Source organism: Plectrocnemia conspersa, unplaced genomic scaffold, assembly GCF_051122295.1.
Source record: "Plectrocnemia conspersa isolate PC_06_02 unplaced genomic scaffold, ASM5112229v1 ptg000006l, whole genome shotgun sequence".
Classification (NCBI taxonomy): domain Eukaryota; kingdom Metazoa; phylum Arthropoda; class Insecta; order Trichoptera; family Polycentropodidae; genus Plectrocnemia; species Plectrocnemia conspersa.
The window spans coordinates 17,910,263-17,982,351 of NW_028277170.1; the positions used below are offsets into that span (position 1 = coordinate 17,910,263).

The following is a 72,089-nucleotide window of genomic DNA, read 5'->3' on the forward strand; positions in this document are numbered from 1 at the left end:
TATCGTAATTTTGCTAAAAAAATCACTTACGTTTTCAGCTGTATCTCGGTTCGTCTGCTAGATGGAGCGTTAGAAATGGAGAATTCTGCAAGATTGAACAATTGGCAACAAAACCTGTTTTAAAGATTTTGCAATTTAGGTTTGTATATAGCAAAAATTGGCGTTCGCAGAAAAAAACAGCTGAAAAATAACGCTATAAAATATTATTAACTATAAATGTTTAAAGGTGTGGCCATAAAAACCGAATGGTGATTTTTGCAACATTGCAATTTTTTTGCATATGGAAGCCTAGTTAAAGTACTATCGGAAAAAAATATAAATTTATAAATTTTAAACTTTCAACTCGTTTAAATTTAGACTTAACCTAAAAAAAATAAAAAAAATTTATCGTAATTTTGCGAAAAAAATCACTTACGTTTTCAGCTGTATCTCGGTTCGTGTGCTAGATGGAGCGTTAGAAATGGGAAATTCTGCAAGATTGAACAATTGGCAACAAAACCTGTTTTAAAGATTTTGCAATTTAGGTTTGTATATAGCAAAAATTGGCGTTCGCAGAAAAAAACAGCTGAAAAATAACGCTATAAAATATTATTAACTATAAAAGTTTAAAGGTGTGGCCATAAAAACCGAATGGTGATTTTTGCAACATTGCACTTCTATTCGCATATGAAAGCCTAGTTGAAGTACTATCGGAAAAAAATATAAATTTATAAATTTTAAACTTTCAACTCGTTTAAATTTTGACTTAACCTAAAAAAAATAAAAAAATTTTATCGTAATTTTGCGAAAAAAATCACTTACGTTTTTAGCTGTATCTCGGTTCGTGTGCTAGATGGAGCGTTAAAAATGGCGAATTTTGCAAGATTAAACAATTCGCAACAAAACCTTATTTAAAGATTTTGTAATTTAGGTTTGTATAAAGCAAAAATTGGCGTTCGCAGAAAAAAACAGCTGAAAAATAACGCTATAAAATATTATTAACTATAAATGTTTAAAGGTGTGGCCATAAAAACCGAATGGTGATTTTTGCAACATTGCAATTTTTTTCGCATATGGAAGCCTAGTTAAAGTACTATCGGAAAAAAATATAAATTTATAAATTTTAAACTTTCAACTCGTTTAAATTTAGACTTAACCTAAAAAAAATAAAAAAAATTTATCGTAATTTTGCGAAAAAAATCACTTACGTTTTCAGCTGTATCTCGGTTCGTGTGCTAGATGGAGCGTTAGAAATGGGGAATTCTGCAAGATTGAACAATTGGCAACAAAACCTGTTTTAAAGATTTTGCAATTTAGGTTTGTATATAGCAAAAATTGGCGTTCGCAGAAAAAAACAGCTGAAAAATAACGCTATAAAATATTATTAACTATAAAAGTTTAAAGGTGTGGCCATAAAAACCGAATGGTGATTTTTGCAACATTGCACTTCTATTCGCATATGGAAGCCTAGTTGAAGTACTATCGGAAAAAAATATAAATTTATAAATTTTAAACTTTCAACTCGTTTAAATTTTGACTTAACCTAAAAAAAATAAAAAAATTTTATCGTAATTTTGCGAAAAAAATCACTTACGTTTTTAGCTGTATCTCGGTTCGTGTGCTAGATGGAGCGTTAAAAATGGCGAATTTTGCAAGATTAAACAATTCGCAACAAAACCTTATTTAAAGATTTTGTAATTTAGGTTTGTATAAAGCAAAAATTGGCGTTCGCAGAAAAAAACAGCTGAAAAATAACGCTATAAAATATTATTAACTATAAATGTTTAAAGGTGTGGCCATAAAAACCGAATGGTGATTTTTGCAACATTGCAATTTTTTGCATATGGAAGCCTAGTTAAAGTACTATCGTAAAAAAATATAAATTTATGAATTTAAAACTTTCAACTCGTTTAAATTTTGACTTAACCTAAAAAAATTAAAAAATTTTTATCGTAATTTTGCGAAAAAAATCACTTACCTTTTTTGCTGTATCTTGGTTCGTGTGCTAGATGGAGCGTTAGAAATGTGGAATTCTGCAAGATTGAACAATTGGCAACAAAACCTGATTCAAAGATTTTGCAATTTAGGTTTGTATATAGCAAAAATTGGCGTTCGCAGAAAAAAACAGCTGAAAAATAACGCTATAAAATATTATTAACTATAAATGTTTAAAGGTGTGGCCATAAAAACCGAATGGTGATTTTTGCAACATTGCACTTTTTTTCGCATATGGAAGCCTAGTTAAAGTACTATCGGAAAAAAATATAAATTTATAAATTTTAAACTTTCAACTCGTTTAAATTTTGACTTAACCTAAAAAAAATAAAAAAAATTTATCGTAATTTTGCGAAAAAAATCACTTACGTTTTCAGCTGTCTCTCGGTTCGTGTGCTAGATGGAGCGTTAGAAATGAAGAATTCTGCAAGATTGAACAATTGGCAACAAAACCTGATTTAAACATTTTGCAATTTAGGTTTGTATATAGCAAAAATTGGCGTTCGCAGAAAAAAACAGCTGAAAAATAACGCTATAAAATATTATTAACTATAAATGTTTAAAGGTGTGGCCATAAAAACCGAATGGTGATTTTTGTAACATTGCAATTTTTTTCGCATATGAAAGCCTAGTTAAAGTACTATCGGAAAAAAATATAAATTTATGAATTTTAAACTTTCAACTCGTTTCAATTTTGACTTAACCTAAAAAAAATAAAAAAAATTTATCGTAATTTTGCGAAAAAAATCACTTACGTTTTCAGCTGTCTGTCGGTTCGTGTGCTAGATGGAGCGTTAAAAATGGAAAATTCTGCAAGATTGAACAATTGGCAACAAAACCTGATTTAAACATTTTGCAATTTAGGTTTGTATATAGCAAAAATTCGCGTTCGCAGAAAAAAACAGCTGAAAAATAACGCTATAAAATATTATTAACTATAAATGTTTAAAGGTGTGGCCATAAAAACCGAATGGTGATTTTTGCAACATTGCAATTTTTTTGCATATGGAAGCCTAGTTAAAGTACTATCGGAAAAAAATATAAATTTATAAATTTTAAACTTTCAACTCGTTTAAATTTTGACTTAACCTAAAAAAAATAAAAAAATTTTATCGTAATTTTGCGAAAAAAATCACTTACGTTTTCAGCTGTATCTTGGTTCGTGTGCTAGATGGAGCGTTAAAAATGGGGAATTCTGCAAGATTGAACAATTGGCAACAAAACCTAATTCAAAGATTTTGCAATTTAGGTTTGTATATAGCAAAAATTGGCGTTCGCAGAAAAAAACAGCTGAAAAATAACGCTATAAAATATTATTAACTATAAATGTTTAAAGGTGTGGCCATAAAAACCGAATGGTGATTTTTGCAACATTGCAATTTTTTTTGCATATGGAAGCCTAGTTAAAGTACTATCGGAAAAAAATATAAATTTATAAATTTTAAACTTTCAACTCGTTTCAATTTTGACTTAACCTAAAAAAAATAAAAAAAATTTATCGTAATTTTGCGAAAAAAATCACTTACGTTTTCAGCTGTATCTCAGTTCGTGTGCTAGATGGAGCGTTAGAAATGGGGAATTCTGCAAGATTGAACAATTGGCAACAAAACCTGTTTAAAAGATTTTGCAATTTAGGTTTGTATATAGCAAAAATTGGCGTTCGCAGAAAAAAACAGCTGAAAAATAACGCTATAAAATATTATTAACTATAAATGTTTAAAGGTGTGGCTATAAAAACCGAATGGTGATTTTTGCAACATTGCACTTCTATTCGCATATGGAAGCCTAGTTAAAGTACTATCGGAAAAAAATATAAATTTATAAATTTTAAACTTTCAACTCGTTTAAATTTTGACTTAACCTAAAAACAATAAAAAAATTTTATCGTAATTTTGCGAAAAAAATCACTTACGTTTTCAGCTGTATCTCGGTTCGTGTGCTAGATGGAGCGTTAAAAATGGCGAATTTTGCAAGAATAAACAATTCGCAACAAAACCTTATTTAAAGATTTTGTAATTTAGGTTTGTATAAAGCAAAAATTGGCGTTCGCAGAAAAAAACAGCTGAAAAATAACGCTATAAAATATTATTAACTATAAATGTTTAAAGGTGTGGCCATAAAAACCGAATGGTGATTTTTGCAACATTGCAATTTTTTGCATATGGAAGCCTAGTTAAAGTACTATCGTAAAAAAATATAAATTTATGAATTTAAAACTTTCAACTCGTTTAAATTTTGACTTAACCTAAAAAAATTAAAAAATTTTTATCGTAATTTTGCGAAAAAAATCACTTACGTTTTCAGCTGTATCTTGGTTCGTGTGCTAGATGGAGCGTTAGAAATGTGGAATTCTGCAAGATTGAACAATTGGCAACAAAACCTGATTCAAAGATTTTGCAATTTAGGTTTGTATATAGCAAAAATTGGCGTTCGCAGAAAAAAACAGCTGAAAAATAACGCTATAAAATATTATTAACTATAAATGTTTAAAGGTGTGGCCATAAAAACCGAATGGTGATTTTTGCAACATTGCACTTTTTTTCGCATATGGAAGCCTAGTTAAAGTACTATCGGAAAAAAATATAAATTTATAAATTTTAAACTTTCAACTCGTTTAAATTTTGACTTAACCTAAAAAAAATAAAAAAAATTTATCGTAATTTTGCGAAAAAAATCACTTACGTTTTCAGCTGTCTCTCGGTTCGTGTGCTAGATGGAGCGTTAGAAATGAAGAATTCTGCAAGATTGAACAATTGGCAACAAAACCTGATTTAAACATTTTGCAATTTAGGTTTGTATATAGCAAAAATTGGCGTTCGCAGAAAAAAACAGCTGAAAAATAACGCTATAAAATATTATTAACTATAAATGTTTAAAGGTGTGGCCATAAAAACCGAATGGTGATTTTTGTAACATTGCAATTTTTTTCGCATATGAAAGCCTAGTTAAAGTACTATCGGAAAAAAATATAAATTTATGAATTTTAAACTTTCAACTCGTTTCAATTTTGACTTAACCTAAAAAAAATAAAAAAAATTTATCGTAATTTTGCGAAAAAAATCACTTACGTTTTCAGCTGTCTGTCGGTTCGTGTGCTAGATGGAGCGTTAAAAATGGAAAATTCTGCAAGATTGAACAATTGGCAACAAAACCTGATTTAAACATTTTGCAATTTAGGTTTGTATATAGCAAAAATTCGCGTTCGCAGAAAAAAACAGCTGAAAAATAACGCTATAAAATATTATTAACTATAAATGTTTAAAGGTGTGGCCATAAAAACCGAATGGTGATTTTTGCAACATTGCAATTTTTTTGCATATGGAAGCCTAGTTAAAGTACTATCGGAAAAAAATATAAATTTATAAATTTTAAACTTTCAACTCGTTTAAATTTTGACTTAACCTAAAAAAAATAAAAAAATTTTATCGTAATTTTGCGAAAAAAATCACTTACGTTTTCAGCTGTATCTTGGTTCGTGTGCTAGATGGAGCGTTAAAAATGGGGAATTCTGCAAGATTGAACAATTGGCAACAAAACCTAATTCAAAGATTTTGCAATTTAGGTTTGTATATAGCAAAAATTGGCGTTCGCAGAAAAAAACAGCTGAAAAATAACGCTATAAAATATTATTAACTATAAATGTTTAAAGGTGTGGCCATAAAAACCGAATGGTGATTTTTGCAACATTGCAATTTTTTTTGCATATGGAAGCCTAGTTAAAGTACTATCGGAAAAAAATATAAATTTATAAATTTTAAACTTTCAACTCGTTTCAATTTTGACTTAACCTAAAAAAAATAAAAAAAATTTATCGTAATTTTGCGAAAAAAATCACTTACGTTTTCAGCTGTATCTCAGTTCGTGTGCTAGATGGAGCGTTAGAAATGGGGAATTCTGCAAGATTGAACAATTGGCAACAAAACCTGTTTAAAAGATTTTGCAATTTAGGTTTGTATATAGCAAAAATTGGCGTTCGCAGAAAAAAACAGCTGAAAAATAACGCTATAAAATATTATTAACTATAAATGTTTAAAGGTGTGGCTATAAAAACCGAATGGTGATTTTTGCAACATTGCACTTCTATTCGCATATGGAAGCCTAGTTAAAGTACTATCGGAAAAAAATATAAATTTATAAATTTTAAACTTTCAACTCGTTTAAATTTTGACTTAACCTAAAAACAATAAAAAAATTTTATCGTAATTTTGCGAAAAAAATCACTTACGTTTTCAGCTGTATCTCGGTTCGTGTGCTAGATGGAGCGTTAAAAATGGCGAATTTTGCAAGAATAAACAATTCGCAACAAAACCTTATTTAAAGATTTTGTAATTTAGGTTTGTATAAAGCAAAAATTGGCGTTCGCAGAAAAAAACAGCTGAAAAATAACGCTATAAAATATTATTAACTATAAATGTTTAAAGGTGTGGCCATAAAAACCGAATGGTGATTTTTGCAACATTGCAATTTTTTTGCATATGGAAGCCTAGTTAAAGTACTATCGTAAAAAAATATAAATTTATAAATTTTAAACTTTCAACTCGTTTAAATTTTGACTTAACCTAAAAAAAATAAAAAAAATTTATCGTAATTTTGCGAAAAAAATCACTTACGTTTTCAGCTGTCTCTCGGTTCGTGTGCTAGATGGAGCGTTAGAAATGGCGAATTATGCAAGATTGAACAATTGGCAACAAAACCTGATTTAAAGATTTTGCAATTTAGGTTTGTATATAGCAAAAATTGGCGTTCGCAGAAAAAAACAGCTGAAAAATAACGCTATAAAATATTATTAACTATAAATGTTTAAAGGTGTGGCCATAAAAACCGAATGGTGATTTTTGTAACATTGCAATTTTTTTCGCATATGAAAGCCTAGTTAAAGTACTATCGGAAAAAAATATAAATTTATAAATTTTAAACTTTCAACTCGTTTCAATTTTGACTTAACCTAAAAAAAATAAAAAAAATTTATCGTAATTTTGCGAAAAAAATCACTTACGTTTTTAGCTGTCTATCGGTTCGTGTGCTAGATGGAGCGTTAGAAATGGGAAATTCTGCAAGATTGAACAATTGGCAACAAAACCTGATTTAAACATTTTGCAATTTAGGTTTGTATATAGCAAAAATTGGCGTTCGCAGAAAAAAACAGCTGAAAAATAACGCTATAAAATATTATTAACTATAAATGTTTAAAGGTGTGGCCATAAAAACCGAATGGTGATTTTTGCAACATTGCAATTTTTTTGCATATGGAAGCCTAGTTAAAGTACTATCGGAAAAAAATATTATTTTATAAATTTTAAACTTTCAACTCGTTTAAATTTTGACTTAACCTAAAAAAATTAAAAAATTTTTATCGTAATTTTGCGAAAAAAATCACTTACGTTTTCAGCTGTATCTTGGTTCGTGTGCTAGATGGAGCGTTAGAAATGTGGAATTTTGCAAGATTGAACAATTGGCAACAAAACCTGATTCAAAGATTTTGCAATTTAGGTTTGTATATAGCAAAAATTGGCGTTCGCAGAAAAAAACAGCTGAAAAATAACGCTATAAAATATTATTAACTATAAATGTTTAAAGGTGTGGCCATAAAAACCGAATGGTGATTTTTGCAACATTGCAATTTTTTTCGCATATGGAAGCCTAGTTAAAGTACTATCGGAAAAAAATATAAATTTATAAATTTTAAACTTTCAACTCGTTTAAATTTAGACTTAACCTAAAAAAAATAAAAAAAATTTATCGTAATTTTGCGAAAAAAATCACTTACGTTTTCAGCTGTATCTCGGTTCGTGTGCTAGATGGAGCGTTAGAAATGGAGAATTCTGCAAGATTGAACAATTGGCAACAAAACCTGTTTTAAAGATTTTGCAATTTAGGTTTGTATATAGCAAAAATTGGCGTTCGCAGAAAAAAACAGCTGAAAAATAACGCTATAAAATATTATTAACTATAAAAGTTTAAAGGTGTGGCCATAAAAACCGAATGGTGATTTTTGCAACATTGCACTTCTATTCGCATATGGAAGCCTAGTTGAAGTACTATCGAAAAAAAATATAAATTTATAAATTTTAAACTTTCAACTCGTTTAAATTTTGACTTAACCTAAAAAAAATAAAAAAATTTTATCGTAATTTTGCGAAAAAAATCACTTACGTTTTTAGCTGTATCTCGGTTCGTGTGCTAGATGGTGCGTTAAAAATGGCGAATTTTGCAAGATTAAACAATTCGCAACAAAACCTTATTAAAAGATTTTGTAATTTAGGTTTGTATAAAGCAAAAATTGGCGTTCGCAGAAAAAAACAGCTGAAAAATAACGCTATAAAATATTATTAACTATAAATGTTTAAAGGTGTGGCCATAAAAACCGAATGGTGATTTTTGCAACATTGCAATTTTTTGCATATGGAAGCCTAGTTAAAGTACTATCGTAAAAAAATATAAATTTATGAATTTAAAACTTTCAACTCGTTTAAATTTTGACTTAACCTAAAAAAAATAAAAAAATTTTATCGTAATTTTGCGAAAAAAATCACTTACGTTTTCAGCTGTCTCTCGGTTCGTGTGCTAGATGGAGCGTTAGAAATGGGAAATTCTGCAAGATTGAACAATTGGCAACAAACCCTAATTTTAACATTTTGCAATTTAGGTTTGTATATAGCAAAAATTGGCGTTCGCAGAAAAAAACAGCTGAAAAATAACGCTATAAAATATTATTAACTATAAATGTTTAAAGGTGTGGCCATAAAAACCGAATGGTGATTTTTGCAACATTGCACTTTTTTTCGCATATGGAAGCCTAGTTAAAGTACTATCGGAAAAAAATATAAATTTATAAATTTTAAACTTTCAACTCGTTTAAATTTTGACTTAACCTAAAAAAAATAAAAAAAATTTATCGTAATTTTGCGAAAAAAATCACTTACGTTTTCAGCTGTCTCTCGGTTCGTGTGCTAGATGGAGCGTTAGAAATGAAGAATTCTGCAAGATTGAACAATTGGCAACAAAACCTGATTTAAACATTTTGCAATTTAGGTTTGTATATAGCAAAAATTGGCGTTCGCAGAAAAAAACAGCTGAAAAATAACGCTATAAAATATTATTAACTATAAATGTTTAAAGGTGTGGCCATAAAAACCGAATGGTGATTTTTGTAACATTGCAATTTTTTTCGCATATGAAAGCCTAGTTAAAGTACTATCGGAAAAAAATATAAATTTATGAATTTTAAACTTTCAACTCGTTTCAATTTTGACTTAACCTAAAAAAAATAAAAAAAATTTATCGTAATTTTGCGAAAAAAATCACTTACGTTTTCAGCTGTCTCTCGGTTCGTGTGCTAGATGGAGCGTTAGAAATGAGAAATTCTGCAAGATTGAACAATTGGCAACAAAACCTAATTTAAACATTTTGAAATTTAGGTTGGTATATAGCAAAAATTGGCGTTCGCAGAAAAAAACAGCTGAAAAATAACGCTATAAAATATTATTAACTATAAATGTTTAAAGGTGTGGCCATAAAAACCGAATGGTGATTTTTGCAACATTGCAATTTTTTTGCATATGGAAGCCTAGTTAAAGTACTATCGGAAAAAAATATAAATTTATAAATTTTAAACTTTCAACTCGTTTAAATTTTGACTTAACCTAAAAAAAATAAAAAAAATTTATCGTAATTTTGCGAAAAAAATCACTTACGTTTTCAGCTGTATCTTGGTTCGTGTGCTAGATGGAGCGTTAAAAATGGGGAATTCTGCAAGATTGAACAATTGGCAACAAAACCTGATTCAAAGATTTTGCAATTTAGGTTTGTATATAGCAAAAATTGGCGTTCGCAGAAAAAAACAGCTGAAAAATAACGCTATAAAATATTATTAACTATAAATGTTTAAAGGTGTGGCCATAAAAACCGAATGGTGATTTTTGCAACATTGCACTTCTATTCGCATATGGAAGCCTAGTTAAAGTACTATCGGAAAAAAATATAAATTTATAAATTTTAAACTTTCAACTCGTTTAAATTTTGACTTAACCTAAAAAAAATAAAAAAATTTTATCGTAATTTTGCGAAAAAAATCACTTACGTTTTCAGCTGTATCTCGGTTCGTGTGCTAGATGGAGCGTTAAAAATGGCGAATTTTGCAAGATTAAACAATTCGCAACAAAACCTTATTTACAGATTTTGTAATTTAGGTTTGTATAAAGCAAAAATTGGCGTTCGCAGAAAAAAACAGCTGAAAAATAACGCTATAAAATATTATTAACTATAAATGTTTAAAGGTGTGGCCATAAAAACCGAATGGTGATTTTTGCAACATTGCAATTTTTTTGCATATGGAAGCCTAGTTAAAGTACTATCGTAAAAAAATATAAATTTATGAATTTAAAACTTTCAACTCGTTTAAATTTTGACTTAACCTAAAAAAAATAAAAAAATTTTATCGTAATTTTGCGAAAAAAATCACTTACGTTTTCAGCTGTCTCTCGGTTCGTGTGCTAGATGGAGCGTTAGAAATAGGAAATTCTGCAAGATTGAACAATTGGCAACAAAACCTAATTTAAACATTTTGCAATTTAGGTTTGTATATAGCAAAAATTGGCGTTCGCAGAAAAAAACAGCTGAAAAATAACGCTATAAAATATTATTAACTATAAATGTTTAAAGGTGTGGCCATAAAAACCGAATGGTGATTTTTGTAACATTGCAATTTTTTTCGCATATGAAAGCCTAGTTAAAGTACTATCGGAAAAAAATATAAATTTATGAATTTTAAACTTTCAACTCGTTTAAATTTTGACTTAACCTAAAAAAAATAAAAAAATTTTATCGTAATTTTGCGAAAAAAATCACTTACGTTTTCAGCTGTATCTTGGTTCGTGTGCTAGATGGAGCGTTAAAAATGGGGAATTCTGCAAGATTGAACAATTGGCAACAAAACCTAATTCAAAGATTTTGCAATTTAGGTTTGTATATAGCAAAAATTGGCGTTCGCAGAAAAAAACAGCTGAAAAATAACGCTATAAAATATTATTAACTATAAATGTTTAAAGGTGTGGCCATAAAAACCGAATGGTGATTTTTGCAACATTGCAATTTTTTTTGCATATGGAAGCCTAGTTAAAGTACTATCGGAAAAAAATATAAATTTATAAATTTTAAACTTTCAACTCGTTTCAATTTTGACTTAACCTAAAAAAAATAAAAAAAATTTATCGTAATTTTGCGAAAAAAATCACTTACGTTTTCAGCTGTATCTCAGTTCGTGTGCTAGATGGAGCGTTAGAAATGGGGAATTCTGCAAGATTGAACAATTGGCAACAAAACCTGTTTAAAAGATTTTGCAATTTAGGTTTGTATATAGCAAAAATTGGCGTTCGCAGAAAAAAACAGCTGAAAAATAACGCTATAAAATATTATTAACTATAAATGTTTAAAGGTGTGGCTATAAAAACCGAATGGTGATTTTTGCAACATTGCACTTCTATTCGCATATGGAAGCCTAGTTAAAGTACTATCGGAAAAAAATATAAATTTATAAATTTTAAACTTTCAACTCGTTTAAATTTTGACTTAACCTAAAAACAATAAAAAAATTTTATCGTAATTTTGCGAAAAAAATCACTTACGTTTTCAGCTGTATCTCGGTTCGTGTGCTAGATGGAGCGTTAAAAATGGCGAATTTTGCAAGATTAAACAATTCGCAACAAAACCTTATTTAAAGATTTTGTAATTTAGGTTTGTATAAAGCAAAAATTGGCGTTCGCAGAAAAAAACAGCTGAAAAATAACGCTATAAAATATTATTAACTATAAATGTTTAAAGGTGTGGCCATAAAAACCGAATGGTGATTTTTGCAACATTGCAATTTTTTTGCATATGGAAGCCTAGTTAAAGTACTATCGTAAAAAAATATAAATTTATAAATTTTAAACTTTCAACTCGTTTAAATTTTGACTTAACCTAAAAAAAATAAAAAAAATTTATCGTAATTTTGCGAAAAAAATCACTTACGTTTTCAGCTGTCTCTCGGTTCGTGTGCTAGATGGAGCGTTAGAAATGGCGAATTATGCAAGATTGAACAATTGGCAACAAAACCTGATTTAAAGATTTTGCAATTTAGGTTTGTATATAGCAAAAATTGGCGTTCGCAGAAAAAAACAGCTGAAAAATAACGCTATAAAATATTATTAACTATAAATGTTTAAAGGTGTGGCCATAAAAACCGAATGGTGATTTTTGTAACATTGCAATTTTTTTCGCATATGAAAGCCTAGTTAAAGTACTATCGGAAAAAAATATAAATTTATAAATTTTAAACTTTCAACTCGTTTCAATTTTGACTTAACCTAAAAAAAATAAAAAAAATTTATCGTAATTTTGCGAAAAAAATCACTTACGTTTTTAGCTGTCTATCGGTTCGTGTGCTAGATGGAGCGTTAGAAATGGGAAATTCTGCAAGATTGAACAATTGGCAACAAAACCTGATTTAAACATTTTGCAATTTAGGTTTGTATATAGCAAAAATTGGCGTTCGCAGAAAAAAACAGCTGAAAAATAACGCTATAAAATATTATTAACTATAAATGTTTAAAGGTGTGGCCATAAAAACCGAATGGTGATTTTTGCAACATTGCAATTTTTTTGCATATGGAAGCCTAGTTAAAGTACTATCGGAAAAAAATATTATTTTATAAATTTTAAACTTTCAACTCGTTTAAATTTTGACTTAACCTAAAAAAATTAAAAAAAATTTATCGTAATTTTGCGAAAAAAATCACTTACGTTTTCAGCTGTATCTTGGTTCGTGTGCTAGATGGAGCGTTAGAAATGTGGAATTCTGCAAGATTGAACAATTGGCAACAAAACCTGATTCAAAGATTTTGCAATTTAGGTTTGTATATAGCAAAAATTGGCGTTCGCAGAAAAAAACAGCTGAAAAATAACGCTATAAAATATTATTAACTATAAATGTTTAAAGGTGTGGCCATAAAAACCGAATGGTGATTTTTGCAACATTGCAATTTTTTTCGCATATGGAAGCCTAGTTAAAGTACTATCGGAAAAAAATATAAATTTATAAATTTTAAACTTTCAACTCGTTTAAATTTAGACTTAACCTAAAAAAAATAAAAAAAATTTATCGTAATTTTGCGAAAAAAATCACTTACGTTTTCAGCTGTATCTCGGTTCGTGTGCTAGATGGAGCGTTAGAAATGGAGAATTCTGCAAGATTGAACAATTGGCAACAAAACCTGTTTTAAAGATTTTGCAATTTAGGTTTGTATATAGCAAAAATTGGCGTTCGCAGAAAAAAACAGCTGAAAAATAACGCTATAAAATATTATTAACTATAAAAGTTTAAAGGTGTGGCCATAAAAACCGAATGGTGATTTTTGCAACATTGCACTTCTATTCGCATATGGAAGCCTAGTTGAAGTACTATCGAAAAAAAATATAAATTTATAAATTTTAAACTTTCAACTCGTTTAAATTTTGACTTAACCTAAAAAAAATAAAAAAATTTTATCGTAATTTTGCGAAAAAAATCACTTACGTTTTTAGCTGTATCTCGGTTCGTGTGCTAGATGGTGCGTTAAAAATGGCGAATTTTGCAAGATTAAACAATTCGCAACAAAACCTTATTAAAAGATTTTGTAATTTAGGTTTGTATAAAGCAAAAATTGGCGTTCGCAGAAAAAAACAGCTGAAAAATAACGCTATAAAATATTATTAACTATAAATGTTTAAAGGTGTGGCCATAAAAACCGAATGGTGATTTTTGCAACATTGCAATTTTTTTGCATATGGAAGCCTAGTTAAAGTACTATCGGAAAAAAATATAAATTTATAAATTTTAAACTTTCAACTCGTTTAAATTTTGACTTAACCTAAAAAAAATAAAAAAAATTTATCGTAATTTTGCGAAAAAAATCACTTACGTTTTCAGCTGTATCTTGGTTCGTGTGCTAGATGGAGCGTTAAAAATGGGGAATTCTGCAAGATTGAACAATTGGCAACAAAACCTGATTCAAAGATTTTGCAATTTAGGTTTGTATATAGCAAAAATTGGCGTTCGCAGAAAAAAACAGCTGAAAAATAACGCTATAAAATATTATTAACTATAAATGTTTAAAGGTGTGGCCATAAAAACCGAATGGTGATTTTTGCAACATTGCACTTCTATTCGCATATGGAAGCCTAGTTAAAGTACTATCGGAAAAAAATATAAATTTATAAATTTTAAACTTTCAACTCGTTTAAATTTTGACTTAACCTAAAAAAAATAAAAAAATTTTATCGTAATTTTGCGAAAAAAATCACTTACGTTTTCAGCTGTATCTCGGTTCGTGTGCTAGATGGAGCGTTAAAAATGGCGAATTTTGCAAGATTAAACAATTCGCAACAAAACCTTATTTAAAGATTTTGTAATTTAGGTTTGTATAAAGCAAAAATTGGCGTTCGCAGAAAAAAACAGCTGAAAAATAACGCTATAAAATATTATTAACTATAAATGTTTAAAGGTGTGGCCATAAAAACCGAATGGTGATTTTTGCAACATTGCAATTTTTTTGCATATGGAAGCCTAGTTAAAGTACTATCGTAAAAAAATATAAATTTATGAATTTAAAACTTTCAACTCGTTTAAATTTTGACTTAACCTAAAAAAAATAAAAAAATTTTATCGTAATTTTGCGAAAAAAATCACTTACGTTTTCAGCTGTCTCTCGGTTCGTGTGCTAGATGGAGCGTTAGAAATAGGAAATTCTGCAAGATTGAACAATTGGCAACAAAACCTAATTTAAACATTTTGCAATTTAGGTTTGTATATAGCAAAAATTGGCGTTCGCAGAAAAAAACAGCTGAAAAATAACGCTATAAAATATTATTAACTATAAATGTTTAAAGGTGTGGCCATAAAAACCGAATGGTGATTTTTGTAACATTGCAATTTTTTTCGCATATGAAAGCCTAGTTAAAGTACTATCGGAAAAAAATATAAATTTATAAATTTTAAACTTTCAACTCGTTTCAATTTTGACTTAACCTAAAAAAAATAAAAAAAATTTATCGTAATTTTGCGAAAAAAATCACTTACGTTTTTAGCTGTCTATCGGTTCGTGTGCTAGATGGAGCGTTAGAAATGGGAAATTCTGCAAGATTGAACAATTGGCAACAAAACCTGATTTAAACATTTTGCAATTTAGGTTTGTATATAGCAAAAATTGGCGTTCGCAGAAAAAAACAGCTGAAAAATAACGCTATAAAATATTATTAACTATAAATGTTTAAAGGTGTGGCCATAAAAACCGAATGGTGATTTTTGCAACATTGCAATTTTTTTGCATATGGAAGCCTAGTTAAAGTACTATCGGAAAAAAATATTATTTTATAAATTTTAAACTTTCAACTCGTTTAAATTTTGACTTAACCTAAAAAAATTAAAAAAAATTTATCGTAATTTTGCGAAAAAAATCACTTACGTTTTCAGCTGTATCTTGGTTCGTGTGCTAGATGGAGCGTTAGAAATGTGGAATTCTGCAAGATTGAACAATTGGCAACAAAACCTGATTCAAAGATTTTGCAATTTAGGTTTGTATATAGCAAAAATTGGCGTTCGCAGAAAAAAACAGCTGAAAAATAACGCTATAAAATATTATTAACTATAAATGTTTAAAGGTGTGGCCATAAAAACCGAATGGTGATTTTTGCAACATTGCAATTTTTTTCGCATATGGAAGCCTAGTTAAAGTACTATCGGAAAAAAATATAAATTTATAAATTTTAAACTTTCAACTCGTTTAAATTTAGACTTAACCTAAAAAAAATAAAAAAAATTTATCGTAATTTTGCGAAAAAAATCACTTACGTTTTCAGCTGTATCTCGGTTCGTGTGCTAGATGGAGCGTTAAAAATGGAGAATTCTGCAAGATTGAACAATTGGCAACAAAACCTGTTTTAAAGATTTTGCAATTTAGGTTTGTATATAGCAAAAATTGGCGTTCGCAGAAAAAAACAGCTGAAAAATAACGCTATAAAATATTATTAACTATAAAAGTTTAAAGGTGTGGCCATAAAAACCGAATGGTGATTTTTGCAACATTGCACTTCTATTCGCATATGGAAGCCTAGTTGAAGTACTATCGAAAAAAAATATAAATTTATAAATTTTAAACTTTCAACTCGTTTAAATTTTGACTTAACCTAAAAAAAATAAAAAAATTTTATCGTAATTTTGCGAAAAAAATCACTTACGTTTTTAGCTGTATCTCGGTTCGTGTGCTAGATGGTGCGTTAAAAATGGCGAATTTTGCAAGATTAAACAATTCGCAACAAAACCTTATTAAAAGATTTTGTAATTTAGGTTTGTATAAAGCAAAAATTGGCGTTCGCAGAAAAAAACAGCTGAAAAATAACGCTATAAAATATTATTAACTATAAATGTTTAAAGGTGTGGCCATAAAAACCGAATGGTGATTTTTGCAACATTGCAATTTTTTGCATATGGAAGCCTAGTTAAAGTACTATCGTAAAAAAATATAAATTTATGAATTTAAAACTTTCAACTCGTTTAAATTTTGACTTAACCTAAAAAAAATAAAAAAATTTTATCGTAATTTTGCGAAAAAAATCACTTACGTTTTCAGCTGTCTCTCGGTTCGTGTGCTAGATGGAGCGTTAGAAATGGGAAATTCTGCAAGATTTAACAATTGGCAACAAACCCTAATTTTAACATTTTGCAATTTAGGTTTGTATATAGCAAAAATTGGCGTTCGCAGAAAAAAACAGCTGAAAAATAACGCTATAAAATATTATTAACTATAAATGTTTAAAGGTGTGGCCATAAAAACCGAATGGTGATTTTTGCAACATTGCACTTTTTTTCGCATATGGAAGCCTAGTTAAAGTACTATCGGAAAAAAATATAAATTTATAAATTTTAAACTTTCAACTCGTTTAAATTTTGACTTAACCTAAAAAAAATAAAAAAAATTTATCGTAATTTTGCGAAAAAAATCACTTACGTTTTCAGCTGTCTCTCGGTTCGTGTGCTAGATGGAGCGTTAGAAATGAAGAATTCTGCAAGATTGAACAATTGGCAACAAAACCTGATTTAAACATTTTGCAATTTAGGTTTGTATATAGCAAAAATTGGCGTTCGCAGAAAAAAACAGCTGAAAAATAACGCTATAAAATATTATTAACTATAAATGTTTAAAGGTGTGGCCATAAAAACCGAATGGTGATTTTTGTAACATTGCAATTTTTTTCGCATATGAAAGCCTAGTTAAAGTACTATCGGAAAAAAGTATAAATTTATGAATTTTAAACTTTCAACTCGTTTCAATTTTGACTTAACCTAAAAAAAATAAAAAAAATTTATCGTAATTTTGCGAAAAAAATCACTTACGTTTTCAGCTGTCTCTCGGTTCGTGTGCTAGATGGAGCGTTAGAAATGGGAAATTCTGCAAGATTGAACAATTGGCAACAAAACCTAATTTAAACATTTTGCAATTTAGGTTGGTATATAGCAAAAATTGGCGTTCGCAGAAAAAAACAGCTGAAAAATAACGCTATAAAATATTATTAACTATAAATGTTTAAAGGTGTGGCCATAAAAACCGAATGGTGATTTTTGCAACATTGCAATTTTTTTGCATATGGAAGCCTAGTTAAAGTACTATCGGAAAAAAATATAAATTTATAAATTTTAAACTTTCAACTCGTTTAAATTTTGACTTAACCTAAAAAAAATAAAAAAAATTTATCGTAATTTTGCGAAAAAAATCACTTACGTTTTCAGCTGTATCTTGGTTCGTGTGCTAGATGGAGCGTTAAAAATGGGGAATTCTGCAAGATTGAACAATTGGCAACAAAACCTGATTCAAAGATTTTGCAATTTAGGTTTGTATATAGCAAAAATTGGCGTTCGCAGAAAAAAACAGCTGAAAAATAACGCTATAAAATATTATTAACTATAAATGTTTAAAGGTGTGGCCATAAAAACCGAATGGTGATTTTTGCAACATTGCACTTCTATTCGCATATGGAAGCCTAGTTAAAGTACTATCGGAAAAAAATATAAATTTATAAATTTTAAACTTTCAACTCGTTTAAATTTTGACTTAACCTAAAAAAAATAAAAAAATTTTATCGTAATTTTGCGAAAAAAATCACTTACGTTTTCAGCTGTATCTCGGTTCGTGTGCTAGATGGAGCGTTAAAAATGGCGAATTTTGCAAGATTAAACAATTCGCAACAAAACCTTATTTAAAGATTTTGTAATTTAGGTTTGTATAAAGCAAAAATTGGCGTTCGCAGAAAAAAACAGCTGAAAAATAACGCTATAAAATATTATTAACTATAAATGTTTAAAGGTGTGGCCATAAAAACCGAATGGTGATTTTTGCAACATTGCAATTTTTTTGCATATGGAAGCCTAGTTAAAGTACTATCGTAAAAAAATATAAATTTATGAATTTAAAACTTTCAACTCGTTTAAATTTTGACTTAACCTAAAAAAAATAAAAAAATTTTATCGTAATTTTGCGAAAAAAATCACTTACGTTTTCAGCTGTCTCTCGGTTCGTGTGCTAGATGGAGCGTTAGAAATAGGAAATTCTGCAAGATTGAACAATTGGCAACAAAACCTAATTTAAACATTTTGCAATTTAGGTTTGTATATAGCAAAAATTGGCGTTCGCAGAAAAAAACAGCTGAAAAATAACGCTATAAAATATTATTAACTATAAATGTTTAAAGGTGTGGCCATAAAAACCGAATGGTGATTTTTGCAACATTGCAATTTTTTTGCATATGGAAGCCTAGTTAAAGTACTATCGTAAAAAAATATAAATTTATGAATTACAAACTTTCAACTCGTTTAAATTTTGACTTAACCTAAAAAAAATAAAAAATTTTTATCGTAATTTTGCGAAAAAAATCACTTACGTTTTCAGCTGTATCTCGGTTCGTGTGCTAGATGGAGCGTTAGAAATGAAGAATTCTGCAAGATTGAATAATTGGCAACAAAACCTGATTCAAAGATTTTGCAATTTAGGTTTGTATATAGCAAAAATTGGCGTTCGCAGAAAAAAACAGCTGAAAAATAACGCTATAAAATATTATTAACTATAAATGTTTAAAGGTGTGGCCATAAAAACCGAATGGTGATTTTTGCAACATTGCAATTTTTTTTGCATATGGAAGCCTAGTTAAAGTACTATCGGAAAAAAATATAAATTTATAAATTTTAAACTTTCAACTCGTTTAAATTTTGACTTAACCTAAAAAAAATAAAAAAATTTTATCGTAATTTTGCGAAAAAAATCACTTACGTTTTCAGCTGTATCTTGGTTCGTGTGCTAGATGGAGCGTTAGAAATGATGAATTCTGCAAGATTGAACAATTCGCAACAAAACCTGATTTAAAGATTTTGCAATTTAGGTTTGTATATAGCAAAAATTGGCGTTCGCAGAAAAAAACAGCTGAAAAATAACGCTATAAAATATTATTAACTATAAATGTTTAAAGGTGTGGCCATAAAAACCGAATGGTGATTTTTGCAACATTGCACTTTTTTTCGCATATGGAAGCCTAGTTAAAGTACTATCGGAAAAAAATATAAATTTATAAATTTTAAACTTTCAACTCGTTTAAATTTTGACTTAACCTAAAAAAAATAAAAAAAATTTATCGTAATTTTGCGAAAAAAATCACTTACGTTTTCAGCTGTATCTCGGTTCGTGTGCTAGATGGAGCGTTAGAAATGGCGAATTATGCAAGATTGAACAATTAGCAACAAAACCTGATTTAAAGATTTTGCAATTTAGGTTTGTATATAGCAAAAATTGGCGTTCGCAGAAAAAAACAGCTGAAAAATAACGCTATAAAATATTATTAACTATAAATGTTTAAAGGTGTGGCCATAAAAACCGAATGGTGATTTTTGCAACATTGCAATTTTTTTCGCATATGAAAGCCTAGTTAAAGTACTATCGGAAAAAAATATAAATTTATAAATTTTAAACTTTCAACTCGTTTAAATTTTGACTTAACCTAAAAAAAATAAAAAATTTTTATCGTAATTTTGCGAAAAAAATCACTTACGTTTTCAGCTGTATCTCGGTTCGTGTGCTAGATGGAGCGTTAGAAATGACGAATTATGCAAGATTGAACAATTGGCAACAAAACCTGATTTAAAGATTTTGCAATTTAGGTTTGTATATAGCAAAAATTGGCGTTCGCAGAAAAAAACAGCTGAAAAATAACGCTATAAAATATTATTAACTATAAATGTTTAAAGGTGTGGCCATAAAAACCGAATGGTGATTTTTGCAACATTGCACTTTTTTTCGCATATGGAAGCCTAGTTAAAGTACTATCGGAAGAAAATATAAATTTATAAATTTTAAACTTTCAACTCGTTTAAATTTTGACTTAACCTAAAAAAAATAAAAAAATTTTATTGTAATTTTGCGAAAAAAATTACTTACGTTTTCAGCTGTATCTCGGTTCGTGTGCTAGATGGAGCGTTAGAAATGGCGAATTCTGCAAGATTGAACAATTGGCAACAAAACCTGATTTAAAGATTTTGCAATTTAGGTTTGTATATAGCAAAAATTGGCGTTCGCAGAAAAAAACAGCTGAAAAATAACGCTATAAAATATTATTAACTATAAATGTTTAAAGGTGTGGCCATAAAAACCGAATGGTGATTTTTGCAACATTGCAATTTTTTTGCATATGGAAGCCTAGTTAAAGTTCTATCGGAAAAAAATATAAATTTATAAATTTTAAACTTTCAACTCGTTTAAATTTTGACTTAACCTAAAAAAAATAAAAAAATTTTATCGTAATTTTGCGAAAAAAATTACTTACGTTTTCCGCTGTATCTCGGTTCGTGTGCTAGATGGAGCGTTAAAAATAGCGAATTCTGCAAGATTAAACAATTCGCAACAAAACCTGATTTAAAGATTATGCAATTTAGGTTTGTATATAGCAAAAATTGGCGTTCGCAGAAAAAAACAGCTGAAAAATAACGCTATAAAATATTATTAACTATAAATGTTTAAAGGTGTGGCCATAAAAACCGAATGGTGATTTTTGCAACATTGCACTTTTTTTCGCATATGGAAGCCTAGTTAAAGTACTATCGGAAAAAAATATAAATTTATAAATTTTAAACTTTCAACTCGTTTAAATTTTGACTTAACCTAAAAAAAATAAAAAAATTTTATTGTAATTTTGCGAAAAAAATTACTTACGTTTTCAGCTGTATCTCGGTTCGTGTGCTAGATGGATCGTTAGAAATGGCGAATTCTGCAAGATTGAACAATTGGCAACAAAACCTGATTTAAAGATTTTGCAATTTAGGTTTGTATATAGCAAAAATTGGCGTTCGCAGAAAAAAACAGCTGAAAAATAACGCTATAAAATATTATTAACTATAAATGTTTAAAGGTGTGGCCATAAAAACCGAATGGTGATTTTTGCAACATTGCAATTATTTGCATATGGAAGCCTAGTTAAAGTTCTTTTGGAAAAAAATATAAATTTATAAATTTTAAACTTTCAACTCGTTTAAATTTTGACTTAACCTAAAAAAAATAAAAAAATTTTATCGTAATGTTGCGAAAAAAATCACTTACGTTTTCCGCTGTATCTCGGTTCGTGTGCTAGATGGAGCGTTAAAAATAGCGAATTCTGCAAGATTAAACAATTCGCAACAAAATTTGATTTAAAGATTATGCAATTTAGGTTTGTATATAGCAAAAATTGGCGTTCGCAGAAAAAAACAGCTGAAAAATAACGCTATAAAATAATATTAACTATAAATGTTTAAAGGTGTGGCCATAAAAACCGAATGGTGATTTTTGCAACATTGCAATTTTTTTTGCATATGGAAGCCTAGTTAAAGTACTATCGGAAAAAAATATAAATTTATAAATTTTAAACTGTCAACTCGTTTAAATTTTGACTTAACCTATAAAAAATAAAAAAATTTTATCGTAATTTTGCGAAAAAATTCACTTACGTTTTCAGCTTTATCTCGGTTTGTGTGCTAGATAGAGCGTTAAAAATGGCAAATTCTGCAGGATTAAACAATTCGCAACAAAACCTGATTCAAAGATTTTGCAATTTAGGTTTGTATATAGCAAAAATTGGCGTTCGCAGAAAAAAACAGCTGAAAAATAACGCTATAATATATTATTAACTATAAACGTTTAAAGGTGTGGCCATAAAAACCGAATGGTGATTTTTGCAACATTGCATTTTTTTCGCATATGGAAGCCTGGTTAAATTACTATTGATATACGATCTTATATGTTTCAATTATTTTTCAGAAGCAATGCTAGAACTATTTGATGAGCTATATGACGACAACGTAGAATTGGAATATATAAACAAAAAGTGAATCATCTTAAGTTTAAGTCACTGTAAGCAAGTATTATATTTTTTAAAGAATATACTATAAGATTTTGAGTTACCTTATATCCTAAATATAGCTTTTCCTAAAGAAAAATGATTTCACACAACAAGAAGTGATAAAAAAAACAATAATTTAAATATTTTTCAAATTTTAAAGTTTCAGAATAAAATTTCAAGATTTATTCAAAATATTTTTTTAACCTTAAAAATAGTTTTTATTTTATTATGGTCTGGGCTAAGGGATGGTGTCGGCTGGCAATTAGACACAGATTGAGCGGCTCCATTAGTATTTTATTGAAGTATTAAAGGGTTTTACATGGCTTACAAAGTACGGGGCACGCTTCTGGTTCACCTGAAGATTGCCAGTCGAGAGAATAACCGTCACGCCAGTGCTACTCAAATTTTTCCCATAAAAAATCTAGACTCCCACAATGGATTTCAAATATTCGTATTTTATTATAGATTTTAAATATGTTTAGTTAATTATAAATTTATTTAAATACAGTGAAAACTATTTATACTGTATATTTTCAGTTTATTGTTTTATTTTAATTAATAAATATTATTAAAAACTGGCTTTTATATTTACACATAAAACATATAAAAAACTTTTTAATTATATAGTAACTTATGGTGTAACAAGTAAAAAAATGTATGAAGAAACTGCGATCGTGAGCCTGTGGGCTTCCGAGTTGAGCTTCCTTGTCTGCGCCGGCCGGGCCTGGCGAGTGTATGGGTGAAAACCCGGAGCGAAACATCACAGCGGGTGTACCACAGGGGAACGTACAGGGCCAGCTCCGTGGAATGTCGTGTACGACGGACTGCTGAGAACGCCTATGACAGAAAATGCACGCCTCGTAGCCTTCGCCGATGACGTCACCATAGTCGTGACATGAAAGACGGGTACTTCTCGGGCACCACGCTCGTGCTCCGCAGTTGCATTAATCTCGGGAGTTTCAGCCTATGGGCAACTGAGATCCAGCTCAGCCTAGCGCTCGCTCTGGAGTACTGCGCACTTCGGCGCTAGGCCAGACCTCCTTCCTTGATGGTCAAGTGGCAAGAACGGTGGGACACCTCCGTCAAAAGGCGTTGGACGTGCAGACTCATCGTGAATCTGAAAGCCTGGATCCAAAGAGATCACTGTGAACTGAACTATCACTTGACGTAAGCACTCACAGGACACGGTTGCTTTAGCTCTTACCTACAAAGAATAGGTAAGGAAGCAACCCCTGGGTGCCATCATTGCGACACATACGAACCCGACGACGCTGCCCACGCGATTTTTAACTGCCCAGCATGGAATGCGGGAAGAATAAACTTTAAAAACTAAACCTAATAAACTAAAGAAACTCTAGCTTTTAATGAAAAAAATATTACTGCATCAGACCAATATGTGTGTAATATCCACCCTTCACCAACCATTCGCCAAAAATCATTGACAAATCTACTTCATTTTTTATGTGGGGAAATAATACGTTATAAACATACACATATTTGAAAATATGTCGCATGAGCGTGGATTAAGATGCAAATTTATTAACCCTTAGACCGCCGACCGGTAAATTCTTAATTGCTTGCTGTACGCCATGCGTTTTTAGCGATATAATTTTTTGGCTACTTACTTTGTTTAACACATCATTACAGCCAAAATACTCCATTTTTATTTTTTAAAATTATATATGTATGATTAACATGATTTAAACATTCTAATTATATCAATAAACAAACATTGTTTGTCGCATTGTTGGAAATATGAAGTGAACAAAACTAAATCAATTGGTCGGTGTGCGTGTTGGCTCGCGTGCACACACCTACACACACATGCACGCGCTCGGCACTATACAAGCGAACGACAAGCAGGGTCATGCTCACACTGAGACAATTTTAATATATAAATCTGCAACGCATTTTTTCTTCGTCTGACCTACATCCTGTTATAAAAATTTACAAATCGACAAGATTTCTTTGATGCATACAAAATCACATATATCGTACACAAAAATAACCCTAATAACCAAACCGTTTGTTTTTGATCAATGGTGTTTGCAATAGGTTGCTGTTGAAGGTTGTCATATTTCTTTATATATAAAAATAATAAATAATAAAACTTGATAGCAAGATACGATGTTACATTTAACTATATATAATTATATGTATAATTTATAGTATATACATATTCTTCTTCTTTTTCCACGGCGCTACAACCGGTGATCGGTTTTGGCCTTTCCACCTAATTTCTTGTAGGGCTTCTAGATATATCTTAAGTTTTATATATCTTCCGCTATTGTTTGCATTTTTCCTGGTTGTAATATTGCACATTCCAGCTTCCAAAATTGAAGTCCAATCGTTTATCTAGATTTCGATCGTCTAGGTCAGAGGCCGGCAAAGTGCGGCTCTGGCACAAATATCCACGGGCATTCGCACCAGATTTAAAAAACAAGGAAATATGGAGCTCTAGATTCGAACGTCTTTGTGTTGATTTGGAAAATTATAATAAAGGTTTGCTAAATTAATAAATAGATTTGGCTCTTATTTTTTTTTTAATCGTTGTAATGTACATATTTGGCTCTTCGGCTAATAAGTTTGCCGACCACTGGTCTAGGTCATTATGAATCGGGGCGGATTTATTATTTCTTTGTGATTTTTTCATAACTATTTGGATTTATCCACGTTGGTTGGTTTGCTCCATGATAGAAACCCTCCTCCTTTATCCGGGCTTGGGACCGGCAAGAGTGCAACATATCTACACTCCAGGCGGAATATGTAGGTAATATATATTACACACACACACACACACACACACACACACACACACACACACACACACACACACACACACACACACACACACACACACACACACACACACACACACACACACACACACACACACACACATGAGAGATTCGAACCAATGATTCAACAGAAAATGGACTTGATTGAAATTCAAGATGGAATTAAGAATTTAATTAGTTATGACTATGTTCCAAAAGAAAATGAAATGACTCCTTTTGAATAAATTTGAAATAAATGTAAAATTCCTATATAAAAATAAATATTAACCGAAAATATATAAATTTACTTATTGTACGTGAAAAGTAAGCTCTCCCCCGATAATAAGACCTAACTCATATTTTGGACCAAAAAAGAAAGTAAGACAGTGTCTTATTTTCGGAAAAAGACGGTATTTACTAAGAGTTAATATTGATATTTTATTAATTATATCTTATTTATATTTATTAATAAGTATTTAATAGTAATTATTATTATTATTATTTAAATATTACAAACAATAAAAACCAATCACAAAAACAGTTGACAATATTAAAACAGTCGAAATAACGTATAAATATATTCACAAGTATTTACAAATCACAATTATCATTGAAATATTGATGACATAATTTAATTTCGATTCATAAATTAAAGTATAAAAAAACGAATTTCCGCGATGCGTTTGTGCTAGCCCTAAAAGTGGCCTAAAGAAGCACGATCGAAACCGCGCGCGAAATACAAACGACTAAAATTAAGGCGTGACTTTATAATTATATATACCACTGTTTCATCGCAAATTCTATAAATAAAATCACTGAAATCGTTTACTAGGAACTCAAACTGATTTTTAAAACATATATTGCCAACTTTTACCTTTCCGTTTCTTTAAAAAACGAAGGTTTTAAAGAGCGCATCATATCATGCGCTTGGCGTTAGACAGTAGATTTAGTTGCGCATCATATCATGCGCTTAGCGTTGAAAGGATTAATAGTAATAAAATTAAATATTTAAATAATTATTCTTATTCCTCTTTTTATTCATGCTTGATAATTCGTCGTATTTGGACCTAATAGAGTTTATGGACGAATTTGACATGTGCTTTCGATTTGATGCTGTCACGATGGCGTTTATCAAAACTGGTATACCTTTAATTTTTATCTAATTAATTAACATTCGACACTAGCTTTGCTCTTGTAAATCTATTAAATTTCATCTTTGCAGAACCTGTCATGGAAGGCGACGAAGAAAAATTTGCTTCTGATGGCACTATTCAATGTAAAGTCGAGGTAATAAAACGTGATATGTAGTATATAACGTAATATATAACACCATAAATCGTAATATATCACACTTGTTGATGCATATAGTCTTAAATAGCGTTGTTTTTTAAGTGCCCTAATGTGAAATATGAATACGAAAGCAGCGATGACATCTCCCTAAACAACGTAGACGACATGTTCGAAATAGGTTATACATACTTAAAAATATAGTATAATGTAACTTTTTAATTTATTTCAATTATTAATTTCTATATATATATATTATTTCAGAAATGCATGATGTTAAAGATATTCTTAACGTGAATACTATCGGTGTGGATGTCTTATCTCAACATACTTACGACGTCTCTAAAGTAATAGTCAAATGGATATCAAAATCTATTTGTTTTAATATTTACAACTTATCTAACGAATATTTGTTTTAATTTTAGAAACCAGAAATAGAAAAAGGTTACAAAGTTCAATTTACGAATAGTGATTCTTATGAAAATAAATGTGATAAATGTGGAGAAGCATTTAAATTTAAAAAATATCTTAAACAACATATGAAAGTTCATCGAGACAATCGTGACTTTGAATGTAAAAAATGTGGAAAAACATTCATGTATACATCTAAACTTTTAGTGCATATGAAATGTCATAGTGATATTCGTGACTTTGAATGTAAAGAATGTGAAACAACATTCACATGTAAATCTAAACTTTTAGTGCATATGAAAAGTCATGGTGATGTTCGTGACTTTGGATGTAAAGAATGTGGAAAATTATTCACATCTAAATATATACTATCAGGGCATATGAAAATTCATAGTCATATTCGCGATTTTATTTGTGAAAAATGTGGAAAAGCATTCATATATAAATCTAAACTTCTAAAGCATATGAAAACTCATACCAGTGTTCTAGACTTTGAATGTGAAATTGAATTTAAATATAAAAATATTCTTTCAGGTCATACGAAAACTCCTACTATTCGTGAACTTAAATGTGAAACATGTGGAAAAGCATTCTTTAGTAAATACATTCTTTCACGGCATATTCATTCTCATAATGATGTTTGTGATTTTGAATGTGAAAAATGTGCAAAAAAATTCAAATATAAAAGCATCTTTTTAGTACATATGAAAACTCATAGCGATGTTTATGAGTTTGAATGTGAAAAATGTGGAAAAGAATTCAAATATGAAGCCAATCTTTCAAGGCATATGGCAACTCATGATGATGTTTGTGACATTGAATGTGAAAAGTGTGGAAAAGCATATACAAATAAATATAGACTTTCATTGCATATGAGAACTCATAAAACTATTCGTAACTTTGAATGTGAAAATTGTGGGAAAGCATTCTTAACTAAATACCTTCTTTCACGACATATTCAATCTCATAGTGATGTTCGTGATTTGAAATGTGAAATATGTGGTAAAGCATTTGCACATAAAAATGTACTTTCAGAACATTTGAAAACACATAGCAATATTCGCAACTTTAAATGTGAAAAATGTGGGAAAGCGTTCTTGTATAAATCTAAACTAATAACGCATATGACAACTCACAGCAATGTTCGTGACTTTGAATGTAAAAAATGTGGTAAAGCATTCACATGTAAAAATATACTTACAGGACATATGAAAATTCATAGCACTATTCGTGACTTTGAATGTGAAAAATGTGGAAAGACATTCATATATAAATCTCAAATTTTAGGGCATATGAAAACTCATAGCAATATTTGTAACTTTAAATGTGAAAAATGTGGCAAAACATTCAGATACAAATATAAACATTTAATGCATATGAAAACTCATTGTGATGCACTTTTAACTGAAAACTAACTATCACACCATACTAAATTTCATAAAGCTTTTAGATGTAATAAATGTAGAAAAGCATTCAAATCTAAACACATTATTTCAGTTAATATCTCAGCAATGTTTGTGATTCTGAATGTAAAAATGTGAAAAACTTTTTCTTATTACATTAGTCAAAATTTTCTCACCTGCTGCGATTAACATAATTTTTACAACTTTTTTTTTCGTTTTACATATGTATTATATTATTTTTGTAATAAAGAAAATGTCCTGTATTGATCATTGTTTTACTTTTTCAATATTCCAATTTCATAGCAGCTAAGGCGGAAAATACCGTATCGCATAAATAAGACGCTATATATATAATATTAATAATAACGCTTATATAGCATTTTTCCACAAAGTATTAAACTCTTCCCTTCGATTCAACCAAAATTGATCTAAAGTTCCAGTCGCAAATGTTTGTTTCAATGAAATATCGCATTAAAATTCTATCAATTGTTGGTTTTCGAATGTTGTCAATCCAAACGCATCATGTTTTTCAAATCAAGATCATTGAAATAATATAAAAGTGCATTATCGACTCTCGCAAATGTCCAGAAAAAAGATTTTTGTTCACTTCAAAATCATTTCTGGTATAGGAGTCATTTTAAAGAAGGAAACGGGAAACCAAATGAAACACGTTGAACATATTTTTTTGTAATTTTTATTTACATGGCTCTAATTTTTTATAAATGCTTCTACTTTGTCTTTCTAAATCATGCAATGCAATGATAAAATTGTTTTTCCTAAATAAATTTGCTTTTACCTTATAATTTTCATAAAAAATATTACAATTTCCCCTATGTATAGCTTCACACGTGCCGGATGGATTCGTCCAGCAGCGGGCCGGCGCCATGTAGTGGGAGTAGTGTTGTAAGGGCTTACTTACCATTTCAGACGTGCCGGACGAATCCATCCGACGCTGGCTGCCGGGTTGTCACTCACTACAACTGTCCGGCGCCGGGTACCGGGTTGAATGTGGCGGGGGGAAAACTCAAACATGAACCGGGCCGGCAGTCACCCGTTGACAGTGATTCTGGTATCTTGTAATAAAATTATTAAATATATTCCTCGTGTTTAGGCAATAGCGGAAGAAATAGACCTCGAAATTTTTATTATATTAGTAGAATCTCTTTTAATTATGTTAGTAGAATACATACAAAAATAAAATCCTAACGCGAAATGCGTGGAAGGACTTATGTGAAGCCGTTAATCCTATATGACTGACATCAGTTGACGGGGTATAGGTCGGGTTATATATCGGGCCAATATAGATTTGTTATGGCCAAAACTGGTCGGCGCAGAAGTAGCATTGTTGTGACGGTTTTCGCTCTCTCGACCAGCAATCTTCCGCGCATTCGGACGCGTCGTCTTACGTCCGCCTTGTAATGTAAACACCTCAAATAATTCAATAAAACATTACTGCAGTGGCCAATCTGTGTCTAATTGCCACCTGTCACCATCACGTCGCCAAAGTTTTAGAACTTTAATTAGGTCAAGTTGGGTTTAGTTAATTCGCGTAGGTTATGTTTTGGTTTGAACAGCAAATGGACGTTCTGCGACTGTCAAATTAAGTTTCATAGACATTTTAAAACAACATATAATTTCACTAGCGCCTATCAGTTAAATTATATTCTTGCTATATAATTCTACTTGTGAAGATGTATTTGGACTTCACAAGTGAAAATATAACTTCAGTGAAATATACAAATACAATAAGTAAGTAAATGTAAAAATTAGTACGTATGGAAAAGTTGAAATCATATAATTTTAGAATCATCTGCCAGATAAATTATATTTTCAGCAAATATCGAGTTAACTCTTCTGAGCAAATAAAGTTACCAAGAAAATCCATTGATTTTTCTACCGTCTTCTTGGTTGCGTGGGGTTCTTGTTGTAAATTTACCCTTCTTTAATTTATACGGAAAGGTCTTTTTTAAATCAACACCTTTCCTAACGTTTTAAATGTCTGTGAACTGATGCAGACGACATATTGATCTATTGTGTTAGCTTTTGTGTTAATAATCTCGAACCAGCTTTAATGGCAGTCCTAATATCCTAACTAAAAATTCCTGAGTACTACCTTATATAAATATTCAATGGTAAAATTCCCGGAACGAAAGTTTTATGACCATATTTGACACTTTCTAAATTTATATCATCCATACTCATTACTTTATAAATGTTTTTAATTGCTATTGTTGCATTATGACCGAGCTTGCAAATGTAAAAAACGCGAGTACCCGTGATATACCGTAATGGGACAACCTGATAATATAACATATAAATACATATATAAAAATAAATAAGCTGACACGTAGGTTAGAATATGTATTTGTATTTAATTATTTTTGCCGCACCCGTGCTATACCGTTTTGTCAGAGAATTTTGCAAGAGGGAGATGGGTGAGTACATCGGATGGTGAGTAAATCCTCTTTTACTCTCGCGCGGATTCACTTGCATGTGTGCGAGCGAGATGCATAAGATTTACATCGAAGCGCAGAATATTCCTACGCTTCTCAATTATTTTTTGTCTTAACAAGTATATTTAATATTTTTACTTCATTAACTCTAGTTTAAAGAATATTTATAGCGATGGCCGAAAGATATAATAATTCCGATGAATTTGATCTCGAATTTCAAGGTGTAGAATTTATTTTAGATAACGAAGACGCGTTTGAAGTGTACGAATCGAAATTAAGGGAAGATTATTAAAGTTACGAATTATTCACTTTTCACATTTACATTTAAAATTATTATTTATTATAAAATCAGTAATAACAATTTTTCATTATTTATAGTTCATATAAAATATATCAGAATCATCAGAGTGTAATAAAAATACGGAATATGCGTATAATGTAAGTATGATATCAAATTTTGTTATGATAAAAAAATATGAAAAATATATATTAATTTGCAGGAAACTTCTTATTTATTGCGAATATTTGAGAAGTCGCATGTACTTAACGTCATCGGGTCTGAGATTGAGTAAGAAATGCGTTTGTGTGCATGTATCAACAATGGCAAAAAGGCATAGCATGGTCTCATTCTACGCTCGATTAGAAATATTTCGATCTTTCGACATTTGAGCAAATCAATTTAAATGTTTAAAATACATATATAACATAATCATTTTAATATTTGGTACATTTATGAATCACAAAAAGATACTTTCAATTTTAAATTTTATATCGGTCTTTCGACAGCTAAAAAATATATATTAACAATCTTCAGTTTCCGTAATTAAGTGAGAGATATGGCTTCGTTATTTGTATTCGTTATGAATTAATTACCTCTACAAGGGCGTGGGTGGCGTTGTTGTTTTATTGATTTTAGCTGCTGTTCACTAGGGCTAAAAACCGTTGAGTCATTTCATATTATTTAAACTGGCAACACTCAAATATACCTTTACATACATAAACGTCGCCTTACTTCCTCGTGGCGAAATATTGCTTGCAGCAAAAATTCGGCAATATGCGTAACGAACTCATTTACAACGATCACTAAGGCGTGACAAAATGCCATAGGTAACAAAAGTAAGAATTTATTGACGTGCATATAACGTTGACAGATGCATTACCCAAATCTAAACGAATCGTAACGACAATACATCTACACTTTTATTACAAACATGAAGTTTATACACAAACAATTGAATTAATGCAACATTATGTCAAGCTTAAAAGTAGCAAATCACATAAATTAAGGTGACCAGATGTCCTCTTACAAAAATTTGTCCTCCTTTTGTCCTTTGTACAAGAATTTCCAGAATTACCTTTGAAGTAACATTTTCGAAATTACTTTATTTTTAGCTCCCGCAACAATTCGTCCTTTGTCTCCCTCGCACAAACGTTTCTGAGCTCGCCTTTTTATTTTTAGTATCCTTTTCAAAATCTGGTCACCTTGTATAAATACACAAACAATTAAATTCAATCAATATTATTGAATGTCATATTGATTGAAATATATAATGAGCAAAACGGAGCTTAACACTAAATATACACTTTGCAATTTATTTATACACTTTATTTTATGTTAGAAATCAAATTGATGTTCGAATGCGTTAGTTAATTATTGTTCGTTGTATGTGTTTTTTGATGTCATGTTGTTACTGGGACGTTATGGTTTGTGTTTTAAACTTCTGTCACCGTATGCTGATTTTACACGGTCTATTGATATGACTACATGTTTACCTTTGTCCCTTTTACCGCGGATGGCATCTAGAGATACCATCAAGAAAATCGCCAGTATGCATTGAACCTTGTAATATGCTTATTTTTTATAATTTAAAGCGAAAAATCAGTAATTTATTGAACAATAATATTTAAATAATTTATGGCGTGAATAAATACCAGCCGTGGTGAAAGGGTCAGTGGTTACTTTAAGTGTTTTTGTGTTTCGTTTTGTAACACAATACAGTTTGTTATACGGTATCTGAACGGTCGTCGTGTCGCATCTTTCTCCGCAGTATCCAAGTCTAGTTGTGATGAGTGCCGGGTACTGTTCGAAGAAGTTAGAATTTCTCCTGTATTTCTTTTGCATGTTCTTCGTTCCTGCTGCGAGGAATTCGCTTGGTAACCGCAGTGCCGCCTTATACCATCTCTGCAGATGTAGCTTTCATATCTTAATGTCAAGAAGTGTGTTTTATCTATGTTTCCGTCATGGCTTTCAGTTATCGATTAAGACGCTCTACAATTCTGTTTGCTGCCTGATGATAAGCTGTCATACTTAAGTGCTTGATATCTAACAGCTTGTTCATTTCCTTGAACAGTTGTGATTCGAACCGAATTCGTTGGTAACGCTACGTGGTACGCCGAATCGTTGGTCTAGCTACCAACTGAGACTGTCAGTTTTCTGATCGCGAAAGTGTTGACTCGTGCTTCTAATCGAGGTGGTTTTTCCCGCCTATTCACGTCGAGGTGGTTTTTCTCGCCTATTCACGTCGAGGTTTGAGCATCAGCGAACTACACATCACCGTGGAGGACCAGGTACTCACTTCATTAGTTCCCAGTATTTGGTATGTAGTGGACACTCGTATCATGTTCGTTCGTAGACTTATGGCAATTAATGATAAAAAATATGGTAGTAGAAAGTGTTCCGTAAATCCAACAAATTGTTTATTTGTTAAGATTTTTTGCTGTTTCACAATTGAAGACCTTATTTGAAAAACAACCGTTGTCAAAAAAAATATTTTTTTACAGGAGGGAGTAAAAAATATTATATTTAATAATTTAATAGTAGGAAATAATTTTTAATATACGATTTAAATATAAACAAGTAATATTAAAATAAAAAATGTATATTAGAAATAAAATATTTGGCAGTTTTTCCGATAAAACTTAATTTTTTAATATATTTATTTACAATATGCTCATGTTTATTGCTTAATATTTACATGATTGAATATATAATATACATGCATGCATAAAATAATAAAAAAACATAAAAAATGCTGGTGGCGTTATAAATCTCCCGCCTCTGTGGACGGCATGCCACCGATATATATATATATGTGTATGTATATATATATATATATCAGTGGTGTGCCGTCCATACATGCGGTAGATTCAAAACGTCAACCCGCATGCAGGGTTGATCAACTATAAACACGAGCATGTGTAACGGCTGAGTCGCTCGCTATCAACCGTACATGCGGTTGACGTTTTAAATCTACCGCACGTATAACTCAAAAACATGATAGCAGTTTTGGAATCGCTCTCCAGGTTGAATATCTGTTTAATAAAATATTTCAAAAAATGACAATAGTATATTACAGGAATTGTTTTATTGATTAACAAAAGTATTGTCATGTTGTGTAAGAAGTAACAAAATTACACAACATGACAATAATTTATAATAAAAATATAACATAATTTTTTATTCAATTTCCAACGTATGGTCGTCCTACGCTAAAACAGCCCTGATTTAGTATTGGTAACATTCTCCTATCGGTGTAAACAAATTCGCGGAAAACTGTATATGTATGTATGATTGCATACACGCACCCTTATTTTCAGCACAACGATGATGAGCGTTAACATTTTGGATGGACTATATACATATATCATATTTTATTTTATTCTTAATTCTACTTTTGTGTCTGTGACCAATTTGCATTTAAAAAAACGAGGTATATAAAACGGTTTATACGAAATTTAAATAAATTATTTACATTTACACGAAATATGAGTTAAACGAGTAAAATATTTTATTGATTATGTTAACCTTTATAAATTTTTAGGAAAAAGACATACATACATATATATTATCATTTAGTTTTAAATTTATACGTGCATAGTCGGTTTAATGTGAAGAACCGCCAATATTTAAGATATTGGTAGTTCTTAATACAAAATGTTTGAAAATTAGTTGTTTTTCTAAAACTGGTGATTTTTTTGTGACAATAGTGGTTTTAAGAGTTTTTCCTTGACGGAGCTTATAGAGAATACCCAGCACTATCCAATTCAACAATAAAACAAATTTCGAAAAAGTGGACATTGGCAATTTTTCATGTAAGGTCTTCAATTGTTTTCGTAAAACTTTGTATCAAAAATATTTTTTATAAATCTTAAAAACTGATTTTGAAACAAGGTTTGCATATTTACATTTTTTGTAAACCTGTTATATATGTCATTTCAATTTTTTTTATTTAAATGAAGGTAGTGCTATTCAGATTTGAAGGCAAAATCAATGAGGTTATCGTGCATGAATTTTACGAATATCCTCCTACAAAAATATGATTTTATAATTATGTGGGACATGACCAATAAATTGTATTTGTTATAAAATAATCGAACTGCAGGTCGATAGGATTAAAAACCGCCCCACTTTATATTATTTAAAATGGCAACACTCAAATAATACATAGGCATACCATAATTCTAAAGCTCTAAACCGGCACAGCTAAAAAAAATGTCATTTTAGACATTTTTATTAATTTTGGGATGCTAAGAAAGCTAAAAAGGTATTCTAGTATGTTTTATGAAACTATGACAATCCGGGCCAAATTAGGACGTATGGTAAGCTGAGGTGAGGTGACCAGACGTTCTCCTCAAAAATGTTGCCATGACTTCCTTAGCAATTTATCCTCGAACAAAAATTTCTGAGATGGGTCTTTTTATGTCCATTGATATTTTCAAAATCTAATCACTTAATTCACCTTACAAAAACTAGTAAGCCTACCTAATAGATAAGGGCGTGTATTCCGCATGTCCATATCTCTCACTCGCTCTCGTCACTTAACACGCGAGCGAGCGGAAGGGAAAGTATCTCACCATACACGCCTGCTACCTATACGTAATTTTGGCGAAATTTTGCTTATAAAAATTCAACAATATGCATAACGAAAACATTAACAACAATCAGTAAGACGTAACAAAATACTATAGTAACAACAGTAAGAATTTATTGACGTGAATATAACGTTGACATGCCCATAACCTAAATTTAAATGTCAAGTAGCGATAATATAAGGTGACCAGATAGATGCCCTTCTTTTGGAAAGCCTATCCTCCATTAAAATTGTATCCGTGAACAAAAATGTCTTCTAAGGTGACTTCATTTTTTAGCACCCACAACATCCCTAAATTAAAAATAATCCGATATAACTTTTTTTAAAGCCCGGGGCCATGAATATTCGAACAAAAATGTTCTTTGATATTTTCGAAATTTTGTCACTAGATCAGCATTCGGCCCCACCTTGAACATTTTTCCGGCCCGCGAGATTCATCACACTTACAAAATATATTTATTTTATAATGGCCAATACACCATAGACAATTTTTCACTCCAAAAAATGACTATAGTGTATCTAAAGCTAATATGGGGATATAAATATAATTTTATATGTGGCCCGTGGAGCTATGATGCATTTCCAAACTGGCCCACAAGATCATTTCAGTTGGCCACCCCTGCCCTAGATAATACATCTACACTTTTATTACAAACATGAACATTTGAATAAATGTAACATTAAACTTAAAAGTACCAAAAATATAAACACACAAACCTTTAAAATTTTATCAATTTGCCATTCATTACACAAAGTTCAATGACAAAAGCTACAAAGTCTTTTGGTCCAACGACTACGACAATGGTCCACACGCTATTTTGTCAAATGACAACGTCCGCATACAAAATATTCAAAATATTTTTTTTAATAAATCGATGAATCGAGAGGTAACGGAAATTTGCATAATACTCTTTCGCAGATTACTAAACATAAACCATTCAAATAAAATCTGATTGTGTATTACAAAGTTTATCGAGTGTCGAATTCTTTAAATTAACAAAGAACGTGATAATTATACAAAAAAAGCATAATACATCTTTATACTTTCTTAACTAGGTATCTTTAGTTTGCACGATTTAATCATTTAAAAATAATAAGATTGATCATTACTATTATTTTTTTTATCAGTGTGTTAATTACAAATACTTTCGAAAGTCGATGGCATTATATATGTGTTATCCAACATAATATTTTTTTACTAATAGTACCGATAATTGATAGCAATAAGAATAATATCAACAATTTTCAAAATATAAAAAAATTAAAGGACTTAAGGCAAAAAAGGCCATGTCTACCAATTTATTATAATGATATATGTATTTAAAAAAGTTAGTACAAAAAATAAATTTAAAATAAAAATACAGTAAAACCACGATTATCTGCACTAATTGTGATTAGGATAGTGCGGATAATTGATAAAAATAAATAAATTATAATCAAAAGGAGATGAAAAAATATATCTACATATTGTGAATATTTGTTATGAAATATTTATATATACATATGTACATTATAACTTTAATTTTAATTATTGCGAATAAAAATAATCAATAATTGATTTTTGCTTAAAATTAGCTTTTCTTTTAGAAGTTACCATATCTCGTATACTTTTGAGACATATAAGTTGTGTTGGGTTACATTCTTCCTGTCTCTCAAACCACTTCATGGCAAAATCTAAGCACACTGAAAAGCTTCAGAATGCTTAGCTTCATTATTTTCCTCTTCCTCTCTGAGGCTAAATCAAATATTTCATTAATTATTTCCTCTTCATTTAAAATTTGGAATCCAGGATCGTTCGCATCACAATTTAACCACTCCATAACTAATTTTTTGTTGCATTCGTTGCTTTTTGAAATTTGTGATATTGTATTTGTGATGTCTTCTATGTAACCGTATCAGTGAGATCTGCATTACTATTACGGAACTCACTAACGGTATTTTCAATAGTTTGTTCCGTAATTTTTTTAATGTAGACAACTTATAATCGATTCTTCATTATTTTCGTCTGCTAACAATAGTATTCTAAGGCAGTGTTCCGCAAAGTTTTTGTGTTCAAGGTACACCTATCAAATCGAGAAATTTTAGAGATACACCAAAGAAAAAAGCAATGTTTATTTAATATTTATTTATTACTAAATTCGATATACGTAATATGAAAAGATGTTTAGTGAGAAATGTGAGCCTGTTTAACTGAGCACAGGCGATCAAAATTTGGAGCAATCGTTGATAAAGCTCCTCTCATCTCTTCATTGATCGTCCTCAGGCGTTCTCTTTTTTCGATTTAATAGTAGTGAGAGTTGAAAATCCCAATTCGCATAAGTACTACGTTTAATAATATGTGGGATGTTGATTTATTATAAATTAAAGAAACAAATATAGAAAAATATTATCTTTTAATTTTTCGTAAATCCCCAAATTCTATTAGTATACCAACTCAGTGTAAAACAATTGAAAATAATCAATAGGTTGAATACAGTTTTCGGGAACTTGGGGCCCAGGACATTTATCACTTGGTGGAAATACTGCTATTTATAAGATACATTGTCATTACTAGTTATTATTCTCCAATTTTCTGATGTGGTGCGATTTGTTTGAGGTACCGTTTCTTCGTTGCTATTATTTAAATTGCCTGTATTCCATCTTCGATTCAAGGCAACAGGCCTAATTTCGACGTTACTTTCTTTACTATCATCATTGGAAGATGAAAAATCAAACATGAAATCCTCGCTCACTATCACTATCATTACAATCACTATATTCCGCGATAGCACTCTTATTTACAATAAAATTAAAAAAAAAAAATAACCATAAAATTTAAAATAATGAAAAAATAAGTAATTAAAACAAAATTATCAATCACTATAGTCTTGCTTAGACACAAATTATGGACACCCGAGACACTGTCGAAAACACAATAGGCAATAAAAACGTCACCGCTAAGTGTCTACCGAAGGACGATCACCAACCATTGCCTTCGGGAGAAAGCTTCGGCACATCTGCCTTTAAATTTGGTCATCAAAATACCCCGACTTATCGCGATAAATGAACTCTCCCCGGCTTGGTTCAAGTAAAAATGATATTTTTGATAAGATATGCTTCTTGAAACTCTTGTCTACAACACTGCAAAAACGCCATTTAAAACAAGCACAAGAAATACTCAAAAATCGACGTTATATTACAAATTGAAATGGAAATGGGCGCCTGACGCACCATCCGAGTAATATAAAGCCAACCGCTGGTGCGTCTCACATACCTTACGAGCAGAAAGGGATAAAAGTGATAGAATACAAAGAAAAATCGAAGATTGGTTCCCTAAATTTAAAAAACCGTGTTATTTAAAAAAATAACAACATTGTTGTCTATACAAAAATCGTGTAAAAAAATGTAATAATAAAAAACCAAATAAATAAATTCTAAAAATATTTTTACTAAAATATTTAATTAAAGAAAAATAATACAATAGTAAAAGTTTTTCCATCTTCTCTAAAACATTTCGACTATAAGATGACTTTTTGGAATTAATTTTTGATCCAGAAATTACTGATTTTCAGATGGAATCTTCATTATTTTTAATGCCGTTTATTCAAACATTAGGATGCAATAACGCGCAAAATTAAAAATATGAAATATAATTTTTTCTGGGAATCGTGTTAGAACAAATAATTTGTGTAAATATCAAGGCTTGTGGAGTCGCTAAAAAAACACGACTCCGATTCCGATATTTACCAACAACACGACTCCACCCCGACTCAAAAAAGTTTAATTTTATCAGGTTGTTTTCCTACCTTTGCAAATAGGCAAATTTTTCATGCTATAGGGATAAAAATAAAACAAGATCAAACTACATTAATTATTTATTTTAATTTCTTCTTTTAAACAACATTGCGACTATTAAATCAGTATTCGTAGAAGCTCTCAAATCAGAATTGAGGATTTTAAGAGTTGAAAATAACCACTCTATGGATATTTGGGTTGGCGGCAATGCTGTAACGGTCAATGCTAAATCTTTTACGATGTCTGAATACCGCTGTATTGCCATTTTAACATTTAAATTATAAACTCGGTCAATTTTTTCCACCATTTTCAAAACATCGTAAAATTCATTTTTAAATTTTGAAATAGTCTCCTTCATCTACTATATTAGGACTCAAACGAGGACGTTATATTTCCTCTTGTTCATTGAGATATTTTTCAAAATCGTCTTCAGATTCGCTCGATTTTCACGAATCTGACTCCGGCCAAAACACCATGACTCCGACTCCACAGCCCTGGTAAAAATGTATATTCATTATTATTTTTGGACCCTGTAAAAAAAGAGTTGAGTGTATATGTGTTTGCTGAAGTTATGTCGGCAGAAAGCTTTTTTCCTGTGTATTTCCAGTTTTCTAATACCATGTCGCCCTTAAGTTTTTCGAGCCAACCCGAACTTGCTTTAAAATTTGGATCTCTGTTTAATTTTGTATTGAAAAATATCGCCTTTTCACACAAAATTGGGCCCGATATTGGTTGACCAGAGCTTCGTTTTTGCTTGAACCATATGAAAAGACACTCTTTAACGTTTTCATTTTGTGATTTTTTTCATAGATATCAATAGATGGCACTGTGCAACATATTTGTACAAAAATTTTCTTATTAAATCTAATTTGGATAAGCTATATTTTAAAATAAAAAAAAATATTATTTAATAATTATACTCACAAGGGTAAAAGCTTGTTTCGTTGGTTTTATTTTTTAGATTGACTTAATATAATTTGAATAATACTACATCTAAATTTAATCTTTTCCGTTCGTGATTTAAGCTGAATTAGATCTTAAAAAAAAATTACCTAAATAAGTCAGCATTTATGGAAGCTCCTAATTCAGATTTGATTATTTTAAGTGCGGAAAATAAACACTCTTCAGCGCACTCAATGTGTTAAAGAAAATTATAAAAAGGAGTCGGTTGATTTTTTTACCACTCTGACCTCCTAAAATACCACGACTGACTCCACAGCCCTGGTTATATTCATAAAGTAGAATGTTAAACTTTGTACTTCGCAATCAGATTTAATTTAATATTCTGTGAATTTAAATTTTTAAGAATAATAATTCTATCAACCTTTTAAAGCATTTCTAATTACCGCACTGATAAAAATATACATAATTAAGGAAGTATAAAGATGTATTATGTTTTAGCAGTGTGTGTTTCTTTTATATATTTATCACATTCTTTTTTAAATTAAAAAATTCGACACTCGATAAACAAAAAGTCCGTGGAGCTTTTGTCGTGATATGATACACAATGAGCAACGAAGCTTAACACAAAAATACACTACACAACTTATTTATATAATCTATCTTATGTTAGAAATCGAATTTAAGTGTAAATGTGCTGGTTACGTCTTGTTCGTTGTGTGTGTTTTGTGTTTTGATGTCATGATGTGCTGGAACGTGGTGTTTAAGTCTATTCTTATGACTAAGTCTTTATCTGTTATGTGCACTTTAAATGTGTATTTCGTTTTACAACACTGTACAGTTCATTAGGCATCTTTAGGAAATTCATTAGGAAAGTTTTCGTTCGTCAACGTGTCGCACGAAAACTTTCTCCATAGTAGTCTTTAAACAAGAGCGACATTTTATAGCTGTGATGACTGCCGGGTACTGGTCGAAGAAGTTGGAAGTTCCCTTTAAGCACTTATACAAAATCAGTATTTTGCATATTCTTCGTTCCTACCGTGATAAATTTACCTTATAACTGCAGTGACGCCATATACCATCTCTGTGGCTCTCATATTTTAACGGAAAGAAGACCGTATGCATAGAATAACTGAGTAATGTTTTCATCCACTGGTTATTCTGTGGCATTTTATGGCTTTCAGTTGACGATTAATACACTCTACCATTCCGTTTGGTGCCGGATGATAAGCTGTTATTTTTAAGTGCTTGATATGAGTTTTCAACTGAAGAAATTTAAAAATAATTGCTCTCTTAGTTTCGGCATACTCAACATCAATCAATTAATAAATATAATATTAAATGCGCAGTAAATCATTTGTAATGACAAATGATGTAATGACAAATGATTTACGACTTTATAGCCTACTGAAGAATAAAATAAATAAAAAAATCCGTTCTACAGGATATAATCTGTTAAACGAAGGAATTCCTAATGCCAAACACTTGTGTGCTGAACCAAATGCATCATACAACATGATACAACAGCAATTAAGAATAAAAATATAATAGTAATAGTGCTTTTTCTAAAACCTTCAGAAAAAATTGACCCAACGAACACTTGCGATCGACTACTTTTTAAGCATTATAAGCTTGTCTTTATATTGTCTGTTTTTCTGACAGAAGCAATCAGGCGTAATAATTCTTCGTAAACTGGGTACGGACCTTATGCTTACCGGCTTATAAGTTTACTACAAGTAGCTAGTGAAATTTACGATAAAATAATTCATAATCAACTATTCAAACACGTTATTATCTATCTTCTATCTATAATATAATTGTTCTAAAGGATTGCTTCCAGTGTCGCTCGACTCGTCGAAGCAATATCCATTTTGTTGTACGTTAAGAAAAGAATACAGGCTCATTTTGTCGATGATTTGTTACATTTTGGATCTAGCCGAAACAAACAACCAATCAGTATATAGCAGGGCTGTGGAGTCGTTAAAAAAAAACACGACTCCGATTCCGATATTTACCAACAACACGACTCCACTCCAACTCCAATTCCGACTCAAAAAAGTTTAATTTTATCAGGTAGTTTTGGTGTTCTTCTACACGTTTAATATTCATACGCTAACACATTCATTATTACGCAATTAAAATTTCATAATTTAAAAATATGCATTTTATATAAAAAATGGTCGGGGTCGCTCATTTTTCACGACTCCAACTCCGGCCAAAACACCACGACTCCAACTCCACAGCCCTGGTATATAGTAATTAAAAATAATTTTAATATGGTCACTGTGGAAAAATGGTTTATATTCACATACAAAAGAAATCTAATGTCCCACAAAATGACAGTGGATAACAAAGGTGATTTTCATTTGATTTTACACATATGTACATTCAATTTGACTAAATATAATTATTCAGATGGCATCTTAAAACAATAATATGTAAGTTTATAAATTAATTTAGCTATGTAGAAGTAGATTATAAAACAATATTTTAGAACGACTTATTAATAATGTCGATCTTTTGCGTCAACTGCAGGCTCAGTGACAAAAATCTTATGTTTTATGCTATAATTTCAAGGAAGTATGTGATTCTTTAGCTAAGGAAATCACTATCATATTTAATCAAGAGGTATAATAACATTTTTACATATCGCCATATATATTGTATCATTCTCTTATTGATTCTGAAAAATAACTGTAAACAATAAGAAAATTCAACACAAAATTACTATTTATAATCCATAATTTTAATTTAAAGGTGATGGCTGAAGAAAAAAATTCAACAGAAGTTACAGTAAAGTATTAAACATGTAATTCAGCAACTTTTTTTCAATCATTAAGTTAAGGCAAATAGTAATATTTCTATTGATCGCCATGTATAAATGTAATCATATCTCATTGTCTCTGAAAATTAAATGTGAACGGTAATTACGTACTATACAACCTTTTTACAAAAAAGCTTGTATCGATACTTTATAATCACAAATTATAATGTTTTGCCTTCTTGCTTTTTTATTTATAATAAAAATTGGCTAATACAATACTAATTATTCCATAGTAATAGGTTTAACGCGCTCTTATTGTTGTTTGAATATCCTTGTTATATCTTCAATAATGAAGGACGCACATTCAGAATTCAAAATTTTGTTATCAATAATTTCAAGTGCTACATCATTTTTATCTTCAACTAATACTGCACAAGAAAGTTCCACTGTGATTTCAAGATTGTTCATAGCGTGCTGTCAAATCGTTTTGACAGTATATAAGTGTTGCCATTGAAGACCACCACTAGAAATTTTGCTTAAGGTGCGTTCGAGAGCGAATTACACAACGCCGCTATAAATATTATCATTAAACTCTACAAAAAAAATTAAGCACAATATTTTTTTTAAATTTATTTGTGATTATAAATAATATTTTAATGACGTATGGCAGTAGCGACTCTATAGAAAATTACTTGATCATACTTTATATGATTTTAAAGTCAATTAATTTTAGAAAATTATTCAAATAAATTTTACTTAAAAAATATTAACTAAAACATTTTCTAACAAAAGCGAAACTATGTGAATCTGAAAACTTATTTTAAAATGATATACAAAGTTTCGTTTTATTGTTATAAACTACACACTTATTTTTAAATAACTAGAAAGTAGTTTGTTCACATATGCTATAAAAATAAATAGTTGAAATTGCGAGAATTTTTCAAATTTACTCAATAGCGCGGGAACAGTCGTTAATGTGTTCACATCAAAAACATATCTAGCGAAAGCGCGCGTATGAGAATTTTGAAAGTAGCAGAAAAATTGAATAATATCACCGAGAAACGCGTATTTTATTTAAAAAAATGTTAATCATAAATATTTATAAATGATATAAAATTTCGCTTTATTCTTATTGTGCTGAAAAATTAAAGTAAGAATGTCAATAAATTTATATATATCTAAAATTATTTTATTATAAAATTTAATTAATTACCATACATCCCGATTTTACACATTGGTCCTGGCGGGGAACCAAAATATTTTCGAGGTGAATTTTTTAGCTCCCGCAGCATTCCTAAATGAAAAAGGTTTTCTTAATGACGTTTTTTTGTTTCTTAGAAGTCCTGGTTTAGAACTTCGTAAGTATGGTAAGCCTGTGAATTAATGCAGTCGATAAACGACAATAAAAATATGCCGTGAATACATATCATTTTGTCCTATTTTTATTCTACTATATAGCGCACAATTAATTATGTTTTAAATATTTAATTTCAATAATTAAATACACAAATTAGATTCGTAAAAATTAAATTTAATCAAGAAAAAATTCCGTTCGACAAAGGCCGCAAGAAAAGGGTTCAGTATATAAAAATGTGTAATTTTTTTAGAAATTTATTATTTATCATAAAACATTTATGTTCTTTTTACTTATTTCTACGATTTTCTTAGCGGGGTCACGAATTTTTTTTTTCATAGCTGCCATTTTGTAATAATATGTCGGGTCACCTTGGATTAACGTCACCGCTTTATTCGCTGTCAATGCGGCCATTTTGTTCTTAAAAAGTCCCAAAAAAACATCGCAGTAATGTTTTCTTGAAAAAGAAAAGTTTTCGCTGTCAATCAATTAGCTAAAATTTTGTGGAATTCTCATATAGATAAACTAGTAAAACTAGAGCATAATTATATCCTCCCTTTTGCCGCAAAAGTAGGTAAAATATCAAAAATAAATTTGTCCGCAACTCGATATTACACCGAGATCTTCAAATATATACCCTTTAATAAATTAAAAACACCGCGAGAGAATCAAATCTCTAAAAAATCTATCAATAATAAATATTAATAATAAGAAAAAAATTTTCTACTTAAATAATTATTAAATAAACTATTAGTTAATAAAACAAAATATTGAAAAATTATAACTCAAATAAAATATTTATAAATAAAAATGTGAGAGACAGTGGACTGAGAACTGTAAAACGCTAGATTCTGGATAACCCAGAATCGTGGTATCCAGCTGGGAAACCCGAGCGCTAGTGTTTGCCTCTTGATTATCCAGGGGGAACGTTCGAGGCCATCGCGTATATCTTCCAAGTGAGGCATAATCATTATATCTATATGAACGTGTTCGAATATACCTGAAGGGATATTTAAAATACCTACAGGCGCCAACTTATGCCGCGATATTTTGGCACGCTGGCACACAATACACTGTCGAACCCATTTACCTAGCAGTTATAAGTTTTATGTGCAATGTCTGGAATATCGCTTTACAAAACGAATCTGATAGCGAGTCGTGCTTTAGATGTCAATACACCGTATTATACAAGCGTGTCTGTACCTGGCATCTGTATCTGCTTCAGCTTTAATCCAGTATTGCTGCTCACGAATTTATGGAGCTCTGAATCTTGCTGCTGTGATACTGCTATTCCCTGATAATTGGTGTCGTCACTTCTTTAATTATTGATTACGCATCGACTACTAAATCGTCCTTACGCCAGTTACGTACCAAATGTCGATAATAAACCGTCTGATGAATTCAGAGTTCCCAATTGTCTTGTGATTTTTGAGTGGACGAGCATTGTAGCACTGATTAATGTTATCTTTCTTTATTCGTACGCTGATTCGTTCGTTGTTCTTGCACGTTCCATTCAGCAGAGAATTTAAAGGCGCTTGCACTTGAGAAGATTCTCCTATAAACCGTTTGTAAAAGTTGAGCCAGGGCCAGCCTGAGAATCAGCCGGGCTCTAAAAATATCAAATGTCATTTGAAAAAAAATTCTAAGAGCTAAAAAAAGGTCGTTAAGGAAATATTTGTTCCAAAACTATCTCGATTTTTTTTTAATGAGTAGGACAAATTCCTGTGAGTTAAAAAAAGATCATCACGGAAATTTTTGTTAAAAATCCATGTCGTGATTTTTTCACGAGAAGGTTAACGAAGGACAGACTGTCGCGAAAGCTAAAAAAAAAGATCGTTACAGAAAATTGTATTTAAAAACCATCTCCGATTTTTTTTTCGAGGAATCAAGGAGAAATCGATACAATGTTAAAATTAATCAAATGGTGTCCCCATTTGGAGTAATTGGCGCCCCTTCTGGGGATGGCGCCATGGGCGATCGCTCGTATAGCTCGCTCTTTCAGCATCTCTATAAATTATCTTAACTGTTTAGCCGTGTATGGCCTCAATAAACGTATAATTTTTTTTCTCTTTTGTGGTCGTGTTAGTGTGCCCTACTCTGACAATCGATGTCCCAATAAACACTTCCGTTTGGACAAATTTATACGCCCATACTATATTTCTAAGGGCGCCCAAAAAGTGTGGAGATGGATTCGGTACTCTTCTTCAGCTTTGACGCCACTAAAATGTAGTTTATATAGGCGTAGTTTAAGTCCAACTCGCGCAAAAACTTCGTCGATGAAACTCTGGAATGTTTGCGTTGTGTTCCATAGACCAAACGTTGATTTGATTATGTGCTTGAACTAAATCATGGCTCATATCATGAAGTCCTAAATGTGTCATTGGGCAGCAGTCGGGTATTGTACGCACGTTCAGGCACTTGAAGTCTCCCCACGGTCGCAATTTATCGCTGTCTTCTTGGATACCATGTGCTCTCCGACGGGTGTACAATCCCCTTATAAAGCATGATTTCGAACTCACTTTAGTGTAATGATTAGGTGCTAATCAACGTGGTATACTGCTGATTAGTGTCCAGGCAACGAAATGTGGTCAAAATGTGATATCGAATCTCTAACGTCTTCCCGATATACAAGTTTAACACACGTGTCTTATCTGGTGGTATGCGTCTTGGCAGTTAACGGTGTCAACTGGTCCTGTAGACGTTGGTATCGTATGTTCAGTGATCCTCTTATGATGACGGGTTTGGTTACGTAAGCCATTGTGAATTTCCACGTGAGCTACCATCGTAGTCTGGCTTCTGGGGTCTGGTTTCATTGACTATGTTCCAAAAGTGAGTCCTGTTAACTGCCGTTAGAGTGTAACTTGTTGACATCAGTCGTCCCGGCATAAGTATTTAAAATAATTAGGTTTTTGAAGGACACGGCTCCGTGTCCATCAAAAACTCACTCCGGTGGGTGAAACAGTCATCAAATGCTGTCATCCCTAGTTGCCACTGAAGATGAAGAAGACGTTAGCAGTGCGGACACACGCTCAATGATGAACAAGCTCAACAGTGTCAGATCTGAACAACCGCATGCTGGGCTTTGCCCACACCGGATGTTCACATTCTCAATTTTCCCCTGAGGATAGCCGGGCGAATCTGGCCGAATCGTCGGGACCATGATTCCACACGGAATCAAAAAAGTACGCGGAGTAATCCGACTCCTAGAAATATTATCCAAATATTTCTCCGCGAAAACGCATTCAACAACATATATATATATATGTATGTATGTATGGATATGTCAGTGGCGTGCCGTCCATATATGCGGTCGATTCAAAACGCCACCAGCATGCACGGTTGATCAACTATAAACACGAGCTAATATAAACACGATCACGTGATCGGCTGAGTCGCTCGCCATCAGCCGCGCGCGCGCGCGTGTATATGTGTGCGTGTGTGTGTGTGTGTGTTTTCCAAAATCCTCGGTTTTCTTATAAGGAATATCTCTATGACACATAATTCTTAAATCGGGTTACTCGAGTAATCAAATTAATAAGGTTTTTGAGAACTTTTATATGAGGCTATTCGGTTATTAGCTGTTCTTGTATCACAGCTAGGGATTCCAATCCCGGGCCAAAATTTTGATCCCGGGATTTCGGTATTGCATTTAGTCGATCCCGGGATCCCGGGACCAGTCCCGGGATAATTTTCATGTTATTTTATCGATAAAAATAATTTAAAATGAATAATCCCGAATCCCGGGATCCCGGGATTCGGGATCCCGGGATTGGAATCCCTAATCACAGCGTATTTTTTAGAAGCGCTTGGATACGATTACAAAAGTTGTATGTCGCTATAAATTCTTCAAACTATTGAAGTGGGCTGTTGATAATTAAAATATTCTCGAATAATCTCAGTTTTGGGTTCCGGGACGTTTTCGAGAGTTATGATCTTCTGATGCCCGTTAGAGCATGGACACTCGACTAGCTCTTTAATATGCTGGCGTTGCACATTTATCTATTTAATGTCAGCTACGAGGAGCTGGTCCGGTTCGTATAATCTGATTTTAATATTTCATGATTGTTATCTTTCTTTGTTATTATTATATTCTATATCATCTTTTCGACCATCGTAACGCATTGGGGTAACCTGTTAAGTCACAATGATTTTAATTTAACTTAAATTAATAAAATATATATTTATTAACTAAAAAAATAATATGTATTAAAAAATAAGTCCTTTTTACAGTTTTATGTACCTGATGTTTTAGGAGAAATTTTATTTATTTTTTTACACTATGTGTGTCATATTTTTATTTTGCCGGACAGATAGTGACAGGTGACAATTACACACAGCTTTGGTATTACAATTACACACAGCTGCAGTATTATTTATGGAGGGCTATAATTTAGTTACATATTATTTTGATGTGAGTGATCTATTTTGATGTGAGTCGTCTCATCCTGTCGAGGTCCGTCAAAAAAGTACGCAGCCCTCCGCCGCCCTCACGTCAGTGTTACCAAAGTGCCACCTAGTTTTGTCAATTAAATATGTAAATAGCCCCCCCCCCCACACACAGTATTATACAAAAATACATTATAAATGTATTTTTGTATAATTATTTGTATTCGTTAATAAAATAAATAAAATATTTTTAGGTGATGGTTAAAACAGGCGCTATAATTTACATATATGGGGAAGTTCCATAAGTTGTCAAGGATTTTGGTCAGTGACGAACTTCCACAAACGGACATAAAGTCAAAATGTATACAAATGAAGGTGTACCAGCCACCACATTACACGTTAGCCGACTCACCGGTGATGTAAGAAATTTTAATATAAATAGTTAATTTGCTTGCTGCATGATATTTTAGTATATAATAAAAAATACTTTATAGGTAAAGCGTAGAGATCTTCTGTTATATTTTGGTCGCTTTGGACCAATCTTCGAATGTTGTTTAAAGGAGTCGTGCACCACTAAGTACTTTACTTACGCCATGGTCACGTTTGAGAAGTCTGTGGATGCGTTGAGGTACGTATCGTTGAATTGTTAAACATTGAATTTAAAATTAAAATTACATTTAAAAATGTAAAAAGTATTTTATCTTTTCAGAGCTTCACGCAAAAAAATCTCAATCAATGGTGTTACATTGAGGGTCGTCATAGCGGACTTTTGGTATCAAAAAACGATAAAAATTGGTATTGATTGTTTTGTAAGGATCACTATATTACTTATGTAAAATAATTATAAAGTTAACTATTTTAGGAAATAGGATTTATACTCGATATCCATCGCCTAATACTTTAATGGTAATAATTATATAATATTAAATTTAATTATTTGTATGAAAATATTATTTTATGTGATATTTTTGTAGAATGGATACGCGAATATGGAAGATGAAAAAAATATTTTAAATGTTTTGAACGAATATTGTTTGGTGAAAATATTTAGTTATTTGCCGCTAAAAAAATTGATCATGACAGAAAGCGTAAGCAAACACTGGAATTATATCGTTCACGAAGCTTATAAAGGTAATAATTAACGTTGTTTATTTATTTGGTGAGAATTAAGCGGAACTTAGGCCAATTGATACTCAGCTTTGAGATTTTATTTTACTTTCTTACACAAATGCTATTTATATTGTAGTATTACACTATTATGTATAAATTATTTTGTTTATAAATCATATATTTTCATAGTGTGGTGCTGCTTATAATACCCAGTTCGGATGCATTCTATCTTTACTGTCTCACGCGAAAATATTTTAGACTTTTATGCATATTTAAAACTAGTTTGTCAACAAGCAATTTTCTAATCGGGATGTTCACCATTGCTATTAATTATTAGATTCACGCTTTTCCTGATGTAAAATGTAGCATATCAATGCGTCCCTTATGTTTTAGAAATTATAACCATTTCATAAACAAAAAAAATTAGAAGAAGCATATTGCTTCATTTGGTTTTTACACTTTATAATTGAGATTACTTCGTAAATGTATAAATATTTCTTAGACCATATAAAATTATTCACATAATAATTATCATTTTATTAATGTGAAATTGCATGAAATACCGGCACTTTTTTGGCAAATATTGGCAAAAAATCGATTAAAGTTCTCAACATGTTGTTCGCGAGGCATAAAATTGCATAACTTAGAATTATATATCGTTATATCGATGAGTTTTAATTCATCGGTGGCTCTCAACCCCTTTCCATTTAAATAAAATCTAAAAGTCGATTAAAAAGCATATCATTTCAATATTTAAGTGTATACACCAATGGGTCAACAAATTTAAAAAGCTAATCATTTAATTATTTTCACAGATTAAGAACCACTGACAAATAATTTTAACATTTATAAAAGCTAATCCAACTTCAGTTTGCAAGTTTTTTTTAAAAAATTATGGATCTTCAATTTTTTTTAATAATCTAACATTTGACGTATTTCATTAATTATTAAAAATAATATCAATTAAATAACAGCTTCTGAATCTTTTGTAGCTGCCGATTCCTTCAATATAATTTTAGATGACTTTTTCGTACATTTCGGGCCTTATATCGGCTATAACTTGGCAGATGATGGTTTTTAGGTACTCAAACGTTTCGGGTTTGTCGGCGTAAACAATACGCTTAATAGCCCATAAAAAAATCCAACGGCGTTAAATCTCAAGGTCTTGATGGGCAGTCACCAAAACGTGAAATAAGTCAACCTGGGAACTTTTCATGCAAAACATCCAACGTTGCACCCGATGTGTGGCAAGTTTCGCTAACTTGTTGGAACCACATGTCTTTCACATTAATATCTTGGATTTCGTGTCAAAAATTATCAGTTATCTTACCCCTATACCCCCATTGACTGTTACAGTCCGACCTTCATCGTTTTTTTAAAAAAGTAAGGGCCAATGACGCCGCCTGACCACAATATGCATCAAACATTCACTTTTGAGGCATGTAATAGTATCTCGTGAATCACATGAGGATTTTCCTTGCCCTATATGCGTCAATTTTGCTTATTAACATACACAGAGAGGTGGAAATGTGCCTCATCAGATAAGAAGATTTTTTATTTAAATTAGCATCATCTTTCAGCTGCTTTAACACCCATCTGCAAAAATTCTTCGCTGTCCATGGTTTCTGTGCAGTTCTTGTGTTATCTGAATTTTATACTGGTATAGGTGCAAGTCTAGATGCAAAATGCGCAAAGGGTGACATAAGAAAAGCCTAAAAGCTGCAAACGCCGACGAATCGACAATTCCGGGTCTTCGGCCACAATTTTACTTACAGCAGCAATATTCTCAGCTGAAAGGGCGCAATGGTGATGCACCCTATCTCCAGTACTTCCAGTCTCTTCAATTTTTTTCACCACGTTGCGATTTGTTTGTTCAGTAGGACGATGAAATTTATCATAATCTTCCCGTAATTTTCAATACACAGTTCGTACAAAATTGTTATTTCTGTAAAACAATTAAACACGCTGAGCGGTGGTTACGCGATCCATTTGGAAATGTGTTGTTGCAAACTAACATTTGACACTGAACATGCGTGATAGCTGTCTGATTGAACACAGTAAGCTCGAATTGGATCATCCTGCACAAATGCAAGTCAAAACCGTTGACAACTGTTTTTACTTAAGTCATATATCATATTTTATTTTCACTTTGCTTGAGCGAATTTCTCACAAAACTGCCCATTATCGCGCAGCAGGTGGCGTAAAAACGACCTATCGATTAATTGTTTATATAAGTGATCGCTAAACATAATCAGCATGGTACTATATTCAAAGTTTAAATTATTTGCAAGCTAGCTACTTATCCAATGATTTTTTTGCATGTAACATAAATATAAAAACAAAAATCCTAATTTGGTCGCGAAGCGAAAAATTGAGATATTTTTTCTTAAAATTATTAATCTTATTTTAATAAATTGCCGTGCTTGCATTGCGAATCAAACATTTTATATTATATGTAAAAATTAAATGATCTTTCAACTGATAATTTACTTCAAAACTTTCCTTTTATTTAAAAATAGTTATGTATTGTTTTACCGGTATATAAATAATACTAACACTTTTTCCAATAGTTATTCAATTTGTAAATGTAAGGCATAAATACAAACACAAAATGTATATTTTTACTACTTATTAAATAAAATAATGCAATTATTCTAATATATTTCGCACGTTGTATAAAAATGCTCCCATTTTTCCAACGTAGTCCAGAACGTCTCAGACTAGTAACTCTGAGGTTGCGAGTTCGAGCCCCGGCAGTGGCACTTGAATTTTTATTTATAAAAAGTGCGCTATTATTATTAAAAAAAAACCGTCCCCAACTGCAGTGCCGATGCAGTCAAATGTCGTTGCGAAAAAGCATTACTCACCTTGTGCCAGTACGGTAGTGTGGTGGAAGGGGGAGCTGGCGTGCCAGTGACTGGCGTTAAGCGTTTACACGGTGCTAGTCGCTGGCATCCAGTGACTGGCAACCTCGACTGGCATTGTGTAAATCAGCCTTAAATTAAATAAAATGATATGTAAAACTATTATTGAAATATTTGATCTGGGTGATTGTTATAATACTAATTTTAAACTTTCTCATTAAAAATGGCTGATAGTTCCCTTTATTTCACATAGATTCAATCATTGTTCTATTGAAATGGTTGTATTCAAATTCAATGTTATTATTTTTACAGGTGTTGTTGAAATAAAAGCAAGTGAATGGGACACTTTTGCATTGGGGACTACCAAGTTGCATTTATTACTATATAAAGTTGGTGGCTTTTTGAAAACATTAAACCTAAACCTCGAGCATAATAAGTATATAAACAAAACACCTTATATCATTACCAAACTGTGCCCCAATCTCAACAAGCTGGTGGTTACCAATTTAAAATCATATAACTGGAAATATTTGAATAAATTAACCAAACTGAAAACTCTGCAGATGTATAAATGTAACATAAACGATTATTTTTTTAAAGATTGCACATTTAAGTTGGAAGAACTAGTGCTCAGTAATAACTTTGCGGTGATTGATTTCTTAACTCATTTGGACGTAAGATATATAAAAAAATTATCCTTAATTAAAACATCTGTACAACTGTCAATTGCAACATGTATGTGTATAAGAAATCTGAAAGAACTACACATAGAAGGTGAAAACTTTAATACAAATTATTTCGTCAACATATTAAAATTATTTCCTCAACTTGAATCTCTCAATCTGAGCCCGCTCAATTTGAACTCTGAGCTGGACCCGGTATCTAATATGAAACAATTGAAAGTTCTTAGGCTGCATTCAAAGGTAGCTGTCAATGATGCGGCGATAACGATGATTTGCTTAAATTGCCCCAAATTGACAGAACTGGACATATCCAATCGATATTCTATTAGTGGTGAGAAACTGACGTTAAACATTGATGTTATTTTTTAACCTAATAATTTTGTAAATTGTTACAGAGATCACCTTGAAAGGTTTTAATCACATATGGTCATTGGAAAACTTAAGAGTTTTGAACTTAAGCGGCTTTGCAATCTGCGGCCAGTCGTTCTTAAATTTCCTTAAGTCCAGAATAGATATATCGCAGATAAGAGTAGAGAATAATAATTTCTTTTTAAAAGTATACATTTGTAAAAAATTTGACCATATGTGTAAGTTGTCCAGAATAGTTACGGTCAAAAATCCTTATTTTTGGTGGTACATGCATCCGTTGACATCGACACAACATGTGACAATTTATTTTTGTAAAGACTTTAATTACAATTTTTAAATAAATAAAACAAATAACAAACATTACCTTTCTATTTCTATTACTCAATGTAGCATCAAAACATTAATATAAATTATGTCAATAACCAGCTAGATGGTTTATTTTATAAATGAAGATGGACAATGTTATTTCTCATGAGAGCAAATTGCAACAGCAACAAACTTAGGAAATGGAATAATTAATTGTTTTATGTCACATATGTTCAGTTTTTGAGTTTAATTTTTATTTCTAAATTTTATTAGACAGCACTTTTGGCTTGGGCTGGCGCTTTGTAAAGTTTTGAGGAATTTGCCAATTAGTATATCCTAAAGAAATGTTTATTTTATACCATTCTTGGCTTCTTTTATTACAGACAATTATTACAAGCTCGTTAATGACGATTAACGAATTGGAAATTTAATATTTGGCTGTATTACAATAGGAAGGTAAATTGTTTTTTGTATTCAATTTATAGCTACTTTGTTAACCAAAAATATTGTGAAATTACCAAAGAGCAAATTATTTGTACAATAATCCACCTAAGTGTATTGTTTGCACATTATAAGTGTTATGTTTTGTACATTTGCTTTAACACGTGAAACTAGCCCGGAGCTTATTTTTTAACTGTACACAAAAAATAAATTTAATTATTTATAGAAATGTAAAACTAGTCTATTTATAGAAATGTAAAACTTACCTGCGGTGCTTTTTCATTATAAAAAATTAAACATTGTTTGTGTTGCTATGTTAGCGCATTTTCTGTTTGTATTAAGTAGTTTGTTTTTCTTGATCTTTTGCTCATTTGTACTATGTTCATGTTAATAATACTGTTATTTCTATTTGTAATGGTTTTACACGTACATATGTACCCCTTACCATAATATTTGCATAAATGCATATTTGATGTCTTCATGAAAAGACTGAGTCGCTGTGGAGGTTGTTGATCGACAACCAGCTACCTTTCAAATGTCACATTTTCAAGATCTCCTTGCTCAGCTAGTTCCCTTATAATTTAGAAGATAGTTGTAAGCTTATCATAAAATTAATATTATATTACCTACTAAACTAAAATTAAAAAACATAAAACTAGTATGGAGATAGTTGTAAGATTAGCATAAAATGAGTATTATATTACCTACTAAATTAAAATTAAAAAACTTTAAATTAGTATGGAGATAGTTGTAAGCTTAGCATCAAATTAATATTATATTACCTACTAAACTAAAATTAAAAAAACTAGCATGGAGATAGTTGTAAGCTTAGCATCAAATAAATATTATATTACATACTAAACTAAAATTAAAAAAACATAAAAAGAAAGATTTTTTCCCTGTGTGTATAGTAATATAATTAAATGTGGCGCTCTTTTCATTATTATTAAAATATATATCATAAAAAAATATGTATGTTGCTGTGTTGCTATTTTATGTGTATATATTAATTATATAATACACATAAATGCTGTTTGTATTGAGTAGTTTATTTTTCTTGATTTTTGCTTTTTTACTATGTTAATAATGAATACATTAAAGCTATTTAAATGTATAATGGTTTTTTACTTCCATATCTACTGCTTATCATAATATTCGCATAAATTCAGATTCAATGTTTTCTGCAGCGGTTGTAGATCACATTTTTCAGATTTTATTTCATATCAAATGGCCGATTTTTACTCGGATGGAAACAGATTGTGATTGGAACAAGACGTTTGTAGTAAATAACAATATTTATAATTATTCCACGAGAGTTGTTGTATTCTTTATTTTATATTTTTGCAATCAGGCTTGCTTTTTCTTTATTTTTTGGACTCCTATGCATTATGGCGTCAACAATCCCTTTTTGTAAGAGTTAAAACTGAAACACATGCGGCGCAGGCCATGCGACATATTAATTTGGATTTGGTGAGTGACCTGTTAGTCAGAGAACTGTAAGATGTTGATTCGAGATTTCCTATTATTGGCGATATTAACCCTGAAAATGATCCCTATAGAAAACCTCTATCCACTGATGGAAATATTAAAAAAAACTGTTGAAGATAATTCACAAACTGTTCAGCAACTCGCAGAAGACTTAGAGGTTTCTCCTGCAACCATTTCATGACATCTGGATGCCATATGAAAGGTGAAAAATTGGACAAATAGATTGCGTACAAAATTACCGAAAGGAAAAACAAGTCATTATCTTCGTTATCTTTCTTAGAAACAATTATTACCTGCTATGAGAAATTGTACATCAAAAAAGTTTCAAAACATGCTCTGAAACCGAGTTCGCACAAAAAAATATGATGACAGTATTTTGATATTTTGGAAGAATTATTTCTTATTTTCTTAAACCAGGCTAGACTATTACAACGGAATCATATTCTAGGGAAATTAAAACAATGCATTGAAAATTAGCCGACTTAATGATTCTTATGAAATCACCTAATATTTCATTTACGCGAAAGTTGTTTTACCCAAAATTGCTGTGAACTTAGCATATTTTGTACCCTTGCTTTGGAAAATGCTATTGAAAATCATACCCGGTCGCATATTCATAGATCCATACTATAGCCAAGCATAAAATTAGTTGTATAAAAAATGTTTCATACCACTGACACTAGAAATTCATATATTTCTAGAACACACACTTAGCAGTAGTTATTTCGTACTTTGAGCGAATAATCTTGCGCTTCGCATTCATATAAAAGAAATAAAATAAAATTAATTAATAACCAATTTAAGAACACAAAATGCACATATTTTTTAATAAAATAGAATGCGAAATGACAAGTTGCTAGACATTTGTAAAAAATTGAAATAAGTAAAAATTATAGAGCAAATAAAATTTTTGGTTTAATGTTTTTTTTTTTAAAAACAGGCAATGGTTGTAATAAATATACATGTTGAGAAATAAATAATCTTCAATATTTAAAGGTAGACTAAAAATGTTTTTTTTCTAGATCATAGCAAAATCATTCAAGAATTCATCAAAACTTTTTTATAATCTGTCACTTTCATTCTATAAGATGCTCAGAGCAGACAACATCTCCTGTAACATTGTGTTTTTTAAATCTTGAAAAAGACCTTTCTTCTGAACAGTTAGTGGCCATTAAGCTTAGATACAGCCAAAAGATTACTTCCGCATTGGGGTACATCTATCTTTTTCCTTGTATATAATTTGATAGGGATCTGTATGAAACAGATTGTGTTGTGGGAGCCTAAATTTGTTATGGCCAAAACTGGTCGGCACTTGAGTAGCACTGCGTGACGGTTTTTCTACACTGACAATCTTCCGCGCATTCGGACGCGTCGTCTCGCGTCCTCCTTTTACAATGTAAACAATTCGTATAATTAATAAAATACTACTGCAGCGGCTCAATCTGTGTATAATTGACACCCGTCACCATCACCGCCGCTAAAGTGTGTTGTGTGGGCCTATGGCGTTGTCTCGCGTATACATATATAAAAGTGCAAAAGCTCTTCAGTAAGTTTCAGGTCTACATCTTCCGGGTATGTTATCAGATTACCGATAATAAAATTCATGAAAACATTAAATATATATAATTTAGCTGGTGTTGTTGTTGATTATTCGTTATATATTGGCATTTTCTTTTTTTGTCGATCTGAAAATTTAGATCGAACACCTAAATTTACTGCTACTTATTTACATTCGATAAATGTTTTCTCCCAAGTTTAATATATCAACAATAATTTGCAAAGAAATTTTAATACAAACGGGGCCGCATCAAAAAAAACTACAATCTGTTCCCTTGAATAATACTACTAAAGTGTTAATTGTGAAAGTACTACACAGAAAGTAGGTTCTTTTGAAGACAATGTTCCGCTCCTTTTATTTTTTATATGTAGGTAAAAAGATAAAAAGAACTTATACCTGAAATAAATAGTGTAGTTAGCAAACAACTAGTTTAGTTTGGATTCGTTATTTGAGGTCGACTTTTAGTTTTTTTGTGGACCCAATTTGAAAAGAAGACTACAATGAAGTGGTCCACTCCACCCTCTTATATGAAGCCCCCTTGTGGGCAGACTCCATGCGGGTGGAAAGGACGAGGCTCATGATAGCTCGAGTTCAACGACGAAAAGCGCTAAGAGTTGTCTCGGAAAACCACACGGTTTCAGGGGAATTCCGCCCATCGACCTGCTCGCCACCGAGAAACAGAAAATATATAGGGTGAAGCAAGGAAGAAGCCATAAAGTTAACTATGACAAAGTGGCGCGAGCGGTGGGATGATTCCACCAAGGACGGTGGACGCGAAGACTCATCGTGGATCTAGAGACTGAAGCCAAAGAAAACACGATGAATTGAATTACCACCTCATACAGGCACTCACTGGACACGGTTGCTTCGGAACTTACATACATAGAATAAGTAAGGAAGCGACCAGGGAGTGTCAACACTGCACCGACGACACCGCCAATTCAATTGCACAGAGGATAGAGGAAACCTAAGAGAGTCTCTCAGCGAAGAATATATCTCGCCGGGGGGTATAGTTCCATCCATGCTGAAATGTGCACATTCGTATCGTGCGTGATTTTTTCCAAGAAACGGAACGAGCGAACCAGAAGAGGCACCTTAACACCTGAATAAAGGTTTTAAGGACAGCTAAGACGTCTAAGAGCTTTAAGCTCAAGAAGCTGCCTCTCTGAAATATTGCATAAAAGTCGTTCACAGAGAGGTAGTAAGAGAAGGGGGGTTTTAGTGGGTAAAAATGTCTTACTACTACCATCAGCAATGGTGGTTGGAGTGTCTTTTGAAGATTTTCCGCTATAAAAAAAGGCCTGAGTGAACAAGGTGAACTTTCTAAATCGTTCATGTCAAGAGTAGATTATAATAACGGTTTTTATGCTAATCAGACGTATTGTCTGCTGCATCCTCTATACACAAAATAATTGTTTTTTATGATGCTTATCGAGCGATTAACAGCGAAAACAGTCCGGGAGTTGAAATTTCCGATAAATATGGTATCTGTTAACACCATTGTTGGTTCATAATTCATACACATAGCCAGAATCATCTGAAGGCGAAGATAGAGAACATGCCCCAACTTTGATATATTACAAATTTCCTGCAAAATAATGTATATTTGTCAAATTTTTTTATAGCAAAATGTTGATATCATACTTACATTGTACGGATGCTCCGTGTTTTCATTAGACTTGGATGAATCTGATATATTTAATATGAACTATAAATTATAAAAAAATAGTATTACTGCTTTTATAATAAATAATACTTTCAAATGCAAATATGAAGAGTATTGTAGGGGGCCTATTTAAGTATGCATTTTTTATGTTTATTATGGCCAAAACTTGGCGGCATTCTGGTAATACTGGCGTGACGAACACTCTTCTCTTTGCATACTTCGAGATCCGATTCATAGGAATCATTATATCTTTTGGCCATCGCTATAAATATTCTTTAAACTAAAATTAGTTTATATTAAAATTATTAAACAAAGTAAAAATAATAAATATACTTGTTTAGACGAAAAAGAATTGAGAAACGTAGGATTATTTTGCGTTTCGACGTAAATCTCCCGATGATAGGCAAACAAATACTGACGCGCGTTTGAAACGCCGTGTGATACGTGCGTCAGAGCGTGAAGCACCTTGCCCTAGCTCTCTTGCTCTGTCGCACGCATTTGTATATCTCGCTCGCACGAGTACAAGCAAATCCGTGCGAGAGAAAAGAGAATATACTCACCGTTCGATATACTAGTAAATATAAATGAAAAGTTGTAATGTATTCAATTGTCATGTGTTCAGTTGTCTGGTTACCATTCATTATATGCCACTGGTTGCGGGGCGCTGGTTTGATATATGTAATTAGGCTTTATTGATTTTTTACGCTGGCAACACTATATCGGCATCACTTGAGTGTAGACCGTCGCTGGTCCGCCTTTCGACTGTCCACCTGTTTTTGCGGCGCTTACTCTTCAAAATGACTTGGGGGTTCGTAACGTGCGGTCCCAACGAGGCCCTCGTCGTTTCCGGTGAGCATCGGATCCGCTATTTGCAACACGGCGCCTCCTTACTGACATAGCATTATTGATTTTTATGTGTTTTGCACCAGACCCGTTGTCTGTCAGTGGCGCTGGCGGGCGTACTATTTTTGACATGTGTCGTTTCACGTTTACGCACACTGTTTCGCGTGCGGGCGTTTCCGATATCTTAATTGATGGTATGAGACCGCTTGCGGATTGACGTCATTGCTATGCTATGTTAATCTCATGTTTCATTGTTTCATACAACAATTAGTCGAAACATACGATTAAAATATGTACTTTGTATATCATGTATTTTTATAATTTTAATAAAAATATAGATTTTTAAACATGTCTTACAGTTGTGTAGATGTGATAAAAAAATCGTGAAATATATATAATATATTGTATAGATTTCTACTTGAAAAAATTTTCATCGTATTGTTGGTAATATGAAGTAAACAAAACTTATTATGCACTTAAATCAATTGGCCGGCCTGCGTGTTCATACATACACACACATGCACGCGCGCAATACTATACAAGCGAATGGCACGCAGGGTCATGCTTCCACACTGAGACAATTTTAATAAATAAATATGTAACGCATTTTTTCGTCGTCTGACTCACATCCTGTCGTAAAAATTTAAAAATCGACAACATTTCTTAGATGTATAGAAAATCACATATATTGTATACAAAAATAATCCTAATAACCAAACCATTTGTTTTTGATCAATGGTGTTAACGAATTATAACATGCTATTATGTGGAAGAAGAATTTGTAATTGTTTTTTGTTGAGGGTTTTCATATTTCTTTATATATAAAAATAATAAAAAATAAAACTTTATAGCAAGATACGATGCCACATTTAAATATATATAATTATATGTATAATTTATAATATATACATATTCTTCTTCTTCTTCCATGGTGCCACAACTGGTGATCGGTTTTGGCCTTTCCACCTAAATTCTTGTAGGGCTACTAGATATATCTTGAGTTTTAGTATTTCTTCCGCTATTGTTTACATTTTTCCTGGTTGAAACATTGCACATTCCAGGTTCCAAAAATTGGAGTTCAGTCGTTTATCTAGATTTCGATCGCCTAGGTCAGAGGTCGGCAAAGTGCGGCTCCGGAGCCGCATGCGGCTCTTTGGCCCCTTAAGTGCGGCTCTGGCACAAATATCCACCGGCATTTACGCGCCGGATTTAAAAAACAAGGAAATATGGAGCTCTAAATTTGAACGTCTTTGTGTTGATTTGGAAAATTATAATAAAGGTTTGCTAAATTAATAAATAAATTTGGCTCTCAATTTTTTATTAATCGTTGTAATGTACATATTTTGCTCTTTGGCTAATAAGTTTGCCGACCACTGGCCTAGGTCAAAGTTTCTTAACCGGTGGTCCGCGAAGATTTTAATGATCGAATTTTATGCTGTATTTTATGGATTTTTAAATTATATTTCTTGTTTCTGACTGGTTTAATATACTTAAATATGGTTATATCAGCATACTTTGTTGCAAAATTAATTGTTTTGAATAAAAAAATCAATTATATAAATATTTATTATTTTATTTTAATGTTGATGGTCCGCAAAACATTTTTTGATTTTTTTGGTGGTCCGTGGATGTAAAAAGGTTAAGAAACTATGGCCTAGGTCATTATGAATCGGGCCGGATTTATTATTTCTTTGTGACTTTTCCGTAACTATTTAGATTTCTCCATCTCCGTTGGTTTGCTCCACAATAGAAACCCTCCTCCTTTATCCGGCAAGAGTGCAACATATTTACACTCCAGGTGGTAATATATATTACACACACACATATAATATATATACAATAAATAATAAAGTTTTCGACCATCGTGACGCTTTGGGGTAACCTGTTAGGTCACGATGGTCTCAATTTAATCTAAATAAATATGTTTCAAATAAATTATACAATAATAGAACCAGTAAAATAAAATGATTCAACGACGAGAAATCGCTTTTGTTATTATTATTATTATTTAATATTTACTAAGGGTTATTATTAATATTTTCTTAATTATATCTTATTTATATTTATTAATAAGTATTATTATTAATTAGTTATTGTTATTATTATTTAATTGTTATAGTAATTAATATTTTTATTTAATTATTACAAACAATAAAAACCAATCACAAAAACAGTGACAATATTAACACAGTCGAAATAATGGATAACTATATTCACAAGTATTTACATATCACAATAATAATTGAATTATTGATGACATAATTTAATTTCGATTCATAAATTAAATTAGAAAAAAATCGAATTTCCGTGACGCGTTTGTGCCAACCTAAGAGTGGCGCTGCAGTAGCACGTGTTAAACGGCGCGCAAAATACAAACGACTAAAATCAAGGCGTGCCTTTATTATTATATATATCACTGTTTCATCTCAAATTCTATAAATAAAATCACTGAAATCGTTTACTAGGAATTCAAACTGATTTTTAAAACATATATTGCCAACTTTTACCTTTTCTTTTCTTATAAAACGAAGGTTTTTACGAACGCATCATATGATGCGCATGGCATAGGAGAGTAGATTCAGTTGTGGATGATATGATGCGCGTGGTGTAGAAAGGGACATAATTACAGAGCAAAACTCAAATGTGTATTAAAAATATTTTTAGTAAATAAATTTGTTTTTTCATATTTATACTTCATTATAAATTTGTTTTTATAATTTTACCTTTTCACATTTATACTTCATCCAAATCAATTAATTTTTCTAATAATATATATGACTTAATTTTCATTAATTTGTCTAATTGCTTTATCTCTAATTTATTACGTGCTTTAGATATGATTACATTCACCAAGCCAAATCTACGTTCACATTCAGCACTTGATGCTTGAAATGTTTCACAAGTATCATATAAAACTGAAAGTTCCTTATACTCTTCATCTTGAAGGATATACATAATTATGTCATTAAATGTTTCTATACAACCAGTTTTATATTTTTCACTAATTAAAATCTTGTATTGTTCCAATATGTATTGTTCCAATATTTTAATAGAATAGTTTACATCATTTCTAATTTGATACTCATATTTAACACTTGGTTTACGGGTATAAACCCGTCAATTTTACGGGTGTCATAGTGACCAGATTTAAAAAATAAGTTTCATAAAATAAAAATAGTGTTAATGTATTTGCATTGTTTAAATATAAAAAGTCGTAAAAAAAATCAGAAAAAATACTGTGATGCAAATCAAAGACGGTGAGTTGTTGATGAATCAATTGTTAATTTCAAAAGCAAAATTTGTTTCACGACATTTAACCGACATTTAATCCCGGGATCAAAATTTTGGCCCAAGATTGGAATCCCTAGTTGTGATGAATGGCATGCGTATTACAGATTGACTGACATATAATTAAAGCATTTCACCGTTAATCATTCGAGACATTCTGTTGATTCGAATACTGATGCAAACATCCAAACAATAGAATACATTGGCGAACATTGAAGCTGGTTTTATCCCAGGGTAAAAAATCTAATTTAGATATGCACATTCATGAGTTTCTATGGCGCAGAAACGTTTCACATAATAATTTGAACCCCTTTGAATACTTAAAATCTTGTACTAAAAAACATATAATCTGAACTCTTAAATATATTTTTATATAGAATATATATATTGTTTTATTTTTTCCTAATGTTTAAAATAACATTACTTTCTCAAAATTGAATTTATGTTTGTTTGCTAATTAAATCGGGTGCGGTGTGATACTAAAATTTAGCCATATTGAAATAGGCTGATAATTTATATTGAAATACAAAACTACCGTTTCAAGATTTGTCGGTTTGTTATTAAAATATGATCTTGTATCTTTGTTTATAATAATAATAAGCAGATAGTGCTTTTTCCAAAGCGCTGCCGAAGGTTATTGTTTTTCCTTCTATTTTGCCTTGTCTTCGAAGCGGGTTGAACTCTGGATTCCAGACGTTGCCGTGAAGAGGGAAGCGGCTGATTTCTCTGTCCTTCGATGGTCGGTGGCTCCGAACGAACTTAGTAGATCCAAGTTTGCTAAGAGTGAGATTTGAATGGAAGTTGTAAATTTGGGCGCTGTGTATCCCTTTTTACACACGGTCAATTTGTGGAAAGTTTAGTGTTTTACTGTCAATTTACAATTAATTACGAATGTTGGAATTGTTCCTATCCCTCTCTTACTAGATTTTTATGACCGTTTCGCTAGAGTTTAATAAGTTGTGCTCGTGTCGTTTGCACAGATTTTTGAAAACAGTGAGATTTGGTGACTTTGCAATCAGTTGTTTTGTATCCTTTGCTACATGAACACTTGCAGATAATCTCGAATGGATATTGTAGTGCTCGCGGGGAATCTATTCCTTTGAAACTTGTTGTCATAAGAAAAGCACTTTCAATCAACATAATCCCTCATATTTTTTTGTTTTAATTTTATTTTAAATACATGTATGATTTTCTCTATGAGCTGAAATAGCTCATTATTAGAGAAATTTTTATATCTAATATGTACGACTTATCACAATATTCATCTGTGAGATTAGGAAAATTTAGGAAAACTTAATCGATCGGAATTATAATTATATAATAATCACTAATTCCGCTTTGCCAGGACAATATATAAATTGAAAAACATATGTTCGAACCTGTCTTTCAGGTGTTAGTAACTGGTTGGTCTATCGTACTATTATCGACAATACTAGCAACCTGTGTCGTCACCATCATTAGCTATACAACTCTAGGTGTGCCATAAGTTATTAATTATATAGTGTAAAATTAATATTTTTGTGTGTGTAACTTGGTCAGTAAATTGTTTTTGTCTAGTATAATATTTTAGTTTTATTAAGGATATTTAGTTCAATCTTCCAACCTTTATTGCTGCAGCCCCACCACTCCAAATTCTTATGGGCCGCCATTGTGTTGAGACATAGTCTTATCTTGTTCATTGTTTTATCCAATCTTTGATAAGCTTCAGTAGATCCAAAAATTAAATCCAAAAATTCCATCACCAACATGATGGCGGAAGTCAACAACACAAAGATGCATTTGAAACTCAAATTCAAACCTAGACAAGTTATAAGGGTAATCGTCAAAGCTTATCGCACTTGTAAAGATAAAGTTGATCATAAAAATGTAATCGACAGAAATTCGAATATTTTTCCAAGTGATGTGTCTTGCGTTAATCTGATGTTAATCTGACAATTGGACAACTGATATTGACAGAAAAATGTTCAAATTGATACTATATTACATACACATATACGCATGTATATAAGAATATAATATTATCTTGCATATATGTACATTATCAAAGTTTTATAATTGGTTAAAAAAGAGGCATGTTCTTCTCATAAAAAATGTGATTTATGACTAACGGCTAATAAAATTCTCTAAGGACAGAGAACAAATTTCTATGTTTGACCTTCCATTTTGTGGCTGTTTATCTGTAATTTGCAATTTTATCAGTTAAAATATCACAATTTATTTTTATTGAAATTGTTTACATTATAATATTATATCGAATTAAATTTTTCATATGATAATATGTACTAATTTTAATTATTAGTCAAATGACTAGTCATCATATTATATCTGATCTTAACTCTAACATAATTTATGTCATAATCGTTGATTGTATTACAATTAGTTAAGCCAATCTTAATGTTTTTTAAATTTAATACATTTCCATAAATAGGATGTTGCTACACGAAACCGTTGCTGGTGCCCGGAGGACGAGCATTCGTATGGCCGTCCATACAAAGAGTCCAGAGAATATCTCTCAATACCATGACGCTGCAGGTGGACAGTCCAACCGTCTACACGAGTCAGGGCGTACCCATTTCTGTCACCGGAGTAGCTCAGGTTTTATTCGGGAATAGTTATACAGTTTTATTTCAATCGAATCGGTTATAATAAGATCCACTCTGCAGGTTAAAATCCAGGGTCAAAACTCTGAAATGTTACTGGCTGCCTGCGAACAGTTCCTCGGCAAGAGCGAACATGAGATACAGCACATTGCCCTCGTCACGCTTGAAGGACACCAACGCGCCATCATGGGATCCATGACCGTCGAAGAGATCTACAAAGACCGCAAGAAGTTCTCTAAGCAGGTAATTGATTGATAGTATATCAAAAATATAATATCTTTCATATTTATACTAGAATTTTAGTGCATCTGATAATTTGTTTTTCTCTTAGGTGTTCGAAGTGGCATCAAGCGACCTCGTCAACATGGGCATCACTGTGGTGTCGTACACTCTGAAGGACATCAGAGATGAAGAGGTAAATATGCACTCACAAGTATATACGCCTATGTACATATATATAAGCATACGGATTAGGAATATCACAAAGTTCGTTCTAATATAAATTTTAATACGATTGAGATCGGTTTGCCATTGAATAAAAAGTGGAATTATATAGTACTTATGTTGTTCTTATACTGAGTCAATAATTTGACATTATTGAAACAAACTCTTCGATACTCCTAATACATCAATATACATACTAATATCTCGTGAATATTATTGCAACTCACTTTTGCAAATCTAATAGGATATATGTATTAGATTAGATTATAAAGCGGATGCTCATTAAATCTTTGCTCAATATTATTAAACAATCGATTCATTTTATTAATCTACATCTACAAGGTAAATAATCTCGCTCAACTTCAGTGTCTGATATGGCATTGTTGTTTTTTAAAATATAATCAAGACCGGGGGGGGGGGGGGGGTAATATGATATATCATAGTAAAAGTACTTATTTACTCTTATATAATTTTTTACTTAAAATTTTGAACAAATCAATTATTATTTTTATTTACCTCTAAAATATATAAATATTCATGAATTTCTCTCCTCCGTTTTATATAAAAATAATGATAATAATAAATGGCAACAAATTAAATGGTCGTTATTAAATTAAATGGTAGTAATTTTTAAATAATATGGTCAGTAATATTATTAACCTCATGGTTGCCAAGCCTCATCTAAATATCGGTGTAATACACAATAAACAATGTTATTTACCCTTAAGCATTCTATAATCTATTATAAGTTTATCCAATTCTTTCTTAAATTACCATGTTGGATCTGCCATTTTTCATTGAATTAACAAAATTATTGCTTTTGGGCTAACACATTCTCAGTTAATAATTATGAATGATCAGTAATTTTATCATAATCGGCCAGTAACTTTTTTATGAACAGTTCCGATTGCTATTAATAACACTATGGTTGCCGAAATCCGATATATCGGCTTTTGCTACTTTGCCAGATTTGACGACATCATTAAAGAAAAAATCGTAAAGATTTTTAATGGGCTGTATTTGCTATAAGAGGAAATAACATTTTTTACCAACATATATTTTTTAATTTATTATTATTTCATTAATATTTAGATTGAATTTGACATGGTTCGGCAGCCAATGGCAAATTCATCATTCATATAAAATATAGCTATGTTTTTCCACATGTCCTCTGTTAAAATATCAACATTTGTTTAAAATAAAACTAACCTTTTAAACATAAAATTTAATATATATACAGTAGCGGTCAATGAAAGGTTTCCACCCCCAGAAAAGGGTAAAAAGTAGTTATATTTTTTTTCTAACGGCCAATGTTCCTCGGAATTAATTGTATTCATGAGCAAGGGTTCCTTTCTTTCATTATTTCGGCAGTTGACGGCCGGTTTTTGAAGTGTTTACGTGATTTTGTGTTCAACGTGCCGAAAGTACCACAATAAAACAACATCAAAGAAATTGGAAATTTTGATTTTGGTTAAAGAAAAATTCAGTTCTCGTTATATTGAAAGCAAAATAGAGTACAGTTAAACAACTGTGCTAAAAAAATATGAGGATTCCACATCCTTATAAAGGAAGAAAGACCAATTTATCAGAAGATCGGCTATTACAACGGATTTGTTTGCAAAATCGTTTTAAAGGTGCGATGGATGTAAGAACAGAGTTCATTGAAGCTAGTGGAAATGAAATAAATGTAGAAATTGCTCGTCGTCGACTTCCAGAATCTGGTTTATACGCAAGGATGCTGTCGAAAAAACTGTTTTCATCGAAGAAAATACGTTTGCAAAGATTAAATTAGGCCAAAAAATTTAAAAATTAGACTGAATCGGACTGAAAGCGTAATCTTCTCAGACAAAAGCAAATTTAACTTGTCAGATGGGGTCCACTACATCTGGCGAAGGTCGTGACGAGTGTATTCAGCCGACAGTCAATTATCTGGGGATATTTTTCATACCCTGGGGTAGGATAAATAGCATTTATTGATGGGATAGTAAATGCCGAAAAATAAAATATTGAAAAATTTATTTCCAACTATTGAAATGCACTATCCACATGGAACGAAGTGCATATTCCAGGACGATTCTGCACTGTGCCACCGTGATAAAATTGTAAATGTTATCTTTTCCTAATAGCATGTGTCACAGTTAACATGAAAAACAAAATAAAAATTAATATTTTGAAAATGGCATTTTAACCTTAAATCGGTCAGGTAACAGCCCCGACTTAAACCCCATCGCGAACCTGTGGGCTATAATGAGAGCAAGAATCTAAAAGAAATAACCTTTGTCGAAATAGGAATTGATAGAAACTAGAAAAAGTATGGTATGAAAAAATTTCAGAACAATATTTAAAAACATTGGTCGAATCGATACCTCGAAAAATGAATGGAGTGTTACGAATTTTGCTTTATTTGTGGCTTATATAATTATAAATATAATTTAAGTTTCTGTTTTTATATTTATAAACTAATTTTACAGTAAAAAATCATTACACTACTAAATTTTCCCAAATATCACTGATTTCGAAAAGCTTCAATAATTTGTTTATTTCAATAGTGCTGAGACTTTTGCAAGTTTAATTACTTAAAAATATTACTAACACAATTTTAATTTACAATAAATAAAAAAATATATAAAACATCGTAATACCAAGAAATGTAGATTTTTCAAGGTGGACACCTTTCATTGACCGTTACTGTATATATAAATAAAACAGATTCAAATAATCACCGAGCATAGAACAAAACTACCGACCATTTATTTGAATTATTGACCAATATGAAATAAATTTATAAATACAAACCATAATAAAATTAAAAAGTTTATGGTGCTGAATTGGTTTAGTTCTTTGAAACTTTTACCCTAATTTTATTACTCTTTCCTAGAAATTATGGAAAATTCTCAATGATTTCTCTATTCAATTTTTTAGCATATATTATATAATAGAATTAAAACATCCCGAATAAAATAGTAGAATTAACAAATTTTGCTTTCATTAAACAACCCACAGTCATAATATATAATCATTTTTTTATACTATATTATTTGTCTTATCAAGTTTTGTTTTAGTATTGGTTATTTAAACTCACCTATTTTTTTAAATTATTTATCAAGTACATGCCAATTAAAGTTGATATAAAATTGCAGTCACTGTATGCGTATAAAATGTGTACCTGATTTATCCTTAATTGTGTCAATTGAGTAAATAATAATAATAATTTTATATAAATTTTCAATGCTCGATTAATTAACATGACTCATACATATTAAATGTTTATTTTAATACATTTTTAATAGGGAGTTAAAAATATTGTATATTGATTTTTTTTAATGCACTACCTTTTGTCCACAATATTGTAGACATCATTCCCACTTCAGCATCCCTTTTTATCTCGCGTAATAGATATACACTAATGAATTGTCCAGACCAGTTAATCTAATCTTTCTTCCGTGAATATTAGTAGCATAAGGGATTTATGCCCTAGTTATTACGATACGCAATGTTGCAATAATATTTAATGTGAGATTTAGTATTTTTAAATAATTTACTATTTTTTTTCATTAATGGTTGGATTATTACAGTTTAATTATAGTTATCGTTATTTTACATTGTTTTTATATAGCTCATATAGATTTACTTTATTTTTTGTATCGAATACTCCTTATTGTTGCGATTATTATGATTTATTTTTTGTAAATATTTGGTGTCAATATTCTCCTAATGATGGTTTGTTTCTACTCTTTCGAGTGTCACATGATAGATAAAGCTAACAATGTACATTCAAAAATTAACAAATCAACTTTCCTGTGCTGTTTACATATTTTCTATGAAATTAGCACAGCTTTTATTATTTATTTTCAAAAAAAACACTGACATATACTAGTTACAATTAAAAAAACAATGATACCCTCAAAATTGGCACTCTATGTGTATTTTTTTATCTTGTGATATCCTCGCTTTATTTGCCGTTCCTAAATTGTTTCTGTTTGGAACTGTTATTTTTGATAGTTTAATTAAAAATATAAATTTTAGGTATATCACTGATGATTTTTATAAATATAATATATTTTTTAATATATTACATATATGCATTAATTTGCCATAGACATGTTTATTAGTAAATTAATAATGTTTAGCGTATTTTTTTTTCTTTTGCAACAGGGGGCCAAGGTATGTCTTTTAGTTAAATCACCGACACCTTTAATCATTGATGTGTTTTGTTCAATTGGTTATTTATATGATGTATAGTTTGGCTGTAATACTTGGCCTTGCTTGTTGACACACGTTGTTATTGTTAACACACAAAACATACTACATACACACATCATATTTTGAAAAATTAGTTTCATCGTGATTCAGATTTAATGATCATTTCGGCGGTTATGAAACCGCCATGATCACAAGTAACTATGAATTCGTGATCATGGCAGGTACATCACTATTGAAATGTGAGTATCAATCACGATCAAACTCGTTTCTCAATAAATATCAATACTTGCATACTATAAAATATATATTGATCATCTATACATACATATAGGGATTCCAATCCCGGGATCCCGAATCCCGGGATCCCGGACGATTTTCAATACCCGATGAGTCCCGGGATTATAAAACATAATCCCGAATTTTTCGGATTGGTTGATTTATCAAGCACAGTCGAATTATTATTGACAACATCGTTATATTTCGTGTACAAACTTGCGCGAGTTGCACGTGTCATCTGTGAATCTTTGAGGCTGTGAGTCTGAACGTGCTTTTTCAGCAGCAGGCTGCTTAGGAACCAAAATCAGATCAAGGCTAAATGATAAAACACTTGATGCTTTGATGTTACTTCGTGAGTTTTATTCAAAATAATGTTTTCAATTAATTGTGTCTATGAATGTACATAGTATGTACATACATTGTCAAAAGTTCATTTTTTTCTTCTCAAATAAATATATAAGACCTTCCCTTTTTTATTTTTATTATATTATTTTCTATTTTAAGTCCAAGACTAAAATTATACGTACTTTATACATTGTACGTTATAAAAAACAGAGGTAAAAATATATTGTATTATTCATTTTAAATTATTTTTATCGATAAAATAACATGAAAATTATCCCGGGACTGGTCCCGGAATCCCGGGATCGACTAATTGCAATACCGAAATCCCGGGATCAAAATTTTGGCCCGGGATTGGAATCCCTACATACATATCATAATATATGCTTTTTATATTATTTTTTAATCTTCTTAAAATCATCAATTTTAGATTTATTATGAATGCCGAAAGATAAAATGAAAATATTGTATAAATTTAAAAAAGCACTGTGTGTTTGTGGTGGCACTGTTTAAAAAATTAGATGCAAAGAGTTTGGTGTACCTTTAAATCAAAAAGCACGTGTTAAACATTGGCATTGTGGATTTGAAGTAGGTTTTTTCTTTATTTAGAGGGATTTTTTTTTATACAGGGTGCGAGGGGCAGATCTGATGATTTTCAAGTATGTATAAAATTGTAAATTGAAAATCGTCAGTTTACTCGACCGCATTCCACTTTTTGTGTTATATTATATTTTTTAATATATATATATATGTCAGTGGCGTGCCGTCCATACATGCGGAGTTTCAAAACGTCAACCCACATGCACGGTTGATGGCGAACGACTTAGCCG

The 72,089-nt window shown here is 31.0% G+C and overlaps 3 protein-coding genes across 7 annotated transcripts in view; all 3 read left to right on the plus strand.

Annotated features, from left to right (window-relative positions):
• The first annotated feature begins 26,247 nt into the window (after window positions 1–26,247).
• Window positions 26,248–28,539, plus strand: LOC148234406 (uncharacterized). The gene is made up of 5 exons (XM_088188161.1): window positions 26,248–26,315; window positions 26,398–26,462; window positions 26,568–26,643; window positions 26,727–26,809; window positions 26,888–28,539. Exons 1-5 carry the CDS (start codon window positions 26,255–26,257, stop codon window positions 28,286–28,288), a joined length of 1,686 nt encoding a protein of 561 aa, XP_088044287.1. The 5' UTR covers window positions 26,248–26,254; the 3' UTR covers window positions 28,289–28,539.
• A 3,134-nt stretch (window positions 28,540–31,673) lies between these two features.
• Window positions 31,674–54,167, plus strand: LOC148234407 (uncharacterized). Of its 4 annotated transcripts, none has more exons than XM_088187434.1 (9): window positions 31,674–31,845; window positions 33,081–33,297; window positions 49,033–49,197; window positions 49,273–49,406; window positions 49,488–49,573; window positions 49,641–49,684; window positions 49,753–49,909; window positions 53,065–53,766; window positions 53,831–54,167. In XM_088187434.1, the coding sequence occupies exons 3-9, from the start codon at window positions 49,138–49,140 to the stop codon at window positions 54,139–54,141; spliced, it is 1,494 nt and encodes a 497-aa protein (XP_088043560.1). In that variant the 5' UTR covers window positions 31,674–31,845; window positions 33,081–33,297; window positions 49,033–49,137; the 3' UTR covers window positions 54,142–54,167. The 4 variants fall into 4 exon arrangements, with proteins under 4 accessions (XP_088043560.1, XP_088043559.1, XP_088043561.1 ...); XM_088187433.1 differs by having other exon boundaries at window positions 31,699–31,836; XM_088187435.1 differs by lacking the exon at window positions 33,081–33,297 and having other exon boundaries at window positions 31,704–31,845.
• A 5,806-nt stretch (window positions 54,168–59,973) lies between these two features.
• The window catches only part of Flo1 (flotillin-1), a 16,702-nt gene continuing 4,586 nt past the window's right edge, over window positions 59,974–72,089 (plus strand). The window contains exons 1-5 of one of the 2 annotated variants that reach the window (XM_088187437.1): window positions 59,974–60,112; window positions 65,823–65,989; window positions 66,058–66,237; window positions 66,326–66,409; window positions 71,889–71,918. In XM_088187437.1, coding sequence (XP_088043563.1) covers window positions 60,061–60,112; window positions 65,823–65,989; window positions 66,058–66,237; window positions 66,326–66,409; window positions 71,889–71,918 — 513 coding nt within the window. In that variant the 5' untranslated portion in view covers window positions 59,974–60,060. The remainder of the gene's footprint in view (window positions 60,113–65,822; window positions 65,990–66,057; window positions 66,238–66,325; window positions 66,410–71,888; window positions 71,919–72,089) is intronic. The other variant, XM_088187438.1, reaches the window with a different exon arrangement.

Bases quoted from the DNA above. Each gene is read 5' to 3' on its own strand.
- LOC148234407 (XM_088187434.1), top strand. From the start codon at position 49,138: ATGTATACAAATGAAGGTGTACCAGCCACCACATTACACGTTAGCCGA. The intron at 49,574-49,640 runs GTATTGATTGTT...TAACTATTTTAG, and splicing joins TCAAAAAACGATAAAAATTG to GAAATAGGATTTATACTCGA. The intron at 49,910-53,064 runs GTAATAATTAAC...TTATTTTTACAG, and splicing joins CGTTCACGAAGCTTATAAAG to GTGTTGTTGAAATAAAAGCA.
- LOC148234406 (XM_088188161.1), top strand. From the start codon at position 26,255: ATGGACGAATTTGACATGTGCTTTCGATTTGATGCTGTCACGATGGCG. The intron at 26,316-26,397 runs GTATACCTTTAA...TCATCTTTGCAG, and splicing joins GATGGCGTTTATCAAAACTG to AACCTGTCATGGAAGGCGAC. The intron at 26,463-26,567 runs GTAATAAAACGT...TTGTTTTTTAAG, and splicing joins CTATTCAATGTAAAGTCGAG to TGCCCTAATGTGAAATATGA.